The 72089-nt window shown below is 39.1% G+C and overlaps 2 protein-coding genes across 2 annotated transcripts; both read right to left on the minus strand.

The window, feature by feature from the left end:
• Window positions 1-15842: 15842 nt before the first annotated feature.
• VIP (vasoactive intestinal peptide) lies at window positions 15843-22239 on the minus strand. Its single transcript, XM_065632320.1, has 6 exons — window positions 22127-22239; window positions 20330-20470; window positions 19840-19944; window positions 18198-18317; window positions 17441-17549; window positions 15843-15896 (listed from the first exon to the last, which is right to left on the minus strand). Exons 1-6 carry the CDS (start codon window positions 22237-22239, stop codon window positions 15888-15890), a joined length of 597 nt encoding a protein of 198 aa, XP_065488392.1. The 3' UTR covers window positions 15843-15887.
• Window positions 22240-35345: 13106 nt separating this feature from the next.
• MYCT1 (MYC target 1) lies at window positions 35346-59918 on the minus strand. The gene is made up of 2 exons (XM_065631664.1): window positions 59785-59918; window positions 35346-39407 (listed from the first exon to the last, which is right to left on the minus strand). Exons 1-2 carry the CDS (start codon window positions 59834-59836, stop codon window positions 38875-38877), a joined length of 585 nt encoding a protein of 194 aa, XP_065487736.1. The 5' UTR covers window positions 59837-59918; the 3' UTR covers window positions 35346-38874.
• Between the last annotated feature and the right edge of the window lie 12171 nt (window positions 59919-72089).

A 72089-nucleotide genomic window follows, 5' to 3' on the forward strand; every position in this document is an offset into this window, starting at 1 on the left:
CACCACAGCTTCTTCCCCACAATAAACCAGAGCACAGGACTCAGGCTCTCATTGTTCAGGAGCTGTAGATGAGTTACGAGCTACACTTCGGCCTCTTCTGAAAAAGTTGTCAGGTTTTTTAATGCAACTTTATTTCTCTCGAGAACCTGGCAGTATTATTATCTGCAATTGTTATTAGTTTGTGTAACTGTATGTTATAAAGTAAACTGAATTATTATTATTATGATCTATCATTATTATAAGTTGCATGGTTAACAATGAGGAGTACCTATTATGAAGGTGTAAGAGAAAGATCTAGGAAACATGGATTTATCATATGGCTAGCCCAGACTGCCTTTGTGTCTTGATTTTGTCGCTGTACCACAGTTCTTCATTTTTCAAAAGCATATGTAAATATCCATAGAAAACAATAAAAGTATACCCTGCCAAACACACCAGGATTACAGGTTGTTGAGATCCTGTACTGCTGTGGATAGGACATGAGTAATGCTCTAAACACTCGGCCCTGGCAGGTGCCATAAAAGGTGCCTCATCCCCCCAAATGTCCCCATCTCAGCAGTGAGCACGTCTCCTTGCAACTTGTGATCCGTCTAAGAACCCGTTTACATCAAGCTCCCTAATCTTTTGTAGTAAGTGTCGCCAGTCACCACAAACAATAGTGTTTGATTGAGATTTCTTCTCTTTTGAAGAAATCAAATTGCAGTTTTGTCTTCCATGAAATAAGTCTCACTGGTTTGTGATTAAGATACGTTATACATTGTAATTTGTCTCCTTGTTTATATGCCTATATATAAGATGTGCTCAGCCAAAATTCTGATAAACAGATTTCTGTAGAGAAAAATCTCTCATGCTTTGAGGTGAGAGCTTCTTACATTGTTTTCTGGCAACTGGAATTAACAATACCTCTTGCATAAAGTTTAATAAGATTCACTTCCTTACCGTTAATGACTAGCAGGTAACGCTTAGAGGGAAATCTTATTTCGATGCAAATGGTTCTTCCAGTTTTCCTGTGCAAGCACAGCTCATGACAGAGAAGATACTGCAGGATGTATAGCTACAAACTGGGGGTCTAAAGATGTAAAATAGGATTACAGCAAGCTTTTTTTTTTTTTTGTTACAACTGATTGTGGCTTAGAGCAAAATATTTTTGCATATCTTAGAATTTATGAAAGATGGTACAGTATCACTTCTTCAGGGTTCTGCTGTGGTATAGACATCAACCATTTCCAAACCACTCTTCATTTTATAAATAAGCAGAAGAATGACTTTATGAAACCTTTTATTATAGGAATAAACAGGCAGGGGCGTTTAACTAGATGATCTTTAAAGGTCCCTTCCAAAGCAAACCATTATATAATTCTGTGATTCTACAATTCTATGAATGGAAGGTTATTTTTGTACTAAGGTAATAAACATCTTTACATTAAACCACAACAGCTCTACCCATCCAAAACATATACTGAAAAAAGTATATCAGATATAAATTCCAGGAGGTATTTGTACACCTAACTTTATCTCAGTTCATATGAAACTAAGAGATCAGTATATTTCAGTGTATTAAGTTATACTATTTTTTCCCAGTTGAAACTGACACAGATTTCCTATATTAAATAAAATATTGGAGTTCAGCTATCAGTAGTGCTGCTCCTGTTTGCTCTTTGACTTTTTAATATGCCTTCCACTTACATTGTAAACACAAAGATCATCCTGAATGTATAAAAACAATTAATTATGAAGAATAATGTTTTTTACAACATTTAGAATTTACTTATTCCAAACTATGGGATAGAGACTGGAAAGATAGAAAGTGTCATGTTTTCTTCTGCAGTTGACTATGCATTAAAAACCTGAGTCCCTTTATATGTCTAAAACTCTGTTTTATATTTGTGATACCAGAAAGACATACATCATTATCATTATTTCAAGTACATATATTAGCATTGAGTCCTTTAAAATTGGACTCTCTTCACTTTAAGTTGTTGTTTTGCCCTGGAAAAAACAACATACAGTATAAGACTGATAGGAAAAGGAGATGAAATTTTCCATCAACCCCTTGATACCTGTAATTTTTAAAGTAAGACTAATAAAATCTTATTTCAAGCTTTATCAGAGATGGATTAGAACAACGGTCCTGAAGCTGTGGGAGATATGCCAAGGGTCTAACCCATTACCCCAGTCATGGAGTGCATATAGTATAAATTCAAAATTTTCTATGATATACTTAACTCCTTGGTGCACAACTGCAGTTTCACACAGGTATAATTCCTGTGAAATCGGTGGTGTTAAACTAGCATAGAACCAGAGTACCAAAATTTTGATTCCAATAATGTATTGAGACAAGGGAAAAAAAGATGGAATAAGTGCTAGGAGCATCTTGTCACAAGGGAACAGTTGGAAAAAAACCTAATCAGACACAGTTGGAAACAATTGGTTTTGATTGACCGTAAACAGTAAAAGTCATGATTTCTCTCTAAGTCACCTGACACCTTCGTTACTGCAATTGCTCTTTAATCCCCATCACATCAAGAAACAAATGCAGCTTTATTAGGTAGCTCATGCAAGCTTTATTTTTTTTCTCTCTGTATTCCTCACCAGTACTTACCAATTAACACTGTGCATCAACAACCTGCATTTGTAGCAGCTGCTGAGCTAAAAATGTATTCAGATAGTAGAACAGTATTCAGAACTGTCATACTCCTTCTAGGAAGTTACTATCATAAAATATATTTTGAACTACAGCTATATGATGGCTGGAAGGAGAATGTTTGTTTGTAGATTTTCCATAGTTGTCCAGCTTACTGATCATTAAACTCTATATTTCCTACTGTAACTTCCTAGTCCTACTTTGCAGAAGTTCAACTAAGTAAATATCTCAGGTTTGGCCCACAGGCATCTTACAAAATATTTAGTTTTAAATCTTGATTTCTTATGCTACGTTGGTTAACTCATCTACAGAATCTTGGTAGCAGTGCTGCTGCAACCAAAACAGACTGAGGAAGTAAGAGAATCCAGGTTTGTCGGAGAAACAATACCTTTGAACAGATCAACCATTACACTTTAAATGGAAAAGCAGTCAGACTCAAGCTTTTCTTAAAGTATGAACCAGGAATATCTAAGAAACTTTTGGGACCATGTAAGCACATTTCGTGAGAATACAAAATTTCTGGATTCTGGCCACAGACATTTCACAATTTTTGAAGACATCGTTTCCACAGAGTTTTTATAACAGCTGTAGTTGTGGCTTTATTTAGCTGAATTTCTATAACACATGTTTATTTCCTTTCCAGTGCTAAGCCAGACGTCAAGTGGAAGGCTTAGAGGGATTTCTTTTTGTTGCTTTGTTGGTTGAATCTTGTGCCTTTCTTCTTCCAGTATGTTGGTGCAGGTTAGAACACATTTGTATTACATACAAAATACTGGTGAAACGTGAATAAATAACTATAGTTAGAAAGAATGGTTGATGCATTCAGTTAGCAAAGGAAAATATCATCAGTGCATTTTAACATCATCACATATTTTAACCTTTTAGCCAAAGATTTTGAGAATATTATAAAGTTCCTTCAAATTATATGCTATATCTTATAAGAGAAAATTAACATACCTTCTTTGTTTTGTTAATTCCCCCTTTTTCCAAGCTGAGTGAAGCAAAAGTGGATATATTCTCTATAGAACTGAAATGTGTTCCTCAATCTGTCTTTGCACTATGTAAAAATCATTGACACTCACTTTGAGACTAATTGGGAGGTCTCAGATGGAGCTAAAGACTTAAGTAGAGGCTTCAGAAAATGAAAGTCAACCTTCTACTTTTTTCTGACTGCAATCTGAAATGTAAGAAATATAGAGCAGGCTGTAAAAAAACGCAAAAGCTGAATCTATCACATGCATCTATCAAAGCTGTTTCTGCAAAAACTTATCATGGAATAAATCACATTGTATGTGCAAACTGAGTTGTAGTAATTTCTTCTGAAAGAGTACAACTCCTGTACTTTATGATCTGAAAGGAGGAAAGCAGACCTTGTGATCCAAGTCAGTCGCCATTAAACTCTTGTAACGCACACTAATGCAATGTTCCTGAGAGAATGCCATGGTGATATTTATCCTCGGCCTGCCTGCTAAGAAAATCCCTGCCAAGCAGGAGAGGAGGCATCTGTATGCGTGGTTGAGCAGCATTTTTATGCTAGCAGATATTGGAGGGCTCTGAAAAGATTCAGATTCAGACGGAATTGAATTTGAGAGAAACACCTGAGGAAAGGGCATTTGGATTTTCTTAGTTTGGGCGCATAACTTGACATTTAAAGTAGGAAAACCATCTGTAAAATCATACCTTGTCCAGAAGTGCCATTATAACAAGTTGAACTCTTCCAGATCAGATGAAATAACAAGTTAATTGTGATCTTAATAGATTTCCCAGGTGCATGCTGCAATCAGACCTACCTTTTTAACAGTCTTCGTTGCTCATTAATTATATTTCCTCTCTAATTTCTTTATTTCTTTCTTATTCCTTCAGGAGTATGGAAACCAGTACAACTGATCACCTTTGAATTATGCATGTGAATCATCCCAGAACCACGTGGTTGGGGTCTTTCTCTAGGTCAAGAGGACATTTTAGATAGAGAATAATTTCTCATCTTGTGGTAGGGATTTATTGTGAACTTCAGTTCAGCCAGAGGCTGTGTAACAACTAGCTCTTAGGCAGGAATTTTCATTCTGAACTAATTAACATGTCCTAAAGTCTAAACTACTATAAATGAGAAATAATTTGAGATGACTGACTCACCTGATAATTCTTCTCTTTCCTATTAAACGTATTGAAATTCTCTGAGAGCTCTGTCAAATGGACTTCAATTAACCTAATCCCCTGACTGCTATGATTAAATACTATCTAGATTTTTTTGGTATCGTATCATATTATGCCATAAGTTTCAAGGTGCTACTTGGCACAATATATTCTTTTTATCTGATGAGATCACGATGGAGTTGTGATATGTAAATGAGAATACAATTAGGAGAATGTCTAAAACTGGTATCTGTTTTCTTTATTAGACTGATTCAATGCAATTGCTTAGCAAATGATTCATGAATAGCACTCTGCAGAAGACTTTCAGCATATCAAAACAGTACATTTGGATCCTTATACACAATGGTTTTTGTTGTCTTGAATGGGATTCAGTACAATTTTTATCCTTATATGGGCAGTTCTTTGGCTTACCTGTAAAATCAGTGGTCTATTCCATCTTCATATCTATCCCCATTTCCTAAGTCCCAGAGGTTTTTTGGGTTCACAAGAACAATATCATATGTGATCATGATATAGCTTCACTTTTTTGTAGATCTAAAGAGCCAGTCCATTATTCCTTGTCTACAACTAACAGTGACATTGTGAAGACTTACAAAGACTAGAGAGAATCCATACCTCAACTGTTTCATTCCTCCCTGTGGAATCCCAAAGCAAAAACTCAGAAAAAAGTGTGCATTTCTTTAAAAGGAATTTCTAACAAGTAACGAAAGGTGAACTTCAACAATATAGTAACCCACTTCACTGATATAGTGAACTTGAAGGTAGCAGGAAACAAAGTTTAGATTAATTGCGTTTATGGTTTGTGCTTCAGGGATTTCCACTGGAAAGTATAAGACCCACCAAGAATCAGAAAAAAAGCTATGTATGCAAGTGTGTGTGGAAATATACACACATATGTCGTTATGTACACTGAGTTAATAAACATGCAGCAAAGCACATTTTCCCAATGGTATTTGATTCATTGTGCAACACTGAAAATGGTAATACGTGTTCCATTTTTCCACCTAAAACTGTAGCCTTCCTTAGTTTTGAGTGATATTTTTATATGTATGAGATTTCACTTTCTCTGGAAGTATTTTGTGACCCAAGACATTGATTATTCTCTACACCTCTGCATTTACTGTCAGTTTTAGAAAAGTGAAATCAGTACAGCTGCAATATTGACAACCATCTAAGTTTCTCTGTGTGTGAAACTACACAACGAAACAGCTAAAATGAAGCTCAGATATTGCTAAATAACAGGCATCTATAGTGAAAAGCTTTACTATTTGCTGATACGTGACTCTCTTATATGTTGAATTGGAATATAGTATTCAGATCCCTTGGATATCCAAGACTTAGTCCTTGCTATTGCAGGAACACCAAATCAATTTATCAAACTAATAAATGTATTAAATTTATGAAATACAAGTTTAAAATACAGTTTGAAATATCCTTCCAGAATTTCAGCTCTATGATAGCTAGAAATTTCATCTTATTTCTCACCTACATTTACTCTGCGCTAGTTTACACAAACTTATCATAGAATCATAGAATGTCCTGAGTTGGAAGGGACCTACAAGGATCATCAAGTCCAGCTCCTGTCCCTGCACACGACAACCCCACAGTTCACAACATGTGTCTGAAGGCATTGACCAGTCTCTTGTTGAATACTGCCAGGCTTGGGGTTATGACTACCTCCATGGGGAGCTTGTTCTTGGTCTCCCACAAGCATTATCCTTTTTGCGTTAATAGCTTTCCTTCTCCAATGTGTTTAACCTTGATTAACTTACGGAAGGAAATTATATCAACTTTAAACTGTTCTTTTGTTTTGAAGTTATAGCTAAAAAAATAAAATAAAAAGAAAAATCAAATGCACCAAGCTACTCTTTTTTAATATATATACAATGTGTACTTAATACAAGATTCCATGAATAAATACAAAAGCAGTGGTTTTGATTACATCATACAGTTATAGGCACAGCTTCTGTGTCTATAGGCATAAGGAAATCTTCTATCTATGTAACTAAAATAAATTTAACTAGGAATACAAAGTGTCAGGAAACGCATGAAATCATAATCTTCCCAATAACTATATGCACCTCCACAGAAATATTTTTGACATAAGTAATAACAGCATCCTACATCCAAGATGTGGGTGCATCTATTGTATGACTGGAGAAGGGGTCACATTTGTTCACTAACAGAGAAGTACTATATGCCTTCAACAGGCTGTGAATGCAGGGTTTACTCCTGTAAGCCACAGTAATTCAGAGAAGTCATAGATGTGCTGGGTCTTTCATCAAAGCAGAAAGATAATGGTGTATCTGAAAAATACTGTGCTTGCAACACATTCTACAAATATTTTCTCGATTAGAGATGAGTGGTTCATTACTTACACAAACTGCCTCCTAACCAAATTAAGTTATTTGAAGCACTTTTCAAAATCCAGTCTCTTGGAGTTCTTGTTCGCTGTCAGTCAATACTAGCAAAAGGAAAACAAGATTAAAAACATTCGTTCTCCTGGGTAACAGTGTAACCAGCTGTAGGAAGTCTAAATATATTTTTATATCTGTGTTTGAATGGTTCAGTTTAAAACTTTCTACCACTACCAAGTACAGATAGAGCATAAGTTCTTTTTCCATTTATTTTTATTTGGTTTTATTTTGTTTCCTTGTGCAAAACATTAGCAATATGTTCCAGTTTATGTTTGTATCTAAACTGCAGAATGCAAAGGAAAAGTGACAGCTAGACAAGCTGTCCTTGGTAACTTAATATTTGTATAATTTACTTAGAATTATTGTCTGAATGAAATTCTTTAATCAATACATTTCTGAAAAGTTGCCATAGAGCAAACAGCTCAAAAAGAAAAACAAAACAAAACAAAACAAACAAACAATTCCTATTAGTTATATCATATCTGGGTAATTACTCCCAGAGGTTTGTGCATGTATGTAGTGTATCGAAGCACTAAAAAGCAGTTAATTTTTTTGCAACATTTGAGCTGAAAATCTCAGGAAATTAGACCTGGCCAAGCCTCTGTTTCTAAGGATGCTAATGTAGAAACTGGGGAGATATCTGAATATTTCATAATTCTTAAGTATCAAATTTTATTTTAAAATTACTAAGGACTTGAATTCTTATTTTTTCAGCAGCAGATTCTCCCACAATGAATAATACTCTACAAAGTTGTCTCTTTCTTGTAGTGTCACACTTGTACTGTGATTTTATGCAGGTAAGTTACAATTAAATGCTCTTTCAAATGCCTTTGTTTATGTCCAGTAATATAAAGAAGCCTGAAACAATAGTGGTAACTCAGGGAAGTCCACAGTATAAAGAAGTCCTCAACCGGTGCAGAGCTAGCTGAAGAGAAGTTCTTTAAGCTGTGTGTATGCATGTGTGTATGTGGGTTGAATTTGGAAGGCTGTAGTTCCCAAGCCTGTCAGAGCTCCTCCATCCATGCACAGCTCATAGGAAATGTAATCAAACAGCTTAGATTACAGCAGCCTAAAGTCTGCTTTAAATTTTAACAGAGCCAGTGTAGAAGTCCTTGAAACCATAATCTTTTCCACTGTGGTCTACCACTGCAGCTACAGAGTAAAGCTTGAGCAGGAGAGGTTCCCCTTCATCGATTTCTTCACTTTTTAATAGAAAATAATTTAGTAATCTGGATACATTGTGATTATGTTTCTTGTTGTTTTTGCACTGAAGCTTATCATTCAGCAAACATAAAATTAATAAAAGACACAGTATGTATTGGAAGCAGAGTTTCCGATTGATTTCTTTCAGGGAATTGTTAAGTGCTAATGTAATTAGGAATATAAAATAGAACATTTGTATGGATTAGTCCTTATTACAGAGATAAATTGTCTATTGGTCATTCGCTTATTTATTAATCAGATCCTGCAAACATGCTTATAAAGAATAACCAAGAAAAAGTCCCATTGAAATGTCATTCTGACTTTACTAGGTGAAGTTCTGTTTGTTCCATTGTCGAAAAGCAACCTAATTATCTCATATGTTATTCCAGAACTCTTCAGAATATTGTAAACGTGCAAAAGCTATTCAACTGGGCTCAGGCCAAGGAAATTAAATTTTTAATTAGCCATTCTTTGGGAAAATACATTTAAATGGAGCCTGAAAGTTACAGAACATGCAATGCCCAATTAAATTTGATCTTTACAGAACCAAGCCCTTTCTCTGTGAAAGAAGGGTACGTGAAGCACTTGTATTCTCACCTGTACTGAACAGTGAATGAATCATAAATCAAAGAGCGATGACCCAAGTAGTCCACTCAGCTGGATTTCTTTATTCCTGCACAGCAGTGGACTAATGATCCAGAAGGTAATCCCTGTTGTAATCCTTTAGCTATGGATGAAAGGAGACTCTCAGCCCCTCGTTGTCACTGGCATTATACTTTAGCATAATATTTTAATATACATGGCATAAATACACAAGTGAGTGCTTGCCTGGCTCTCTTTCTTCTTCCTTTTGAAGCATTAACACTGGTGACTGGCCAGTGTGTAACCTATACCACTCATTACTCACAGAGAATGTCAAAGGACATATAGCTCTCTTTATCCTAATCTCTTCAATAACCTGCTAGGATTTTGCTGTGACTTCACCTCCATTTCCCCTTCCTCAAGCTGGTAGAAGCCAGCAAAGGGCCAAGGGTGCTGTGGCCATCACCCGGCTGGCCAGTATTGCAGATGATGGAAAAGCAGCACAAGGAATGCATTTGTCATTCCCCTCAGCTGCAGGATTAAGGAAATTGGATTTAAAAATACAGGCTATAACCATGTAAAAGTATGTGTTTAAAGATCTAGGTGAAATTACCTAATAACCTGGGCATCTGCCTATTTAAGAACCTAGTTTTCCTTCACATGCATTTTAGACTGGATGTAGTGGCTCCCCTTCCACCCACCCCCAAAAAACGTATCCTATCTCAAGTGCTTGGTGATGCTGCTTCCTCAGCTTCTGGAAAATCAGAAATGTTTGAGAAGCAACAAAAAAATTATCCAGACTGAAAATCAGGTCTTCCAAGGCCTTCAAAATCATAAATCACTTTTCCAAAATGACTGCAAAAAAAGAAGAGACATTCAGAGTTATTTAGTAACTTTGAAGGTGAAGCTGCATCTGGTAAACGGTAATTTAAGAGTGTTAAACTCACTCTGGGATATGACTCCACTGGGCATGGGGGTCCAGCACAGTCTTGGAAACTGAGAGTCATTTACAAGCTGAGACAAGACAGACTTTGTCTCTTTAGTCTAGCAAAACAAGGACTGGGAGGGAAATGCAGTCTATAAATACATCTAGGAATACAACTCTCTGAGAAGAGTGATATTGCTCCTACAATGGGGACATTCGGATGGTAAGAAATTGTTGGTAAGGTGTCTGTCAACCATTTAGGCTGCCAGTTTAAAGGAGGTTCCCAACAAGTGCAGCCACTAGATTCAGAAACTGCCGTGCAGCAGTAGAACTAGGGGACAAACAACCCAGCTATGCTCTTGATGGAGTTTGTTAAGTTAATGAATGGACTTGCATGATGTGAGGTCCTCTGACAACAACAGATGACTCTGTTTCTTCTTAAACCAAGAATCTTAAACCTACAGGGAACAAAAAGCCATATATAAACTAGGTTTAACACTGGCTACTTTTTTGAAGACACAGTCTTCATCTGCTCTATCTCAACATTTACCATCTGCTCTATCTCAACATTTACCAGTTTCTTCTTCTTTCTTACTATATGCTTGACTTCTCAAGACTCGAGCTCTGGCACCAGCTTTGTAATGCTGAGTGTATCGCACTGCTCTGGAAAGAATCACCAGACAGGACTGAAACCATTGACACCAATTGCAGAATTTTTCAAACTGCTCTTACTTTTTAACCAAGATTCAGTTTTTCTGCATAGATTATATATTCCTAGCTTTGTCATGAAAAGTCTTCCTAGAAAACAGCAGTTTGCTTTCTATACTTCTTAATAAGAGGCAGAATTGCTTGCTTAAAACAGTATGCAGATGTTCTATCTGTGTTTATGCGATGAAGGACTGGCTGAAAGACAAAGATTAAAAGCTGTGCTAGAACAGCAGCAAATGGTGATAAAGTATCTGTCAAACATACTTGTGGTGACTTCCACTAGAAAGACATTCAACAGCACATGAAATAAGCAAATAACCAGAAGCGAATGAGGCTCCACATAAATTATTTCTTCTCTATCGAAGAGCTAATGTGCAAAAACTTGACACCTCCTAGCATTTGACCAAGTGGCAATGCTATCAGGCAATTTTACAAGCAAAACTAGAGATCATTCTGTCTTTGTCATAACCAGTCGATAGCCTGGCTATTTCATATGCTACTGGCAAAAAATGCTGCTCTATGTACATTTCCTAAGTAGAAAGGTCTTCACTGACCCATCTCATCTAACAACAGGAGACAGTGACTGGTGCTACTTTCCCCCAATGCTAAAAAGAGTATATACGTTGGACAGGAGTAAATTCTGACTTGACAACTATTAAGTAATAGGATCAACATATTAAAAGCATTTATATCCCATGTTTGGAAATAACTTAAGCTCTTAGAAGTTGTGGTCTCATTGAAATGTGAAATGGGGCTTCTAAATGTCCCAGCTAGTTCAAGAAAAAATCCAGAAAATGAATCTTATGCAGCAACCTCACATACACCCTTTTATGTTTATTACCCCATGCAAAACTCTATCTAATATTAAATAGTTCACTCAGTAGGGAAGGACAAGATCTTTTTTCTCCTTTTTTTCCCTTCGTTGTTGAAACAACCCTCATTCTTTCCCAAAAACAAGCTCTATCGAAAATATTGTTCTCACCATGCCAGTGTTGATATTTAGATAAGAGAACTGTCTTTTTCACTGTACCATTATGATCTATGTCACTTTCAGTTTAATCTTTGAATAATCAGTCATACTTGTATTTACAAATGTTGATCAATTAAGTTATCGAAAATACTTATCCTTACAAGGGAAAGGTTTGGGGTTTTTCCCCTCCCTACTAAGTGGCCTGCATGTATCTGTGTATGAACTAACGTAAAACTTTTATTGCCTTTTTTACTTCAGAAGCAGAAGATGCATCAAATTATTCTTCAGAATTTTTTTTAAAAGATTGATGTAAAACATCAGCGTCTGGTTTCCTACCTCCAGTCTTAAAACCAGCTTGTCAACCTGGCAAGTGATGCGCCTGCGACTGTTCCAAAGCAGAAAGGAAAAAAGCTGAAAATATTGTAGTTGCCTGAGCCAGCACAAGCCCCATGAGGCCACATGTTCTGTTTGATGTTTCCAAGGAAAGGTCAGCCTTCTGTGCCAGTCACAAACCAGATGGAAAATCTCCGGTGGGAAGTCAGGGTCTGTCTGTGAGCAGGACAGGTTGCTCCTGCAAATCTAGTTGTGGAGGTTCTCTGCAATACTCATCTCCATAAGCAAGGCTGGCAGTTTTTGGATTGCTGCACCATAAGTTTAAGGTCTGCTGCAGCTGTTCCTCTCAAAAAACATGGGTATACATTCACACACTAGCTTTGCAAGCCAAAGGTGAGGGTATCAACAAAGAGTGGGGAAACTTGTGGGAAGTGAAGCGGGGAGAGAGAAAATAAGGAAAAATAAGACATAGTGGAAAGCACAGGTAGTATTTCAAAAGGTGGTGAACAGCCTCTTCCTTCTACCTTTCCCTAATGCCTTGCGAGCAAATACATTTTTCTGGTATACATACATCTTTTCCCTAAAGTTCTTTCTTTGGGGAGAATTCAAAATTCATATACATGAAGTTATGCCTATGCTTTGGATCCAAGTTACCTGTTTTCATGTTTTTGAATAGAAAATAGGTCTCAGACTTTCAGGTGGAACACTCATAGCCCCTCAAATCCATTTAAAACATCAGAGGAGCTGTTAGGGTTTTATTCATTTTTAATGTGTTTTTACCAGCTGTAATTTTAAAATGTTTTGTCAACTTTTGTATTTCTCATGGTCTTACACACAATCCCGAGGGTTGCTCCGGAGTGGGTGATGATTATACAGATTCACACAAGGATGTAAATCCTGTCTGTGGGTGCAGGACCAGAAAATATCCCCTTCCAGTGCTGGCAAAGATGCGCTTAAGGATGATTCTGTCCCTTTCTTTAAGAGCTCCATGGGGCAGGCCCAAAATGCAAAGCCCATTCAATAAAAAAAAAAAAAAAGTAAGTTCTATCCTCTACAATCCCAGGTATTCCTACTCTCTGTTAGAAGTGAAATTCTGGAGAAACATGGTGAGATGTTTATTTAACATATACCCCAATAACTCTTCAAAGTTTCATTCCTTTCTCCAAAGTGTTTGTGTTCTCTCTGCCAGTAATGTTCTTCTAAATCTCCTGGGTATTTGTTTTCCTCCTAGCCGTCCTCTTGACGCTCTCTTTGGAGCTGCCCCTTTCATTTTCCTAATTAACACAACAGACTGATCCTACTCTTGTGACATTTTGCAGATGAGTTGTAAGATTTGCGACAGACTGAAAACTGGTCTCATTCAGTGAAATGCTGTGAATTTTTATTTAATTTTATCATTTAATCTTACCATAACTACTTGCCTGTGGAGTTGAGGTGAACAATGTTATATCTTCCACAATTGACTAGTCTCAATGTATTAACCAGGCCTTCTATCTCCTACAGAATGTCAAAAGTTGCTATGACAAGTTAAAAGTCATCCTTTACCACAAATATCAAGTCAGGTATATTTTTCTGGAGGTTAGTATCCCTCCTTTCAGTGCTGGGTTTTTGCTAAAAGGTATACAAAATTTAGCATGCCTTTTAGAATGTATATATTTCCTAATCCTCTGAGGAAGCTACCACGGCAGTACTTTAGTTATTATAATGATGGTATTAATTTTATGTTTTATAGGATATATAAATATGATTCCCTAATAAGCATCCCTTTTTTCTGTAACCCACTACATCTCCAATGTAACAGAGAAAATACATGTTCTAAGTTTCTACAGTTTTCTATGGGGGAAAAAAATATTGTGGTAATTAAACATTAGACATAGAAGACAAGCTCTTCCATCAGACGCCTTATTGGTAAACTGGAAATAAACAAAAAAAAAAGGCAAATTTAGAAAAAAAATTTTTGAATTATGGAGTCAAAAGTTTGATCGCTTCCATTTTTGTTATTTTAAATTGAGTGAATGAACATTATGTATATTTAAACAAAAAGTTCTGTATATGAAGACCATATGCAGCTTTGGTTCTGGTTTTTCTTTTTTCGCTTACTTTTTTAAAGATCACTTATCACAGGAATCCTAACAAAGTTCAAATTACACCAAAGGCAGTTTCCAATTAAGTGCTACAGCATCAGTCTGTTAGTATCCTTCACATATTTCCAAAGCTACTTTTGCACTCAAGTAGTCCTAATAAAATAGGAATTGAGAGAGGACCACCATTAGAAGATCACTTTTCAAGGAAAGACTTCGAAATTACACCTAAATTTTGTGAATCATTCATTGTCTTAGGCTGAAATAAATTTTGTCAAGGCTAGATAGAAATAGCAATAATAGCATCTGATCTGTGTAAGCTGGTGGGTTTTTTTGACAAGCAGTTGCCAATACTCAAAAAAATTGCAAATCAGAAGGCTACATATTTATGAGAACTAGTCTCTATAAATCTCAAATTTTATCATGTTTGAAGCTTCCTTCTAAATGAGAACGGTACACTTGTAAGTGAAACTTGTAAATCAGTTTTATCAGTCTCTATGTGTGCATATGTATGATACATAAATATACTTGAAATTCTAAATTGAACTTGTAAGTAGGTCTGATAAGTTTTTCTGCTTCAAATTTCATCACTTTCTAGGATGTGGGAGGGCAGTCATTGGAGTGTTATGGCTGGTATCATGCATGAATTTGCATTTCATATGTTGTGCATGCAGTACCACACACTTTCCTCACTGCAATGGAACTGTTGGTCCTCATGACAGTAGCTAACTCTTTAGAAAATGATCCAGTTTTTTAAATCTACAATTTTAATAAAATACAACCAGATTCTGAATCACAGCAACAGTCAATCAACTGTAAATTTCCAGTTCCATATTAAGCTACAATGATATAAAGCTAAAGAAATAGGGAATGGAGGCTCTTGCTTGTTTGTCTGATATAACATAGTATACCTTAGTTAAAAAAGAATATCTTTGTCTACTACTATAGTAGAGACAGCACTTACTGGGACGTCTACTGTTATAGGCACCTTTAGCACTGATTCAAACCAGTAATAGTTTGCTGTGAAAATAAAATGATTTATTGTCTGTGTATTCTGTAAATTATATTAATTGTGAAAAACTAGTAAAGTGCCTTCAGATCTATTTTATATGTAAGGAATAGTTTCATCACCAAAGCTACAGACAATTAAACGTAGAATAAATGGTGACTTTAGGCATCAAACAAATCAAGGGATAGCATTCTTTACATGTTTTGTTGGCTCCAAAGCATCTAAAACATGACTGAAAATAAAGGATACATTTCTGGTCTAAATATAAATTGTATATTGTGAAATATTTAATGTGAACAGGAAGGAAACATCTTGTCAGAGGTCAAATGATTTGTAATGCTTTTTCATTTTCTCTGGTTGCTTGGTAAGCTGCTAGAGAAGCGTTCCCTTTTGCACGGCAGCAACCTTCAGAGATCTTTGTAACGTATTTTTACACACTTGGCATGTTTTTTCGCGTTTTTACAGTTGTTTATGAAGCTGTCTGGAAATGTATCCGTATTATCCTACAGGCTTTCGTGAAGTTGTACTGTATCTAAAATAAGCCAACTAATTAGTAATGATGGGCTTTTTCAGCTGCACACTCATTTTCAAATGAATTTATTGAAGTAAAGGATTTACAGCATATGGACTCACAGACTTCTCATGAGTTAAACTGGCATCCATATGTACAGCTTTCAGTAGAGAACTCTAGAGTAATATTTACAATGTAAATATCAACTTTTATTACATAAGAAACAAATATATCACAACTTTCACTTCACAACATATTTGTTCTGGTTTGATGACTAAAGTCATCTCTTTGAAATACTATGTGGAACTCAAAAATAACTTGTTCTTGTCATAGACTTTACCAGGTGTCCTTCAGAGGTCCTGAAAAACAAAGGAGAAATATGTTTTAAAAGCCATTTTCGTAAGCAGTTTCACCATCAGGCTTATAAAAGCAGACAGCAGACAAGAAGTAACACTTGATATAAAACCACTGCTGCGCTTGGGGCTGCCAAGCATGAGATGGAGCTGTTTACAAGACCTTGGTGGGCATTACAGTCAGCAGACGAGGCTGTAGGATGAGGAGGAAAGGTTGAAGGATACGCAAAAGTGTTACCACATGTTGGCCTACAGCAGAACGGCTCACTTTGAAAACAACTGTATCCTTGAAATGGATACGCAAATTCAGGTTGCTTGTACACGCTACCTCAGCAACTGGGCACTGCGACAAAATGACCAGTAATGGTCAATATTGAGTAAATGATTCACCTATAGGGAAATCTGGGTCATCCATTTGGTCCATAAAAAAGGAAAGGACTGAAAATATTCCAAGAAAGACACCCACAACTCACTGCACCCCTACTCTCTCCTACTTACTCGGAAGTTTTAGAAGGTACAAAATCCAGGAGGAGATATTTTTGCAATAATCTTGTCTAGAAATAAAATGTCTTTCCTGAATCCCATCATTTACAATTTTTTTTGTTGTTGTTCCTTAAGGTATAAGCAGTTTATGTCCTTTCTAATCTCTGGGAATTTTAGAGGAACTGCTACATTTGTGGAAAGGAAAAGAACATTTTCTTTCAGTCTTGGAGGGAAACAACTGTTTGGAAAAATGTCTTTTCTTTTATGCCCTCTCCCTCTCCCTCCAAAAAGTTATCTTCAAGAGTAGCCTTTTTTCTTACTTGTAGCTGAAACACACCTGAATGCCAAAAAGCATCCTATCATCAATTCCATAATACACTTTTGAGAATAGCAAGCCAAATTCCCTTCTATGTTACGTTTTCAATTTTGTGTCCCTGCAAGTGCTGTAATGCAGAAGGGTTTACATTTCAGTAGACAAAAAAAAACGTATTTGTGAACAATTTTAGAAAAATAGTATTAGCTAACTGGAAAACAGTAACTGCAATATTTGCATGTCAGATGATCCCTCTGCAACACACCTTAGACGGGAGTCAAGTGCTTTTTTAATGTTTAGGGTTCATGTTGCTCATCCTCTTAGTTCTAGGCTCAACTCCCTTGTAATGAAATAGATGTTAAACAAAATGTGCAGCTTTTTTTTTTTAATTAAAAGAAATATCCTGGAGTATGTTCGCTGAAGAAATAATCATCTTTGTAAATAAAAGTGAGTCAATTCTGGGTTTATGGTGCAGTGCACACAAGTTGAAACACCCAAGTGAGTTAGGTGCGTTATTAACAGTGCCATTTAATTAGGAATTTTCAGCAATAGCAATCACGGGATAACTTAATTATTGTTATAAAAATTATTATTATATTCAGGCACAATCCCTATGGAAATACGCAGCGTTTTGCAGAACATGTCTCTTTCCTACATTATTCTGCTTTTCTGATAGACCACACTTTATGTATGATTAATCTCATTTTACGGGTCAAGTCAAGTAACAGCAAAAGGAAAGAAAATCTGGGCATACCAGTGGGAGGCGGCTCAGCAGATCATCTACAGAATCATAGTTTTCTGAAAAGGAAGGTTCAAGAAGTTCTGCTTCATCTCGAAGTTTAGCAGGGTTGAGCTCTTCTTGGCTGTTAGGGATCAGAAACAAGTTATACTGCTCTCAGAAGAAAAAGCAAACAAGCAAGCAAAGCTTTCTTCTACCTGTAACTGTTGCACATTTTGTTACACTTATACCAAAGTATTATAAATCACATGAAATAACACGTTTAATGAGGGAAGAGACATGGTATTTAAAAACAGTTGTCTAACAGAATAAAAACCAGAATATAAGATCTACAAAAACATGTGCTGGCGTTTCTCACCTGTACTGATTAGCTCTTTCTGGGTCTTCATTTTATGTGCTTACTTAAAGGCAAATTTTCAACAAATAGTGCATTTTCTTTTTTAAATTGTTGTTCATGTTCCATAGCTCTGTGGATTTCTCTTTAAGAGGCTTTTTTAATAAATAAAACTCTTTTAAGAATCTGACAGAAGCTTTTTTAAATTGCCAGATGCTGTCTCCTCTTTATTCTTTTATTCTAATCTGATCGTAGCATCTGTTCCAGTCTGGAAGAAAACGCTGTCTCTATTTGAAAACCATGTTATAAACTGTTATAAAGTCATTAATGTTCATTGCCCTTTGTTTGTCCTCTCTGTACACTTATGTGGGTATAAATCTTTTCTAACTTAATACCATACAAGTATGGAAACAATATGTATTGGCTTTCTTGTAGTACCTTCTTTTTCCAGTTAAAACTGAGTTTAAGTACTTCTTCACAGCCATTTGCTTTCGAAAGCGGCTGTAGTTGTCAGTGAAGACAGCGTCAGAGTGGCGTTTGACAGGACTGTCCTGGGAGCTGGAAATACAAAAATTACAAAGGCAAAATTAAGAGATGATATCCATTTAAAAGAAGATACCATTACATGAGCGAAACAGATTTCACAGTGTAGATTAGCTAAATAAAATCAAATTTTCATTTCAGCTTTCATTTCCAACTATGACTTTGGGTCTTTCTTTTGTTGAAAAGAAGCCACTGCTTCTGCTGCTTAATACATATTTTAGTAACAATGATTGAGTTCTAAGGATCAGTATTCAGTCTTTTCTTTCCACTGATTTCTTTCTCTTGCTCAACTTTGCCATGGCCCATGCAATTAGGATCCATAGGCTGTGATTTCTAGAGTCCCTGTCCCGGAAATTCTGCAGGATCAAATGGCTGAGTGTGGATTTCATGTCTCCCTCCTGTCTGTTCTTAGGTTACCTTTTTTAATAAAATGACTTTCTTCTGATTCCTATCATTTATGTAAATATATTTTAGTACAAAGCCAAGGTGCAGACAGACTGGTATAAGCTTTTAAGGGACCTGGTTACTGTTCATGTGGAACTCAGTGAGGACAGAGCCTGACTCTGAGGAAAGTAACAGTGTAGCCTCACATACATAGCTACAAATGGTTGTTTTAAGGAGGTACCAGGAGACAAAACACATCTTGTGAAAACCAGACTTCGAGGCCTATTTTTCGTGCATCTTGGGAAGCCTCAGTGTGTTCTGCTTTAAATGATCTATGTTAGTTTAGAGCGTACTGGCACTATGTGTTCTGGAATAAAGGCGGCATTGACATAAATGTAGGACCTAATTTTCACTCAGCTTTTGAGTATATGAAGTAGGCACTCAAAGGAACTCTTATATTGGGTCAGACCAAAGTACTCTACTATTCCGTTCCCAAGAGTGCCCCGTAGCTGCTGCTTAGGGATATGAAAACAAGGGAAGTGAACAGTAATCCTTCCAAGCATCCTGTGGTCATCAGTTCATGAACATCCTGGTCTGGAAGTTCCATCCAGATCTCTTGTTTATGGATTTGCCTCATTCTTTTTTTGAATGCTTCTGTAATACAGATCTCCCAAACATCTGGCAATATGTTCTACAGTAGGAAAAAAAAATTCCTTTTTGATTCCACTGTAAACCAATTGTTTCTTAATTTCATTGAGTGTTCCCCTGTTGTTATGTAAGTACTGAGTAATCAATCATTTTGTATTTACTTTTGCCATTCAGCTGCCAAGCTAGTAAAAACAGTACCAGGGAAGAAAAAAATAGCAAATTGTCTTGATAATCATTATAATATTGCCAGTATTTATTATCAGCGCTATGTGCAGTGTGTGTTGCTCTACACCTCACAGCTGTATCGGGAATAAACAGTAACGTATTAATTTAGTAACAAATACCACTAAGTTTTTATATAGGATTTTAAGCTTCCCCATCATTATATCAGTTTCTCTTTCATTATCTCTAAATAGCAAAAATGAGAACTTATGTACAGAAGGGTAAAAAATTGCCAATGAAGCCAGCAGGGAAAAAATTCTACCTAATGTAAGTGTCACCTCACCTAACTCGTTTTCTAATAAGCGAATGCAGATATCTCTTCACAGCAAGTTTAGCCAAAAGATGGCTGTAGACACTGGTGAAAATTCCATCAGCATGCCTTGCATTTCTGAAATGGACAATAAATTAACTCTACAATACAACCTGGGTTCATATCATTTTGATAATGTTCATTTTGTAAACATACTGCTTTCCTTAAGTTATCTATTGTACATTTTAAATTAAGCTAATTTCATAAAACAATTTCCAAATTTTCACACTATAAGTTTTAGTCCTTCCTGGGAAGTGAATGAATTCATCATGCCAGAATGGCAATGCAATCAACATTTCTGCAGACACTCCTACCGCTACCAGCATTCAACCAGAGGCCATGTGGGTTTTTTTCTGTAATTGATACTTCCTTTACTATTTCTCAATTCGAAAATGTGACGCATCTTTTGTCCGAATTCAAGTAGTGCATCGTCATATTTATTTATGATAATAAAAAAACTCACCTATCAATAATTCTGGACAGATCAAAATAGAATTTCTCATTTTCAGGTAGTGTGTTCTGCAAAATGTCTGATTCAGACTTTAATGACCCGTGGGCATGGTCAGGTTCACTGGCTCCATCAAATGGCATTCTGTTTCCCAATCTGTTGGAGAAGGAAAACATGTGAAGTACAGTTAGCTAAGGACACGCAACACTTCATTGCAATTTACATTCTGGTTTGTGTCAAAATGCACATCTCCCTACTTTAATCTGCAAGGCAGTCTAAAGTAGTCTGGACAAAACAAAAATCACCTTCAGGTATAATCCATGCTCAGTGACAGAGTAATCGACATAATAGATCCTTCCCTTTAATGCATATTTTCTAGATATATGTTGTCATTGCACACAATTTATTCCAGTAACAGTGCATAATGTATGTCAATTACAGTTCAAGGGATAATGATTAAACTTTTCATAACAACTATATTTTATATAAACAATGAACGGAATTACCAACCTCTACGCGTGCAAAGTGAAAACAGTTCCTGCGAAGTACTTACCTTCCTATTAAGATTTAAAATGTGCATTGAAATGCAGTATGAAGCAGTTGTTAGGCCTTCTCTAAAGAAAGTAAATACACCCTCAAAAACTTCAAACTAAATATGAAGTGTAGCTATGTATCTCTATGTGTTTTTATTCTCTTATGTTTAAATTCATTCGCCAGCTGCAAGTTTAAAAAGTTCACTTTTAATATTTTAAATGTATCACAGCAATTGTTCTGTATAAACTGATTTACCATTACTTCCCATTTTCATAAACTTCTGTTTCTTATGATGCTTCATATTTTATCAAGGGCAATCTAACTGCATAGCAGTAGTTTGGCATCAGGCATTTCTTCTAACTGCTATTAAGTGCTGTGACAGACAACAGGCTCCTATCCCTATACTAAACCCTTGCGTATGATGACGTGCAAAAATCACATACTAAAAGTAAGAGACACTGCTTGTAATTTTACAGTGATTAGAGCTATTAGTATTACTTATATAACTGAGGCATGTAAGACTTCCGTCTGGTAAAAAAAAAAGTGTAGCTGTTGTGTTAAATAAACCAACTCAAGTCACACCTTTTGAAAAGTACTCACTATGATGTTTTGCTGTACCGTTTTTCTTTGGTCTTTTTACACCTTATGTTCCTCTTACCTGAACGTAAAATGTACCTTTCTGCCACCTGGTTTAATTTAGTTAAGACAACTAATAACAACTTCGATAATCCAGAGCATGCAGCAGTACAAAATCATCAGTACATACAGACCACTTCCAATCACTCATAATTTAGGAATGTTTAATATCTTTGATTTTGGCTATGTATGTCTCTGCTTTTTAAAAGATGCATCCAGCTAGATGAACTTCGGCGATAAAGGATCTTTCCCGTAAGAAAAGCCGAGACTGTTTCGATGGACATGCATCACGTCCTGGAGCACATTTTAACACACATCCTCTGTGCCATCTCCGTACGGGGTGGTCACGGCTGGCTGGCTCGCAGGGTAGCATCGCCGCTGGAGCCTCTGAGGATGCCTGCCTGTCTCGGGGGGTTTTAAAGGGCAGGTTTGGCGGGCACCGGCGGGGCTCGGCCCCCCATGCTTGACCGAAGTCTCAGCGCGGAGATGCGCAACCGCCAGTCCCCGATCGAGCGCCCCAACACGGAGCGCCGCACCGTGTGCTTGTCGGAAGAGCACAGCGGACGGCTGGCGCTTGTCACACCCGCCTCGACCGAGCCGGCGGAGCGCGGCGCGGAGCGCAGCGCGGAGCGCAGCTCTTACCGCGGGACGGGGGGGAAGGCGGCGCCCCGCGGGGGCAGCGCCCGCGCCCGCCAGCAGAGGGCGCTGAGGAGGGCGAGGGCGAGGAGGAGCGGGGAGGCGCCGCGGTGCTCCATGGCCGCCACCTGCGGAGGGAAGAGCGCAGCCGTCACCCACCGACCCGCCCGCACCCACCGGCCCTGCTCTGGGGCACCGCGGGGAAACCGGCCCGGCCCCGCCCCGAGGGACGCCGCCGGCAGGGGGGCCGCCACGGTGACCTCGCTGCCGTAGGGCAGGGAGAGCTGCCACCTGCCGAAAGCGGTCCCCGGCCCCGAGAGGGGGACAGCAGAGCCCGGGGTTTAGCTACCTTATAAAATACATATATTTTTTAAGCGCAAAAGAGAGGAGTCACTCCCCGGCTGCTCCGGGCGGTCAGACCCGCTCTCCGCGACCCGACGGCCGAGGCGCCTTCCATGCAGGTCCGCGAGAGGAGAAGGGGACAAAGGGACGGGGACACCCTCCTCATCCGCTGGGAAGTTGCCGCTGCGGCGGAGGGAAAGTTACTCACGAAGCCGCGAGTCCGTCGGTGTGGCTGGCTGGGCGGGCGCGGAGCGGAGCGGAGCGCTGCGCTGCGCTGCTGGGGGCCTGCGCCCTGCCCCGCTGCGCGGCTGACGGGGCGGCGGAGAATGAAGATGAAGAGGAGAGCTCCGTCCCGCCGCACGCTCTGAGCTGCCCGCCGCGCCACCCCGTTTTATAGCGTTTACACGTTTCTGCTTCCGAAGAAGCAATCACGTTACTGAGGAGACGTCACCCTTCCCAAGGGGACGGTCGCTTTGTTCAGGACAGTCAGAGGCTTATATTTAATTCATGAGCAACCGCGCACCCTACCTCTCCCCCTTTGCCTCCCCTTCCCCCCCGCCATTATTTGATTTATATTAATGAGTTCGTTTTGCGGGGAGCAGGTCCCCGTCGGCAGCGTGATTCCACCTCACAAAGCAAGAGAGCAGGCGGCTGGTCGGCGGCTGCGGGGGTTACGCCGCACCGCGCCTCCCTGACGCACCCGGGGCAGAAGGGAGGGGAGGTGGCTGCAGCCCCCGGGGCCCTTCGCTCTCTCCTCGAGTACTTCCTCACGGAGCCCCGGCCCCGGGTTGGCTCCTTTCTCTGGCTATTCGACAGTGTTTTCAGGCTCACCCGGTCCTTCTCTGTCCCTGGTACAGGCCCGTCCCTACGGCGGGTCCCCGCCCGGGATGCGCCGTCGGATAGGCCGACTCTTGCACAAGCGGCAGCGCCTCAGTACGCAGGAGTCTTAAAAATAAAATGTTTCTTTGGGGTTTAGCTTGATTTTAGCAGGCGGAAGGGGTGCTTTCCAGTGTTTGCTTTTTCCTTTAAAGTGTGTGTGTTCGTGGGAAACGGATCAGCCCCCACATCCAAGTACCACTTGGTCCATCCACGCACCGTAGGTGCTTGTAGGCGTTGTTCTGTGGATCTCTGCGCCGGCACCCGCTGTGCTGGCGCGCAGGGAACGCGGCTGGAGCGCGTGTTAAACATCGGTGAGCGGAAAGAGGGTCAGCTCTGCCTGCTAACGTGTCTCAAGCCCAAACCTCGGGGCTGGAGTCAGTACAACGACAAGGGAGAATCAGGTAATAGCAAGCCTTGGATTTTCTCCTTCGAGTTTTCCCTGCCTCAAAGAGATCTGTGAGCAGCAGGGAAAGAAACACGGGCGAAGCAGGCGTGGGACCCCCGTGGGAGTGCGGCAGGGCAGGGCTGCTCCTGCAAGCACTTTTTCGGTGTCGCACAGTGTCTTTTCAGTGCCTGCCCTGAAATAACTGCCAAAGAATCGCGGTAAGAATTACAGCTGAAAAGGTCATTATCGTTTTTTCTTTTTCTTTTTCTTGAGCATTTTTTATGCCTCTAATCCTCCTACTCAGAAAGTAACGATTGTGCAAATCCATACAGACGATTTCACAATTTCTTCTTACTTCTAATAAGTTTCTCTGTTTCGTATTTCACTAAAGGTTAGGCAGTCTCAATGCCGAAGATTCTGCGATGCTTAATCACATTTTCTAATTCAGTTACATAAAAATTAAGTGAATTAGATTAAAAATGCCTGGAAATTTGTTTCTCAGATGACAGCTGTGACTAAAACCAGAGTTCCTGCAGTAGTCTAATTTCAGGAAATTTTCCCCTTGTTACTACATAACTAGAGGTCGAAGAAGCAATTCTGCTCTGGAATGGCGTGTTGAGCATCGATAGCACCCTATTGCCCTCATCCCTTAGAAATATCCCAGCTAGGGCTCATAGGCGTTGTGTCGTATGCACCACCTGGGAAAGTTCAACGGACTTTATCCCCGTGCTTGAAAGAGGAGAGAGGAGGAGAAACCCATCTTCTGGGTGGCGTAAAGACGCGTCGTTGGGGCGCTACGAAGGCTGAGGATGCCCAACCTTCTGGCCGGAGGGGCCAGCGAGGAGGGGGAAGGCGACTTTCGGGCCGGAGGGCGCGGGCAGCCCGCGGCCAGCGCTGAGCGGGGCTCGGGGAGGACCGGAGCGCAGCGGCTGCCCGCACCCCTGCTCCTCAGCCCCGCTCCGCAGCCCGCTCCGCAGCCCCATTCCTCAGCCCGCCCCTCAGCCCCTCAGCCCCGCTCCTCAGCCCTGCTCCTGCCGAGGGCGCCGCTTCGGGAAAAGTCCAAAAGCAGCCGGCAGCAGGTACCAGAGAAGAAAGAAGTTTCCTTTCAGCATGCCTGGGCTAGCGCAGCCTGGACGCCCGGGCTCGCAGGAGTCCTGCGCGCTGCCGTCCTTGGGACGGAGGAGGGGAGCCGCCGACTAAATCTAGGGGATATGTGAAAAATAAGTCTGTTGTCAGTTGCTACGTATGTGCTATATGGGTGGCAGCATCCTGTGAGGAAAACTATACAGACCGCGCTGCCAAAAAACATTTGGGAATCACTGGTAGATCTGTACTTTTTACCATACCACACCATAGCATACCATGATGTACCATGCCATACCCACTCATTTAGCACACCTGGTAAGGCTGTAGGGCTGGATAAAATGGCCCCAGAACCTCTCTCAGGGTGGCAGTATTACCGAAAAAAAACCCCTCTCTATAGTCCTTTTAATGATCTAAACACTCTTCAGTGCATCTAGTCTTACAATACTATCTATTTTCCCCATTCGATGGACAAAACACTGAGTCATTAGGAGATCGAGTGGATTCCCCTTGTTTGCTCAGGACATCTCCAGTGCAGATTTGAATTGACCCCAGATGTCCCGAGCACTTTTCAATTGCACTAACAATTATCTGCATTTCCTTTCAACACCCTGCTGCACCCATTGTCTCCTCCTCTTGAATCAAGATAAACTGAAGACACGACGATACTCCTCCCTTTCTCCTTTGCCCTGCCTTTTTTCTCATTTCTCAAGAAAATTTTCATAGGGTTGTTTTGGGATGACTGAGAAGGGTTTGAGGTGGCAATCCAAATTCTGGTTTTCCCAACTTTTTTTTTTTTTCCTTGAAGCCTACATACAGTATTATTTCCACATAGTTTGGAGATGATTTGATAAGAGCAAGTCATTAAAAATAAAATCCTTTATAAACAGACAGATGGAGAAAAGACCTTTTCCTAGAGGAGTCCTGAGTGCTCTAAGATCTAGGCAGATGGACCCTGTCTGGACGGTAACTCCTACTGTCTTCTACTGGCAGAAACTCTACCCTCTCAGAAAAGTGTCACTTGGAAAAAATAGTGCTTGGGACCTTCTCCAGGATAATATCTAGACACAGGCAACTCTTGGGCAAGTATTTTGCAGTGGCTGTTGCAGGAATCCTGATGCATACAACTCCACATTTACTGATCCTTTGGTCTATGTGTTATAAAATATCTTTTCTTTACTCTTCACTCTTGCTTTAATTTCTTTAATGCTCAACTTAACAACAACAAAAAAGGTTATAATCAAAAAGGATTATAATCAAAAAGGTTATAATCAAAAAATGGCAATATTTGGGAATGATGGAGAAAAAAATTAGACAAGATTGAGTAAAGAGCAGAAGCTTGCCTGAAAGTTTATCTCAACATTTGTATACGAACTTGTGTGATGTATATATATTAATCAAGTATTACCTAAAATAGCTACATCATCTGGAGGAAAGAGATTTGGGAGTTTTGGGGTTTGTTGGTCAGGTTTTATGACTATTTTTAGCATGTAAAACCATGCTGAAATTGATGGGCTAAAAAAACTCTTAAAGTCAAATCCTTAGATGAGAGAAAACTGCTTACTTCCATGGAGGACCTGCTTAGCATTTACCAGATTTATCATGTAATTGCATTTTAAAGAGAGAAATAACATCAGCAGAAGAGTTTTACTTTGAAAAAAAAAAAAGAGGTAATAAATAGTTGGCTTAAGACTTGCATGTTATATCGGAAGAGAAAACTTCTGGTGACTCATGAGCTCTGCCTCACGAATCATTGGGTCTGCAGAATCTCCCTGGTGCATTACAGCTCATGTTCCTGTAGATGAGTTCAGAAACTCTGCCTTTGATCCCATAGCCGTATCACATTGATCCGTGAGTTTTTTAGAGCTTATAGAGCAGATTGATGGAGCACTACCATTCAGCAGCCAGCAGAACAACTTTTCCAACTTCCACAAAAGAGATAACAGAATAAATGCCAAGAAACTGTATATAAAAAGTAAAAAATACAAATAAAAAGTGATAAACTAGCCTGCCCTTCTCTAATCCTTTAACGGCATGATTAGCATAATCTCCAACTCATGCTCTCAGCTTCCTATGGCCTTGTTGCACTCTCCCGTAAGCATTCATATTTCTCTGTATCACCTGGTTCGAAAAAATGGATAGGGGCACTTGCTGAAACTTGTCCCAGATTCACTCTCTTTGCAACTATCTCTGAATCTTGACAATATTCAAGAAGAGACTGGACAACACCCTCAGACACGTGGTGCGAACTGTGGGGTTGTCATATGCAGGGACAGGAGTTGGACTTGATGAACCTTGTGGGTCCCTTCCAACTCAGGACATTCTATGATTCTATGAATGCTTCTCAGGAGAAATAAGGAGAAAACCATCAGTTCATTCTTTTAGGTAAGTTTTATTTCAAAAGCACAGTCACTGTTCCATCATACCTTTAGCCTGAGTCAGTTCTGCAGACTCAGAAATGTGATGGTAAACAGAATAAAACACGGGCAAATATTTTGCAATTGAAAATTCATGACTTGCCTCTTGCAGCAGAAACATTCAGCAGAAGAGTGCTTGTCTTCTCGGTTCCCAGCTGTGAGGGGGTCACGCAGGTGGAACAGGGGAGCCTTCATTTCCTCTCTCACCCATCTTGAGCCCTGTTCTCAGGTCACAAGGGTGGATCCTCAGAACAGAGTCGTTAATAGGAGTAAACTCCTACAACAAGTAAATTATATTAACAAATATGCATACTATGTATAATACTTGTACAAGTCTCTCCTGTTCCAGGTGGTATCTTTGCCTTATGACTCTGTGTGGGTTAACAATTGTCAAAATCGGTTTTCAAAATCACTAGAACATTTGGATTATGCCCATGACTCCCAACCACTCTTCCACCTCTTGCATGAATATGTCCTGACATGTCACTAACACGGACATGCTTGACTAAAACTTCCTAGCGGATACCATGATGAGCAAAATGCATGCAGGAGGGCTGCTGACTTCACTGGTATTCCCAAGGGTCTTTTCCACTTGTCTGCCATGCCATCTAGGAGAACTCTTATTGCTTGTAGTTTAGTTCTGCGTTTTCATACCCTCTGCTCCCACATCCCGAAGTGCAATCTCAGCTCAGTCTCAAAGACTCCAAGACAGATTGGGACAGACATTTTTTTATCTGGGTGTTTATGCTGTTTGGTATGTGCTTGAACTACTGCTTCATGTTGATCTGGTTCATACTATGCATCTATCTTAGAAGTGTCAGTCCAAATTCCTTATTCTTTAGCATGGACATGATGTTTTAGCCATCCCCTTCTCAATGTCAGTAATATGTATTCTGCACTCGTTCCCTAGGAAGATGGTGACTATGCAAGCTTCAACAGCAGCTTTAACATTTCTGTTTTTCTTTCAAAACAATCTCCTTTTCATGCTTCAGCTAGCTTGTTTAAACTATTTCATTCACCTTAAAACCCAGAAAATCACACGGTAATACAAAGCTTGTCAGGAGGCAGAGTGGTTTCTGGTTTGGTGATGTTGGGTATTTATTTTTAATAAGCTATCTGAAATATGTCGTATTCCTACCAGCACTGTTATAATCTTCAACCTCAGGAAAGGATCAGGTGATACTTTCATCACCAGAAATGTGTTCCTTCTCCTTCAGCTGCTCTAGCCCATTCCTCTTCTCTGCAAATCTAAAATAACCTCTGTATATGTTGAGAGTGTAGGTCTTCAAGATGCCACAGCATTCAGACTCAGCTTCCAACCCAGTTTGGCTGCAAGTTCATCAGAAGCTCAGGGAATCCAAGAAGTTAATAATGCTAATGGCTAGGAGCACATCTCCAGATGCAGCCAAACTGTTAAAAGTCCCTTTGCCTTCCTCCTTATTTCAGATACTGACTGCAAAATACCCACGAAGTATCAGAGAATTTAGTCCATTTATACATTTGCAACTGTATGATTGGAATCTTTCATAGTGTGCATACCATAACATCTGTGCAGAAAGGACTGGGATACTTCTCCAGTTTTGCATAGATCCTGTGTATAGTACAAGATCCTGGTTCTAGGCTGTGTGGCCAAATTATTTTTGTTTTCCCCAGTGAACATTGCTACTATTGCACTGTCTGGAAGTTTGTGCGAGCAGACATTACCATCTCAGGATATAGAAAACCCACGTCAGTTGGGCTGGAAGGCACATCTGAAGATGCTAATTATGCTAGGATAACTTTATCCCTTGAACTGACCTAATCATCACAAGTTCTTTAGTACCAAGCTGAAAATAAAAGCTACAGCAGAAACAAGCTATAAATGCTCAGTCTCAAGCAATTACCACTATTGTCTTCATGGAAAAAGAGCTGAGAAAGGTTTTCTAAAACTGTCCATGTGTATAAAGGGCATAGTGTAACGTGCTGTCTCTTAGCACTACTCTAAGCCTAACATACATTATTACAGCTGTGAAAATCTGTATTCACATTTAGTTTCCATGAAGAAGCCATAAAGAAGAAAGTATCAACCTGTTAGTTTACCATTCCTAATAAATTACATAATTTGGACTTAACTGGTTTTTATATTAGTTATGGAAGAATTGTTGTAGTGTCCATGGATAAGAGAGATGTATTTCCAATCTAGTTTATAATTTAGTTCAACTCCACACGTCACGGAATAAACAATAAACTCCTACATATTGTTTAATTGGCTTCTTGGCCAATACATCAACAGCTCATTATCCTTTTTGTCCTACATGAAGCGTTAAGAACGTTCCAGTGCATGTAGCACCAAAGTCAATATATTCCACTTAATAAAGCATGTATAAATAGATCCAATACTGGTAGTGTTCTATGGGATTTTGGGAGATGAAGATCATAAAAAAGATAAAAGGGATTAATAGGGACAGCAATGTCGTGGTTGAGACGGACAAACGACACAGCAACACCTTTGATAGCCGTCATATGTGCTGTCATCATGTATGTATATAATTCTATTCTGCAATTTGTCTGGGTTTTTTTATCTGACAGATGAATGACAGTGCTTTCTGCAGAAACAAATGAAACATTCAGTACTGGTGTTGTAATTAATGTGTTATTTTCATTTCTATTAAATGTTAATATTGAAATGTTGCTAACTATTGAACCTAAGCAATGAACCTTAGCACCTTGAAATTTGCTGAAATTCATACTCAGATTGTAACAAAGTATGATTTTATAAATTATTGATTTAGATGTGAATCTTGCTCCTGGTGATCCTGGGTCAATCATGCAGTTACATCCACAGCTGCATACTAAAAATAACTGTGTAACTCTCCTCCAGCATGTAACTAGATGATTTTTTTTTTTAGATTTCATGGTAGTAGGTAATTATTCTGTACAAGCTTTAAGTACAGTTCCATCTTTTAAGGCTCGGAAAGCTCATCCTCAGCCCAGCTTGTGGTCCAGGTGTCAGTGATTGAGCAAGGCAAAGGATCAGCCTCTCCCAAGCAGCAACAAGGGCTACATGTCTCAACTTGACTGACAACAGTCTGGCTAGGAAAAAATTTAGCGATTGTCAGTTTTGGAGCTGAAGAGCTTATTAATGTTCAGTGTAGCCATATTTTAGTCCTAACTACCTACTGTGTACACTACCCAGTAAATAGCTGTGTGTACTCATAAGGTTGCATACAATTCTGCTTGCAGATTTTGTGCACACAATAAAAGATACCCAAATAAAAGTGTCCTGATAGTGAAAAGGTTACAAGGTCATTCAGCGATGCACATCATGTACAAATTTAAGAATCTGAAAATAAACCATAAGTAGGAGTCACTAAAACAATTCCAGACTCTCTTCTGTCTTGTCCTCCAGACGAAGCGGAACCCAAAGCAAAATCTCTCAGGACCTACCAGAATGTAACGCATTCTGTCAATTCCTCATTCTGTCTAGACGCAACAGAGATTAGAGACAATCTTTTTATAAATCTATAAGAGATTGTCCTGCTGGGGACAGTTTGTCTTCAAACAGTCTTGATTACAAACCGGATCGCTGCAATGTTGGCCTCAACAGCCAGAGGAGAGACTGGGTCTCCTATACTAGAACTGTCATAGTTCAGCTTTGCTTTCCAAACCCACCTCTAAAACCTCCCCCTAAACAGTGCCAAGGGGTGATCTTTAGCAGAATGAGACTTTAGAAAACTCCTCTTCAGTCTTTCTTTTTGTCATCCTATTTCATAGGCACATCATCCAGAGAGATAAAATGATGTGATATTCTGCAAGAAACACCTTTGTAAAACAACAGAAGTGCCAAAACTCAAACAAAGCTGTGATTCAGGAGTTCTTGACCCTGTTCTCATATCAATTAATAGACAGGAATGGCCAAGCACTGATTCACTATGATCTCCATTGTCAGCCCCTCGTGTGTCTGCATAAGGACATAAGGATTATCCTTACATCCTCACAGATCATTTTGCATGCCCAAAAAGTGACCGGGCAGGTGAGATGAGCAGAGTAGTCATCTGTTTTCACAGACAAGAAACTTTCAACAAACAGAAATCACTTGACAGATACAAATTACGCTCTTAAATTAGTCCCTAGAATGATGTGGTTTAAGGAATGATATTCTGATTCAGCAGAGTTATTAAATATATGAGTAATCTCACTGCGGTCAATAATAAAGCAATGTAGATTAAGTCATCAGTGGTCAGTCAGAGCATTTGGAGGGTTAAGGGTTAAGTGTGAACAATCTGTTTTCCTGGATTTGGCTTGCGTAGCAAGGCCCTTAGTAGTATGTTTAGCACACTCCATTTGCAAATCTACCCCTACAGAACAGCAATATTTAATACAGTATATTTCTTTCTTTTCAATTCACTCTTCTGTTGTACTGATAGATGAACAGCTAGCCTTGAAAGTATTTGATCACTAATGACTCAGATTTTGAGTACAATGTTAACCTCAGTAAGATTGTCTGAAACATAGTCAGTCTGTTTTTAAATCTCTGTAATGCCCAACACTAGAAGCACCTTTTAAATCAACTAGACATTCAATGTCTTATAGGTGCCTTGAAAGAAGCAGGAACACCTATTTATACCTCTATGAGACTAGTAAATGTGCTTAAAAGTACATGATGATATCTAGCCTTGGGCACCCATAAAATGTCTGTGAGAAGGCATATGGATGAATGTGCCTTGTTATGGATTAAGACGGCTTGAAACAGGAGAAACCATTTAGGGTTTTTTCAGGAACACTATCGGGACATTAAACATAGTCAAACTTTCACTTACTTTGCAAAGTCATGGTAAATCTGACGTTCTCTAACTTATTTGGATTTGTTGAAGCCTGTCTTAACCTACACTGAACTTTCTTAGTCCCTGTTTCTCTCCTCAATATTTTTGGTTTTACTGGGGATATATCTGGCCTAGACCAGGTTGTTTGGGTTGGTGGAAGAGATAAAAATCTTAGCTTTGGTGTCTCAGAGAGAGTTTTATTTTTTTAAGCTAATACATTTCAAATGTGAATAAATGATGTGGGAATATATTTAGTGTTCAATTTACTTTTCAGAAGTGCTTCAATACCTTGAAGCATTTAGACACTTTAAAAGACTTTATTTAGTGTAAGCACCCAAAAAAGTATGGTTTTTGAACATGCAGGATTTTTTATAGGAGTCAGTTTTATTTCTTACTCAAAATCTTCAAAACTATCTGCATCACAAATTAGTGCATTGTAGATTTATAAGAATTTTGCAAGGCAATTCAAAATTTTACTAAATAACACTGCTCATTTAGTGCTGACAAAAAGGTGTCTGTATCTTTCCACAACATCTGTCCAAGAGATTACAGAAAAAAAAAAAAAAGAAAAAAAAAGAAAAAAGAAAAAGAAAAAAGAAAATCAGTGCTTTGATGGCAAGCTAGTGCTGGAGAGCTTATCACATGCAACCCAAGCAATTTTTCAAAGTGATTCTCTGGATAACAAAGTCATCTTTGTTATTTGGCAGAACAACAAAAGAATGGGGGAGAGTAAAGACCTGTATATTTGTTTTCATCATACTTATCCAACAGACAGAGAGAGATGGAACTTACTATGGAACTGAATAGAAAAGCACTAAATCAGAAAAAAAAATACAGTCCCTCTAGTAGAGGCTTAAAGGGAATTCTTCCCTCCTACAAAAATAACTTTAAAAGATCAGCAGGATATACAGCATGGGCACAGATCATGAGCAGAGCATGGGTCGCCTCCTTGCCTCTCCAATGTGCTTCAACTCAAGCCCTAGACTGGTCAGGCTGGAGGTTGAAGGTTCATCTCATTCCAATGCACAGCTGATCATCGGCAACTTCTCCATACATGTCCAAAGGAATGCAAACTACTGCCAGCTGTGGTTTGTGCTCTTGTCAAGTTGGAACAAGAGAGCAGCATCGACTTTCCTGTGTAGTCATCGATGTGCTGCCATAAAACAAAGAGGATTGATATTGATGCAGGTCTGCCCTGAACAAGATATGAATAATTTTGCATTCCAGTGCCTTTCCATACTGTCCCTAGTCACAGGCACTGATGTTATGTCCTAAATCAGCAAATCCAATTTCCTGCTATCTCAGTCCCATCACTCTGCGTAATCCCTTTCATGATTAAGCTACTCTTGTTTAAAAGAACTCCTTGCTCTAAAATAGTGCAACTGCTCTTTCACAGCCCTCAGCACACAATCACTTGATTCTGCTTCTAAATAGATGAAAACATGTCTCTGATGCAGAATGTCACTGGGAAAGCAGACAGGAAACATGGTTACTGAAATAGCTCCACAATCCAATCCATGCCCATCAGACACTGCCACCCTCATGCAGTAGCGTCGCCAGAAATCTGATACAAGTCAAAAGCTTCCATAGAAGTTAAAACCAGAAACATGACATGCAAACCAGATTTCTCCTTGCGAGCAAAAAAGCATGGAATAAGGCACAGCCCCCACCTAGAACAGTGAGACCAGAGATCCTCAGTGGAGTCACTGGTGCTGCTACAATGTGAGGCAGTAAACCAACCTGGAAAAGCCTTCTCTTCGGTGCCATGTGTACTTCAAGAGCTGCTGGCAGCAGGAGCTCACCTGTTGACTGTTGCATCACTTTTCTGAAACTTCTCTATCCCAGCTGGATGAGAAATACTGAGTCAATTATAGTCACTATTAATATTCCACTGGAAAAGAAATTAGGATCTTGTCATCCTTTTCAACATTCAAAAAGGTAAACAAATAATTCTTCATAAAGTCATACAGAAAGTCTGAACACACAACCCCTTTTAAAACTCACTTTTATTAACAAATCTAAATGAAGAAAGAGATATTTTGCCTGAGTTCTAAAACACTTTGTAAGGCTGATTTCTAGAATTCCATTCTCCACTTTGTGAAGTTATATCAGCATTGTTTTCCTTAATCTGCTCTGGACTTGGCAGAGGTAAATTTCCAATTAGTGTTTTCTTTCTATTTTCCAGAAGCTGCACTGCATCATAGACATCACCTAATTTTATCAAGTGCCTATAGATCAGGGATCTGGCATGTGTCATTTCACCTCTGAGAGGATATTTCCAGTAAATGTAGCTTTCAGTTTATAGTTAAGAATGGTTGTTGAGATGACTCAAAAACTTCGTGGTACATTGCGAGCGAGTTTTAAAAATCTAATTTGGCAAAGATATTGCATGTTCAGTGTGTTACAGTATGATAATCAGTAGCTGTCTGAAGAGGTGATCAGCTGTTCTTCAGCAGGGAAAGGTCACGGAATATAACATGAGCTACTCTTGTAAATATGCTGGAACATAACTATTCTCAGACAGAGAGCTGTCAAGGTTTGTCTTCTATATGAAACCTGAATTGGAGCAATTGTTTCTGGGCACTGGACAATATGAAGAGGAGAAGTAGCTCTGCTCACGTGAGGACAAGGTGTCAGGATACATGAAAGTTGCTCAAAGTTCTGCCTATCACTCCCTGTGTGATTCTGGGAGCACTCTTGTAATCACTGCCTCTCACTGTGAAAATGTATTACATGCAAAATTATTATGAAGCTTAATTCACTGCTTCTGAATGCTTTGAAATTTTGAAATCTGCAGTAATACATTTTTTTTTAATTCAGCTCTTCTTCCCAGTATTTTAAGTTGAAATACAAGGCTAGAAAATATCATTACAATGAGCTAGTATAACCTTTTGCATATCAAACAACTGTTGACTGCTGAATCCTGCAGTTCAGTTTGGAGTTTGATCATGTGCGACGTGCTTTGGTCCTGATGCAATAAAATGTGTATAAGTCCATTTAAGCATGAACCTTATAGCGATTGTCCATCTGCTTAAAGCAAACATTTGCTCAAACACACTGCACATTGAAATCCAAGTACTTGGAAACCAGTGGATTTAAAATCTGTAGGCATTGTTATTTGTGAGAGACATTCTCATCAGTAATCCTTGGAAGGTGTTCCCATATGGCAAATTCCGACACTGACTTCATATAACATCTTCAGCTTTGGGATGTCTCTCCACAGAAACAGAGGAAAGACCTTATTCACATTCCCAGCTATATTAGCTTGCATAATTAAGGATGATATCCTTCTCTTTAAATGATCTCCTATGCAAGTAAACACATTTATCTTTAAGTAAAAACATGAGTTTGAGATTACAATATCTAACTTTATTTCACATTCTGAAGCTTCCAGAGTGATTGCAAAACATTCATTTCAGACATTGTTTAAACTAATATGTATCTGACAGCCATACTGGTTATGCACCAAACATTCTGTGTTTTTAGTCTCCCTAATCCAGGGGACATAAAAAATGTTTTGATATCCAGTATAGATTTCAGCAGGAAGAAAATACAGTACATTTAACCTCCCCTTTCTTCATTGTTTACTACATATAGTGTAATACAAGTAATAATATGCTATGAAAATCTCTACTGTAATGCAATGTGCATTTACAATCCAGGACTAAAACTTTACTCATCTGAACCAATTTCACTCTCAAGAAACAAGCAGTTTTGGACAGCTGGGTCAAAGCAGTCCACTAAACTCAGTGAGCAATGAGAAAAGCCTTGAATTCTGCATTTTGTAGGCACATTAGAATAGGTAGCAGCACCTATTCTAGAGCTAGGACACTGTGAATGCAGTTGTGCATGCAATGAAGTTCACCAGACTCAATAAGACTCTAAATAAAAGAAAATATTATTAATGAATGAAATAACACAACTTTCTTTCTCCAGAGGATTATTGTTTTAAGTCTGCAGCCTGTCACCTGCCAAATGCAGGTTTGCAGTCTTATCAGCAAGTCCTCCATGTGCGAGAATCCATAGTGTCTGCAGTGAACCATTCTGTAAACTCTGTAAATGGTTGTTCTTCTAGAAGGGAAAATACTGCACACTAAAAATAAAGCAATGAAAGCCAGTCAGTAAATACATGCAAAATAATTTGCCTTTACAACAAGGAATAGTTGTGGTTTACAGTAAGTAACACTTGTAAGCTCAATGTTGGTAGTCATATTTGCGATTGGGATGATATTAAGCTGGAAGATCGCAGTTCAGAGATCAATACCAGTCCTTCCTGAGGAGCGCTGAGCTCCACAAAGGGATGCATGCTGCCAGACTCCAAAAGCCTGAAAAGTAAGATGCTAAGCATTTTACCCCTTCTCAAAAGCTGCTGAATCTTCATCCCTCCCAGAAAACAGCTGGGGACTCATTCTCTCTACAGAAGCACAGGACCAGCCCCCTCAGGATTAGGAGTCCTGTGGCTGGTAGTTTCCCAGCCCTTTTAGCAACAACAGACATATTTCTAAGTGAGGAGTAGGACTGCTACTCTGTTTGTGGAAATTATTTACCCTTTATTTGAACACGGAATATTTAACAGGAAACTGATACAGTAAGACTCAAATCAGGCCTCATTTTTCTGTGCTATTTCCAAATATCCATTACAGTTTAGACAAGCGGTCAGTGCGGTGGGTGGGGACCTGGCTGGCGGGCCATACCCATAGGGTGGTGGCAAATGATTCCTTTTCAAATTGGCAACCTGTCATGAGTGGGGTCCTCCAGGGACTGATATTGGGCCCAACACTGTTTAATACCTTCATAAATGATATGGATGGTGGGATCAAGTGTACTCTGATGAAGTTTGCTGATGATACCAAACTGGGTGGGAAAGTGGAAACTTCAGAAGGGAGAGTCACCCTGCAGAAATACCTGAATAGGCTGGAAGAGTGGGCTAACAATAACCTGATGAATTTCGACAAGGACAAGTATAAGGTCTTGCACCTGGGAAAACTTAATCCAGGGGTGCAGCACAGACTGGAATCTACTCAGCTGGGAAGCAGCCCTATGGAAAGGGACCTGGAGGTCCTGTTGGACAATAAGCTCAATATGAGTGAACTATGTGCTGCTGCAGCAAAGAAAGCCAGCAGGATGCTGGGCTGCATCAACAAGGGCATCACCAGCAGAGATAAAGAAGTTGTTATCCCACCCTACTCAGTGCGTGTCAGGCCACACCTGGAATACTGTGTTTAGTTTTGGTCCCCACTACGTGAAGAAGAAGTGGACAGGCTGGAGGGAGTCCAGAGGAGGGCCACAAAGGACTAGAATGTGAGAAAGGCTAAGAGAACTGAGTTTGTTCAGCCTTGAGAAAAGAAGGTGCAGGCAAGACCTTATCACCATGTTCCAGCAGGGTGGCTACAAAGAAGATGGAAACTCCCTTTTTACAACGAGTCACATGGAAAAGACAAGGGCCAGTGGGTACAAGTTGCTCCTGGAAGATTCCAATTGGACAAAAAAGGAAAATTTTTCACTATAAAAACAATGAGCCACTGGAATAATCTCCCCAGGGAAGTGGTATATTCCTCAGCCTTGGACACTTTTAAGATTCTGCTGCACAGGATGCTGGGTTGTCTTGTCTAGACTGTGCTTTTGCCAAGAACTATTGGACTAGATGATCCTTGTAGTGTCTTCCAACATGGTATCCTATGATTCTGTGATTCTATGAAATACTGGACTTCTCTCACATCAGTGCAAATAGTCCCTACTAAAACAGGGATCAGCTTGACATGATACACATGTAAGAGTCAAGAATATTTGTTAACTTGAACTAAATATTCCGTCTTTGTCTTAATATTCCAACTAACTGTACGATCCCAGTATTCAGCCACAGATGTCTAAAATCTCACTTTAGTGAAAGACAAGATTTCAGTGAATAATTTGCCAGGAAGAGTTAAACTTTGGTACAATTTGGGAAAAATAATTTGAAATAAGGAAATGAGTAATCCCATGGCAAAACAGGAAACCTAATTAAAAAAATAATTGTCATTCATGCTGCTTATCTTGATAACCAGAACTAGAAAAATGAAACACGAGGAATTCTGCTCCCATACAGCCTTACTGGCTTTTAAAATGTGACTACTTGTTCTGCTGGCTGCAGACAGAAAATTCTTTATAATTGTTAACATGCATTTAGCATGTTGCTTGAAACTTCTCTCTGCATGAGGCTTTGTATACTTCAACATTTTTCCACGTTATAGAGAATTTTATACAAGCAGCCTTAATATGGGATCTTTTAAGATCCTCTACAGTAAGCAGAACAGGATGCCTATGATCACAGCCAAGACTGTGAGGTTTAATCCTCTACAAGTTCTGCATCTAAGGTTCCTCAGACAGAAGCTATTCTGTGCTTATAGGAAGAGGGTGGGTAACGGGAAGTGTTCTATGAAAACTTAACATCCTTGGGAAAATATGTAAAAACAGAACTTTTTTTTTTTTAAGAAAGAAACGATGTAGTGAAATTTGAAGAAATATGTAACATGATCTGTTTCTTCAAGAAATTATCTATTTTTTATGTGGCACCGTTTCCTTTCCTCTGAAGTAACGATAACAATGGTTACAATTAAAGATACAACACTATAAATATGAAATCATACAGCAGAGCAGTAAATTAGGACCAGCAGTGCAAAGACAAGTCATCACTTGGACAGTGGGATATTGCACTCTAAGAAATCACTGCTACCCGCCTTTTGGCAATGTATGTCCCCTCCACAACAACAGCTGCAGACTTCTCAGAGATCATCACACACAGAGAATTGTCGAGATGACTTAGGTTCCTCCTAAAATGTACATGCATGTTGGCAGCAAGGACCTAACTCAGGAGTCTGGGAAAGCTTTTATGATGGTTTCATAGGCAGGAGGAGGGGTTTGTGTGGAGTGGCAGATGCGGAGGCTGTTGTTAGACCAGTGGTATTCGGGCTGACTTAAGCTGTTGGTGGTGCTTCCCACGAAGGTTGTGGTGGTATTTGTGGGAGTGAGGGTGATCAGTTGACTGTTCGTCTCCACGGGGAGGGGAGGACACTGAAGGAAAGGGTGGAAGGTGGATGCACGGAAGCTTGGCTTCCTGGGGAAAGAGTTGGCTTGCTCCAAGGAAGCTTGCCGCTGGAAGGTGAGGCTGGCCAGGCTGAGGTTGCTCCGACGTTCGCAGCTGCTGTTGCGGTAAAACCCAGTCCTGCCAGTCGTGTGGCCATGAGAGGAGGGTCTGGACCGACGGCTGAAGACTGAGGAGCTCCCCTGGGAAATGTGGGCGCTAGCTCTGCGACGGGACAAGCAAGTGAGCAATGCCCAGATGATCCCTCCAATCACCAGTCCAACCACCATGGACACTGTGAAGGCTATTGTTATTTGCTCTGAAATAAAGCAAAAATACACACCAAAGTTATTTCATTAACTGAAGGATTTCGCTGCCAGAAAGTGAATTGATGATGTCAGCCTCCTTAAAAGCTGAACAAACCCTAAGATCTTTGTATAATATGTAATACATGAACTTTACAACACAAACACAGCAGCTGAGACTGCTCTCACTATATGGTGTTTTTTCTTTAATTTGCATAACTGAATAACATCCAGAAAGTAGCTTGCCTTTAATACCAGTTTCTGTACCAATGCAAGGGAAAAGTCTTTAGTCTCTCTCAGAATCAGCCACCCACCAGCCTCAAGGTATGTTATAACACTGCCAAGCATTTGCTTCTGTGGGCAATATGAGGTGTGGATTTATGCAGACTTGTCATTCTGTTTATAGATGTTTATGCTCTATGTGTACGTGTTTGCAAACTCACCTATTACAACAGCGATGTAGCTTCTGCCATGTTCTTAATGGACTAAAACTTGTGTTTATTACAACATGAGGACACATCCCAGCCTTTTACTACCAAGTAACAGATATTTTAAAACTTCATAGTAATTAATGTAAAGTACTGTATCCTAAATGATTATGGTCAGAGATAACCATTATTAATACTAAGTCTCTTGAATATTTCTTATCCCCAATGCCCAGTTTAAAGATGAATTAATCTGCCATTAAGGAAGGTAGATTTCTAGCTCTTTTATAAATGCTTTCAAGAATTAAGAGATCTGAAAATAAAAAAGAGCATGGCTCAGATTCTTTTCTTCCCCACATGGTTTCATAGTGCAAAGGAAGAAGATGTTTTCTTGTGTATTTCTAAGAACAGAACTGTTACTTCAGAAAACTTCACTTACTTTTGCAACAGAGCACCAGCTTTATTGCTGTTCTAAAAAGTTCAGAGATACACTTGCAATCCTGGGTAAGATCTGAAATGAATGTGAAACCTTTACAGATCCCCTCAAAATTCGAAGGGATTGGATATCAAACAAGAAGGAATACTGTGTTGACTACTGATGGAACAAAGAAGGAATAAGTGAAAAAGAACCATAGAAGAGCTTGAAACATGTTTATTCTGTCTGTGCTCTGTTATCATGATTGTGAAGCATTTCTGTTGAAAAGACAATTGTATTCATTAGATAGAGATGAGTAACTTCTATAGCATACAGAAGTGCAGACCAGTTAACACTGTGCTTGGCTGATCACCACAATAGAAAGTACTAACTCCGGGACTGGAGTGCAGATGTTAGAGTCCAAAAAGGGCAAGATGAGACTAGGTTCAAAATTTTCTTGCAAGGTAATAGCTGCTAAAGAGTTTCTCCTGAATGTATGGTGCTGCACAAACAGTTGTTTCCAGAGCCCAAAGTAATGGCACTGGCTCTGAGCTGTGGGAATTAGCCAAAGGAGGTACTGGCAGTCAAAGAGATCGAGTGGCCTGAGAGACCCAGGCTTTGGAGAGCAGCCAGCACACAGTGAAGAGGAGAGCTGCCAGGCATGGCCAGCAGGACAGGCTGGCAGGCAGAGGCACCCCAGTGTATACCAATAGACACCTTTGCTTAAGTTACACCTTGGTGTCTAGCAATGCTTAAACTTAAGGCAGGTCACTGCAGGAAGGGGAAAGCAAACATCTGCTTTCCTTCCAGCAGAGGAGATGTAAATGATTATTGGTATAACTGCACTTCAAGAATTAGTTCCTATTACCTTCATTATCTACCTTCTTACATTTCTCCCTTCAGCGAAAAATTATTAGCTATGTGATTCATGCATGCAGTTGGGGAAAATTAGCTCCCTGAATACCAGAAAGTTTAGCATAAAACTTTTTGCAGATTTTTGGGAGGGGATTCTAAGTAGCATTAAAATTCAACCCAGCCCTTGCTGCTGCCCATCAAACCCTGTCAGAGGTGCAGTGTTTTCACCATACATGCCTTTGTAGGTTTGGTTCTAGACATGACCAACGTTATCATGAATTACTAACATCAACATGAATCTCCTACCCAAGTTTATTCACCTTCTGCATTTCAGGATAAACCTGAAGTTCTATGAGGCCCAGAAAACGTAAAGTCTAATTAATCCATTGATGTTTTGGATGGCTATACAATCTTACTGCCGCTTGCTTTTAACCTCAACTTTCAGACAGGCTTCTAACCATTATCCTTTTCAAATGGGAAAGTGAAGACTGGAGAAAATAAAGTATAGGATATTGTTGCAGAGCACTGTTCATTTTGGGGAATGCTTTGTTGTCCTTTGGTTCAGAGGCAGACTGGACTTGACCATAAAAAAAAATTTTTCTTTAAACGCTCATTTTTTTTTACAACTAACAAACTCTTGAGTGGTCATGCTAAATTCAGAGGGTGATTGTCTGGTCTGCTTTTTGCAAGGAGCCACAGGCAGCATCCTGCACAGCAACTCCTGGCTGCAGATCAGAGCTCTGTCACTGTAAGCAGCCTTCTGACAAAGTCATTATGATTCTGCCCTTTAAAAAACATCTTCAGAGACACAGAAGGCCTTATTGTGCCACTTTTGGTCAGGAGTAGCCTATTATGTCATTTTAAGGGATTTAGTACATCCTGTTGCCGCAAGTCCCTACTCATACTCCAGGAGGTGGGAAGGGAGAGCCAGGACTTGGTCACCTCCAGTTGAGTAAATCCCAGGGAGTGTCCTAAAGACAACACTTCCCAGACACTGGACCTGCAGTCTGAGAACTCCTACTGCTGTCCCTGTGTGGCTATGGGAAAGTGGAGCAAGAACTAATCCTTTCTAAGACTGATTTGTCTTGCACCTCAGCTGGAATGCTAGTTATGTTATTATATTTTGAGACTGCCAAGGGATTCCCCAGGCACAGGGGTCTGTGCTGACACTTGATATCCCTCCTCCTGTTTGGGCTTTCAGTTCCAGCAAGGCAGAGGAGAAGGGGATCACTGCACAGCTCAAGTGTATGCAGAAGCACAGCAAGATGCACAAGTGTACCAGGCTCTGGGGCTGCCAAGCACTGTGGTGAGGATTTGTTCCTGCATCCCTCTAGCCGTAATTTTCACCACCTGCACAATCAAATCAGCATTTCACACTGTTAAAGGCAGATGAGGGAATTGACAAAAGTATCGAGTGCAGCTCTTCGGTCATTCCCACGTGCTGTTCCCTTGTGCTGGAGACACAGCACAAACAATTATCCCTTTGGATAATGTCTTCATTTTCTTTAACTTATTTGATTTTTTAATTTTTCCACCTCTACATTTGAATGTAAAAACAGAGAGTCAAATTATTGCCTGGGGAAACTCAGCTGGGTCTACACTGACTATTGCAGCTGTGTCTAGTACCCAAATACTCTCATTTCAATTTGGGCATACACTTAATCCTTCTGGTACTTTTATAGAAATATCACTAGACCCATTGGTTACAGACACTTTATTCTTCTTATTCCCAGACTGTCCCTGACTTCAGTGGGAACAGTGGGTCACACTAATAGGCTGAACTTGCTTTTTGTTGACTCCCTACAAAGGATGAATTAATTTCACTGAAATGTAGTTCAGTTCTAAAAACTTACATTGAAGAATTGTAAATCTATGCCCATTGATTTCTTCTTTACAATGTCCAATGATCACAGCCTTGAGGTACATTGGAGGAAATACTACTAAACAGAGAAAAACATCAAAGGCAGACTGGGATTTGTTGCACCTGGGATTTTGAGGGGAACAGTTGGCTTTCCCAGAATTGTTTTTCTCTTCCTCAATCTGGGCAGTGCCAGGGCAGAAGTAGCCTTTCAGGAGCATCTGAGCAATACTGACATGAAGTGTCTCCCAAGGAGCCATTATAATATCTTGTGGTTTCCTGAGAGCTGTGCATGTCGCTCTGTCCTCTGCTTTTAAAGAAAGAGAAAATAAAATGGGGGATAAAGTAGGAATGCTGACAATAACCATAACTTCTCAGGTGCCAGACCCCTAAATACATTTTGATTTCCGTGTTTCTCAGGCTGCTCACACTGCCTATTTCATTTGATTATGTCACAACCGAAAAGATTCGCTACCCTGTCTCAGTCAATTTTTGCCACTCTCTCCTCTAACACTAGCTGAGGTGAGGAACAAAGGGTTTTTTTCAACTTCAAGGCACAAAGCCAGAAATAAAAGGATATGAGGAAATATGACAGCTGAACATCTTAGCTACATTACCTTTCTTATCTGTGGTACTTCCAGTGTTCCCATGCCAACAAGGTTGGAGGTTCAAACCCACAGTAACACCAATGGCTTCTGGATGTTACCCCCAGATCTGAATAGGAAGCCAGCATGTGTCTGTCAACCCAAAATCTATCCAGATCAAGCAATTTCTTCTGTAGTCTCTCTATTCCCTCCCCTCTGATTTTTGCATGCGGTGTTAAACAAATTCAGTGCTACAGGTTTGTGCAGGGGATTATTGCTTCTGCTATGCAAAGTTTTTTCTTGGTTGCTGCAGCTTTCTTTAAGGTTTTATATAACTTTGCATTAACTGCATATATGAAGTGTTAGTATACTTCCTATCAAGTTGGTAGTCTCTAGCAAGTCCTCAACAGTCTATAGAATCCACACACGAGAAATTTGGACGTGTTATTGGTAGAGATGATAGACTGGCTGAAAAGGTGCTTTTCCTAGTTATGGCCCTGAAACAAGTTCTTCCCATTCAGCTTGGACATCAGTAGCAAGGCCGACCAAATGGGTCTCATACCAGTCTGTAAGTCTTCTGAGAAGTGGACTACATTCTCTCCTTTACCACCGTGGTCTGTACTTCACAAAATATTAGCAGCACAGCTTCTCTCTAGCCTTATTGGTCCCTGGATCAGGCCAATTCTTCAAAAAATAAATTTGTATTTTTTGTGATGGAGGAGCCTGCCTCTATCATGGAGCTTAAAGGTCAATCACTTATTTCTGCGAGACTTTCATTTTCCTTTCTTGTTCATGGACCACATCAGATGGCAAGAGATCCCTTTGAATTAAAAACACATTTGCATCTAGGATTCATTTGAACTTCACTCTGGATTTTGTTCCACTAGAATATAAGAGTTTTCCCCAAGGAATCTCCCTCTTGCCCTTAGCTGTGGTTGCAATGGGCTGGAACAGTATTTTGCTCCCCAAACTCAGGAAATCCTGGGGACCTGCATCTTTCCTGTAGCCTTGTGAACAAATTGCCCAAGGCGTAAAGTTAAGGTGGGTGCAAGATCTTCCTTGCCCCATGCTCACAAATATACACATTTGTAAGCTTTTCAGCTGGCCAAGTATATGAAAGGATAGTAATACCTTTAAAAATTGTGTAAGTAGCAGCTTCAATGAGAGCATCTCAGAGGAAGAATCAGGGTGGAGTGGGAGAAGACGGGACAAAGTACTGAACAGGAAGGAATGAAGAATGGAGAAGCATGTTTCAGTCAGGCTGTGCACATATAACTTGAATTTGAAGTGGATCTTTGCTAATAGAGCTAATAAAGAGCCATTTACCTTTCTGAGGATCTGTTCTACTCACACTATTGCTAAATGCAAGGAAGCAGAAAAGACCCACAGAGTGAGATGATACACATTTGATTTGGTTTGATTTCTAGTGAGCGACTTTCAAATACTACAATCTTGATGTTTTGGAGGTGTTATTTTTTTGTTAGTGTTTTATTAAAAGGTAAATAACTAAGTAGTTCTATCTTAAATATATTAGAAGTGGTAAGGTAGCTTGTCAGTCAAGAATGGTATTGTTCAACATTCAAACTCAGCTTGCCATAGAGGTGTTTTACTCACATTATGTTAGAGCAAGATGATGTTCATTTACTTCAGCAACTTAGTAATTTTCCCATTTTTCTTTTCTTTCATCTTCCCAAAACTGGCATGAAGCATTGCACACCTGACATGGAAACTTTATTGTGTGTGGGCTCCAGCAAGTTTGTATGCAGAACATACCAGCTCATTGATTTCAGCTGTACTAGCAATGAGAGGTATCAGAACATACCACCATGTTGTATTGTGGAAAAGAGCTATTTCTATAATTTCCATCCAAATTTTAGAATTGTAAATTTATTTCCATTTTAATTTTTTACTTCTCACATTTTTTGTGAGCTCCCTTTCCTTTATGATATGTCATATGCCAGTGACTCAAAACTTGTCCAAGTAAGCAAGCATTCCTCCTCCTACATGCGTACCCTCACTTGCACACACACACATTGCCATTTCCCAAAGCTGAAAAGCCTTGACAACTGGTAGAGGGTTTGATCTCAAGCATGGAGAAATCCAGCTCAGCCTCTGTCTTACTCTATTTTTTTTTCCCAAAATGAAAGCTCAGTGACAAAATCTGGTATAAAACCCATACAAATCAGTATGGGAATTTGCACCTGAACATTGCACAGCTTAGGGTGGAGCACCAACTAGTGTATTAAAGCATGAATTGCATTTACAAATGACAAATTAGTAACTTGACCAGTAAGAATGGTTCAGATACTTTTTTACAGGATTGCGTCTCAGGTTTCAAGTGAGGTTCAGATAATTTATCAGCAGATATTCCTAACACAGCCTCAATTGTTCAAAACCAGACAGGAGCAGCCAGAGTCCACAAAGGTTTGAACGAAACTATAGCATCTTCCCACAGCTGTAGTTAATGTACATCTCTCAGCTGGACGGGCTGCAGCTACACCTCCTCATGCATCCCAGGCAGCAAGTTTGGAATGGAAGAATACCCTGGGCCAGAGAGCTGCCACTTTTTCCCACCGCAGAAGATTTGAACTACTTGAAATTTTATGCCAGTTCTATCAGCTTCGAGAAAACTTAGTTTAAAGGTGGGACTGATATCAGTAACCAAATCCTGTGCTGTTGTAATGCTGAGTTCAAAAAAGAAATTTCTTTGTATCTGAGAAGTGTTGACATTACTATCTTCCCGATTTTTGTCACTAATTGTATTAGCAGAACAGCCTCTCATTAATCATTTGTAGGCAGTCCATGATTCAGTTGGGTGGGTGAATCACTTGCTGTGTAATTTCAACCAGCTGTGATCTTAGTCACGGCAAAAGTTTAAGAAAGGTCACACAAGACTCTTGTGGAAAGAGAGTAGCAGGCGACAGCACGAGGTTATTCAGGTAGTTGTGACATCCAGAAAACAAACAGGTGAGGATGGCGACATCTGGAAAACAGAGTCTGTGGGAAAAAAAGGTAAAAAGAAGGCAGACTGTGCAAGATATGAGAACTAATAAAGAAAATAAGTAGGATAGTTAGGCTGTCAGAAATGTCAGTGCTCTGCATTCAGACACTGCTTGATAGAGGCATGTTTTATTTGGCCTCTGCTAGTGTGAGATTCTTTTCTGCAGCAGCAGAGAATAATTCTCCTATTTCACATAATAATTAAGCAGTCGGGTTTTTTATGTCCACTGCAGATAAAATTAAAAGTACCGGGTTTAAATTAGAGCAAAGGATATTAAAATGTGTGTTTCTATCTTTGAGGACAGGTAAGAACTAGAATAGATAGCCCAGGTAGGTAGTGCATCTACCCCCATTAAAGATTTTAAAAACAAATACTGGTCAAGAGGTGTTGTAATGTAGTCAATCCTGTTTTAAATTTTTTTTTAAAAAAAAGGTGGAACAGATGACAGCTCAAGGTCCATACTGACGTTATTTTGTGTAGTTTCTAAGACTTTATTCGACTGGGTAAGTAAATAGGCTCTGGAAGCACCTGAAAAATCATTAAGTAAATGGCAAGGAAAATAATGAAGTCTGTGCTCTTGGATTAATTCTCAGTTTGAAATATAGAGGGGGTGGCTGTTTATTAGAGGGTTAACTTCACAAATGAGCAACCTATCTAGGAACAAGATTGCCCTCTGCTGGAAATTTATGTTGAAAATCTAGACAATACATAAAACACCATAATTCTAATAAAATATGGTGTCAGAGAAAGCTAACAAGAAACACTCCAATGAAAGATTACAGAGATGTTAATAGTACCTTAAAACTCAGAAAAACTCTGAATTACATTGTCATAAACACTTAGGACTAGCATTTTGCAGAGAGTTTGAAAGTAAGGTAGACTGAGACACAGCAAAAGTGTTCAGAAGCTTAGTGAAGTAAAACTCATACATTTTGTGGCTTTCTGCAAATATCTGTACTGATGGAGAAGCATGAGGCTAAGTATGTTCTTAAATTCATATTTCCACCATCCACAGTGATGGCCAGAATGATCTCCATGCATCAGAGTACATTTGCTCTGTTTACTGATATCATAATTTGTTGTGACAAAAAGCCAGAAAAGTGGAAAATACCATCATAATATCCCATCAAACCAACTCAATGATGTTCCCTTGATATTACTAGCAGTTGATTTTTACTGAAATGATAAATAAAGAGTAATTGTAATAATCAGAAGGAAATATCTAAGATAGAGATGTCAGCATGTTTAATATAATGCTTTTGGCATAACTGTATAAAACAAAGCAAAGATTCCTTTATGCAGACAGAGATAGAAACTTTGTTGCCATATGGTTTCATTATGATTCCTAATGCATTACAAAGACAGTAATATAATTTTGATCTTTACAGCATGTGCAGCAAACAATTCTCTGGCAAGGCATTCTTATCATCCTCAAAAAAAAAAGAGTATAGACCAAAGCTATATGGCCTCTGCATGAACCTAATTCCAACAATAAATCACAAATTGCCACAGCGCAATATGGCATTATAGTTATTACTTAACTGATATGATTATTTTACAGCATCTGAGAATAAAATAATTTCCTACATGAACAGAGAATGCGTGACTGGCATGAAATCTTAAAATGAAGCAGTATTGAAGTACATATGCTACATTTAAGAAAACAGAAGACAGTCAGGGTTAGAACAAAGCACAAGGTTTTCAGCTTTCAGGGAATACTGCAAGATGAGGAATACATTGAAATCATCTTTAGTCCCACCACAGCAATTCTGTTGTCTATGATCTAAGAGCCTGCCCGACCCAGACGCAGCTTCAGGTGGAGCTTGTACTTACTATGAGAACCCATAAAAGGCTAAGAAGTGTTAATAATGAAAGTCCAAGTTTTATCAGACTATGAAGAAGAATATTTTAAAAGGCATGCCATGAATGCCTTGATGTACTAGGTATACTAAAAATAAAGACTACATTTCAGCCTGCCCACTGCAGTCTACAAACAGTGATTGCCAATGCAGCGCTTTTCAGAAGAACTGCAACCTCTTCACATTCGCAATTGCACAGTAATGCAAAAAATCTCCTGCTACATTTATCTTCCATGTGGAACAGGTATATTTGTGAACATTTTGAAAATACAGAAGTATGTTCATATGTGGTAGTACCATCAATCAGTTTCAGGGATTTCTCTTATACCAAATATGTCTGTGAATATCTATTTCAGTGTAGTCTAGGAGACCTAAGTAGTACTCACAAGAATCTGTGCAGCCACAAGCTGATAAATACTGGTGTAACTTTTAAGTGAGATGATTACGGATCTGGAGTATTAGCTCTTGATGGCCTAGGACAGATGATCCAGGCCGGAGACTCAGTGTGAAGTGGCACATCAGTGCTTGTCCCACATGAACCAGTGGTGTCTGGGAGGTTGTGTTTGCACCAGGCTTGTCCAGGTCCTTCTTGCCTAGAGACTCCAGCGTTTCTCAATCAACAGAGCCATCAGTGGTCTCCTTCTTCATTTATACTCTGCCTGTGTAAGTTATGCACCTTCTACAGAAGCCATGTGCCTGCTTCCTTTACCCTCAATAACTGAGAAACAGCATCAACATAACATAATTTTTTAAAGCAAAAGGTTAAAAATCAACAGATGTCTGTTAAACGGTGAAATATGCCATAAGCGTGTGTTAAGGTGCTGGATTGTCAATTCAAATGTCTGCAACAGGGAATTCAGTTTCTTCTGCAAATAAGATGCCAAAGAAGCAAAGCAGAGGCCTCTGCTGAGAAGCAGAAACTGCCCTGGCTAGTTGCTTCAGCAAGCATGTGTCAGAGCCCAAACAAGTTTTTGCATTGCATTGAACCAAGAATTTTTTTCTCCAACAATTATTTTGCTGAAAATTTCCTAGACATTATTTCACAACAATGCTGTATATATTTGTGTTGTTGATGGAGTTTTGGTTGAGGTCATTTAACAGATAAATCTTAAGTTACTATTGTCCCATTTTCAATACCTGAAAATCAAACTCACTTAAGTTTATTTTCCATCTCCTCAACTAGAAGAGGAATAAATTACGTTAGGAGAATAATTTAGGATTGTTTGGTGCAAACTTAACTACTATACAATAGGTTTCAAAATCTGACTAAGTACTTTTGGTTACATTTATATAGGAAGTGAAGCTTCTGTCTTGAAAAGCAGGAAAAAATGAATTTGTCTGCACTGTTATTGATAGCCTTTTCTGATTTTTTTTTTTCCCCCAGACAAAAGAATAGTGTTATGAAATGAAGTTAATCTTGCAAAGACAAATGGGTCAGTCTTGAGTCTTGATTTTATTTTGTGCTCTTCTTTTGTGATTGTGGACATTTCATTTCATCTCGATGCTTCAGGTTAATCTTCTGTATAAGGGAGATGGCACCACTCACAGCCACTCATTTGGCTCACAATTTTTTTTACTCCTGGTTAAATGAACTACAATGGTAAAATGGGAAGTTGTGCATAAATACAGAGCATTTTCCTTCAACAGGTTCTACAAGAAGAACTAAGGCAGAACCATTGCACCCACAGCATGCTGAGATTAACTCTGAGTATGAATGCTGCTAAGCTCTAGCAATTGAGCATGCAAATACAGGGGGTTTGTCCTGGGGAGAAAGCACCACAATAAGCTTCTTTTATTAGGCGACACATTCACATGCCAAGACATTCACTGGAGTGGTGCTTGGAAGAAGAAATATACTTTGTTTCCTGAAGACGAGATTTCTGTGGTGGATAAATAAAGAATGATGCTTCTGGCAGCTCATGTGACAATAAGCAGCACCACATACTCGGACAATCAGTAGGTGTAGTTGTCAAAACATGTATGCACTGTGTGTTAGATTAATATTTAAATAATACTCTGAAGAAACTCTTCCTTGTATTACCTCAGATCTGTGTCCTTCCTGCTAAAGATGGTTAAGCAGTTGATAAATCAATGGCTGTACAGGGGGGGTGCAGAAAGCAGGAGAGAAGCAGTAATTAATACGTAACAAAACACAGCCTGAGAATGACAGACTCACTTTAAAAGAATAATTTATATACAAGGAAGAAATCGTGCTCTGAATCGACAACATGCAAGAATAAGACTGGTCTCTTCAGTAGTTTGTTGCTTTCATCCAACTACAGTAATAGTCTTTTCTTCGGGCTTGCCAGAATAAGAGCAAGGAAAAAAATAGGTCCCTCATTAATACCTACTTTTATCTCTCTGACAGGCCTGAACATAAGATCTTGGAACAGATTTACATATTATCATCATAAATGTAAGGTCTCACTATTGATATAATCCCCTTTGCTTCAGTAATGAAAGTAATAACTTCCACATGCTTGTCAAATCTTTTACTTAACTGATAGCAATATAGGCATAATCACATTAAATTTGGAATAGTTTGATCATTCTGCCCCTTGAGAAGACAGTATATGATTTATCTGATTTTTTTTTTTTTAATGTAGGGTTTATACAAAGCAAGTCTAGTATTTGATACAAAATGGTATCTTCAAAAGCTAACTGGAAAATAAAATGCAGCGTAAGGCTAAGACACAGTTCTGTCTCCTGGAGAAATCAGCGTGGGCAGAGTATGTTTAGATTTGACATATGACCTTAACTCCTGTCCCTGATGGAGTGCAGAGGAAGTGCTGGCTTCCTGCAATAGTTTGGCACCAGCATAAGTAGCAGGAGAAGGTGCCAAGCAGCATCTCTCCCCTGGCTGCTTCACGTTCTCTGTAGCAATACTGGAAGACACTGAAGCTCGTGGACACAGCTGCTCCAGCAAACAGTGCTGCCACCTGCACGAGTAATCCAACTGATTTATTTCTCATTTGGTATAAGAATATTTCTGGAGGACTTCAGAGGAGGAGCCAGGGACCCCAAGTGTTACAGAGGAATGAGATTCACTGCTGTCATAGCACTGAAGGGCTGATGTTCAAACACGGTTGCTGCCATTGCTAATGCCTCACCCTCACATGCTATCTTTTCCTTCAGTTAAACCCATGTCCTTGTTGCCATTTCTCTCAGTATTAGCACTATTTATATGCAAGCTGTGTGCTGTTTGAGTCACTGCTCTGCTGCTGCCTTGTGACACATCCCAAGTCAGCTCATACTGTGGTCAGGGAAGCTGGAAACAGGAAGATCTTCTGGTGACCTTGATCTAGTAGATAGAGCAACAACATTCTTCCTTGGAGAGATCTTAGGTTCAGGCAGAGGAGAGGTGGTATGTGTGTGTCTCCCTCACCCCAGCAGTCCTCTAGCTACCATGATCATTATCAAAATTATGTGGAATACTTAAATCAGCTTCTGACCACTTGAGCATTTGAGAAGCGATCTAGTTATGTGACATTTTCTGCATGTCTATCACATGATTTTCATGTGGCTCGGTATTATCTGAAGGGGAAAAAAAAAGAGATTGCCATCAGTCAGGGGAAATCTCTGTTGCTCCAGAAGCCACATATCAAAAGTTACTCTGCTGCTGCTGGGCCTGGGAGATGCACAAACATACAGCCCTCTCCAAGAGGTGAAAGTAAAAGTCTGTCTCATTTCCTATATAGGTGAAGCTGAGTTTTACTGGTGTTACCATTATTTGGTTTTGGCTGGGTACTAGATTCTCAGGCTGTGTCTGAGGTCCCAGTGTGTTGTATTTGTAACAGGCGAAACCAAACTGGTCCCTGTCCTAAAAACTCTGCTGAGCTGTATAGGATTTTCACAGTCCTGATTTCCACAAATTCACTATGCATATACATTGCAATTATTCTTCATCAATATGAAAAATAGTCACTCATTCAAGTGAAATTTCTGGTTAAGTAGTCTGGAAATATGGCTTCACTATTAAATTTATGGCATCGTGCAACATTTCAGTGAGGAACAGGAGGGAGAACTTGTAGGTATGCTAGATGGTAATAAGAAGAGAAAAATTTGAAGGAGGTAACATTACCATAGAGATCTCATTGTCTTTCTTAGTGTTGTTTAAATGTATCATATTTTATATCTGTGTTGTACGTCTGCTTCTCAGATGAATGTACTTGAAAAAACTCAGTGCGTTTACAGGAAGCATTTGCAAAACCAGAACCAGCTTTCTGTCTGATTTTGTGTCACGTTTTACGTCAACATCTTTCTCTTGACAACATTCCTATGAAGAAGCACAGGGAAGTTTTCTCTATTTTTTTTCAAACAGGGACCTGAAACGTGGAGGAAACATCTGTGTTATCTTCCAGAAACCCAACTAAAAATCAGCCTCCCAGTATGCTTATTTCCACAGATATCTTTTGAGGGATCCAGCCTGCTCTAAGTTTAGGTCGACCATAGGAAAATAAAACAATTCTAGTTTCTCAATGAATTTGGGAAGAATTATTCTGGAGTTGATAAAAAATTGTGTGGTGTTGGCATGTTTCTTGTAGGAGGAGTGGGAGGAGGCTTTATGGCACTATTGCCTTTACTCAACACAGCTACCCACAGGTATGCTTGCAGATGCATTATTTGACTGATTTGTGGAAATCTTCAGCCCCAAGGACATGGTCTGTCTGTATCACACTGACACAAGGGGGTATAAATATACTCTAATTCTTTCTGTACTATTCCTTATATTATGCAGTCATACCATTCCCACAACTAGAAATTTCTAGTGCAGACATTCTGTACATATTTTAGATAAATAATGTTCTAATTACTCCATCTGATCAATATCTTCCAGGCTAAGAAACAGGAAAAAAAATATCCAAAGCTCTATTTTTCTACCAGTTTTCTTAGCAATTTTATGCAGTGAATTCTGGAAGCTTTCTAACTAAGCTAGAAAATACATCCCTCCTTCTTATTTTAATTGTTAGACTACTCTTATATTGAATCACCCAAATTCACATGCCACTGACATATACTAGAACCAATCAAAAAGGGCATTTGGATTATATATTCTTCAAAACAAGCTCTTTTTCTACCATCAGTAAATATACTTGGCTGTGAAATGGGAATGAAAGACAAGCTACTGTTTGTTATTAGACGTCTTAAAGGTATGGAAACATAGCTTTGGAGATATATACCACCTGCCTTTTTTTACACATTCCAGTTTAAATAAGTAAAGGAGATAATATTAGTCAGAAGATGGAAGGTTAGACAAGCAATAAAGAACTAGCAGGGCTCCATAAAAATCTATAATAACAAACCTGGAAGTACAAGTAATTTATTTGATTGGAAAAGACAGGTGGGAAGCTGGAACGAGGGTTTGTTCACATACAGTTGGCTCTCATATTAACTCCATCATGATGGTGACTGAAGACTGCTCAATGATTGGATGCCACACACCATGAGGTAAAACCCTGAGTTGCAAGTCCTGAGCGACGGATTGGTATCCCTGATGAACCAGAAGCTAGACTCTGAAATTCAAGTGTTAAACAAATAGACTCGTTAAGGTGGTGCATGATAAAGCACTCTGGGGAGACAGTAGGAAAGCTGTAGCTGTAGATGTAGTCAGTGTATGCCAGATGGAGAGATTGAGATTGAGTGTGAAGACTGCATTTTATATGTATGTCTGTCTGTGACATGGGAGAGGTATTAATACAGGCTCCTGGCCAAAGAATTTAGATCTATTCTTTCAGATATGTTTGACTTCACCTAATCAATATGGATCATCCCTTCCTCTGATAACATTTGCTGAGAGCATTCTGCTCCTTTCCCTCTCACTCGCCATATATTTATGAATTTGGTTTGCTTTTGATTTTTATTCTTATTGTGTAATTTTATCTATCATTTAGCTATCATTTTAACTAAATGCAAAAGGGCAATGAGTTAAAGAAATTAAAAACTGACAAAGTCAGTTACCCCTGGAATGCCATTTTCATTTATTGTCCCCAGTAGTACTATGAGAAAAGAACTACTTACTTAGTCATCAAAATACAGTGTTGTGTTTTGGGTCATGGCAATACACATATTTGCAGAGTAAAAGGCTCTATCCTCATTTTCAGTCTCTATTTTCTGAAGAGGATAATGTCCTACTACGTTGGATATGCACTGGAAGTAATTATTCTCTAAATCGCTAGAGCAGGACTGCATTGTGAGGTTGGAAGAAAGCTCTTTGCCTCTTCCTCTCTCTGTTCTCCCTCTGGAGCTGCTTCCAGTAACAGAAACCTGTAAAATCTGAAGTTGTCTGACTCCAGCAGAGTGGTTTCAAAAGAAAGAATCTTACTTGTTCACATCCCATTTCCAAACTTTTGCAGACACCACTGATCTAACCCAAAGACTCTGCAGGAAAAGATTATACCTCTTGTGATAACACTTATTCCTTGTGCTATGAGCTCCTTATGATGTGTGATATGCTGCCAAGAATTGCTCTCTTAAAATCACTAGGATTTTCCAAAACATAGAGAAGTGATAAAAAGAGACCAACATCAAAAAGAAATTCCAGTTCTGACCTTCAATCACCTTGTTCTATTTTGACTGATTTTCACAAATTAAAATACCAGCAAGAATATGCACATTAGGGTGAAATTTTGAAAAGGGAGAAAAGGAAATGGAACAGAAGAAAAATAGCAATTCAGGAAATATATCCTTGAGGTTGATACTGCACCTGAATCCAAGGCTCTACTTTGTCATGTTTTCCTCCTGCTTCCTTCCACTTTAACCCTGAAGGTTTTCTCTACTAAGAAAAAAATCTCCAATGGTGTAAAGCATCTATAAGTGGCTCTCTGTCACACCTTCTCTTCCTCCTATCTGCCAGCAAAGGAATTTCTGGCTCCAAATCGTAGCCTTTGTGTGTCCACCTCTCCAGCAGGACAGCTAACACAGCTCCTGGAGTCTTTATTTGCTGCTGCTAAAGCTAAACTGGAAGGGTACAAAGTGTGTGAAGAGGAGAAAAGGGAATGAGGAGAGACCACCTGGTGGGTATGCTGGAAATGCACTGGCACAGTCATCAGAGTGGAAGCCAACAGGCTTAACCTGGTCACCACGCAGGTAGCCAGATCCTTCTTCTCCCATTTGCAAGGAACTGGACTGGATTTGCTAGTTGCTTCTACTCTGCCATGACTACTATCTATGAAGGATCCCCAAAGAGAAATTGGGTCCCATGGCTGTCTAGGTTGGACTTTCCTGTGCTTGGCAGCTCAGTTACTGTTTGTGTCAGTGCTGCCCCTCACAAGTAGTAGTTCAGTAAGTCCTTAACCACCGTTATTGCTACACCAGTAACATGATAGCACAACACGGTGTCAGGCATTAGAATATGCTCATCCCTAATGACCATCTTTTTCAGTACAGTGTATAGTCTGATTTCTTTCAAGCAAACAGACACATTTTAATGAGAAGTCCAGTGGGTTGAGTCAGAGACAAGGCAAAATTCGACATTATATTTAGAACCATGAGTGCATTTGTAGCCTATAAAGTCAAGGGATAATGCTTAAAGTATTAGTACCAGGCAGTTCACAATCTTAAAATGTTGGAAGCCATCTGATATGTGGCATTATTTCCAAACGCTGGACAAATAATGCTCTGGGTTCTGATTCAAGAAAAGAAAAATTGTCCTTAATGTTTTTAAGGTATTAAATTTTAATGTTGTATTTTTAAATAGATACTTGAGTAAAACTAGACTGCAGGATAGTCTAGGGGTCTAAGTTTATGTTGATTAATATCTGCTTACACTTTTTCTCTCTGCTGCTGTCATATTGATCAAATGTACTATTTAAATTAAATTTCTTGATCTGAAAATATATTGCTGTCTGCACTGGAGAAATAAGATTGCCTCAAAGCCATTTATTGTATTTAATCGTGTACAACTGAAAATGCTTTTAGGAATTACAAGAAATGCACTCCTGGTTAAAATGGAAACGTCTTTGCTCCCACTGTTAACTTACAAATCAAAATGAACTCAATAAAGACTGTATTAAAACAGTAAAAAATGAGATTAGTAGTTGATGGATGGGTACAAACCCCTGAATTTCTCACTCAGCTATTGCCAAATCCTCTTTTGAAACTATCAATTAAAAAAAGAGTCCAGATTCTCTGTCTACAGTCCCATATGATACCAATGGTGCTGAAGTTCAGCCAAGGCTTTAAGTGCTTCTTTTTCTACCTCTGCCAAAGTACCTTACTATGGATTCCCACCACAAAGCAGGGTGACTGGATGTTACAGAGCTTCATATAAGCTGGCACCTGAAAAAGATGAGCTGTTGCATCCTTGCAATAGCTCGGACAACTTGTCTGAAACAGGCATAAATGTCTACAGAGACTGTGCAACATCTGTAGAAGGGAAGAGCTCTAGAAAAGTGAGAAGTGGAATCCTGATTTTGTGCTTGTCACACATGACATAGGAAGCTGCCTGACAAGGCCAGGAGCTCTATTATGAAACTCATGATTTTAAACCAGAAGAGGTGGTTAATATTCCTTTTTTTTGTTTTTCCCCAGCAGAATTAATTTTAGGCCAGCAAAACTACTGTTTTACTTCTCTTTTACTCTGCTGCATAATTTAGCATTTCAAAGATGCTTCAGAATGATGATCGTGAAGACTGAATTCAAAAGAAGAATGCCTGAAATATCTGCAGCTAAGCATGTTATTGACTGTCCAGGTTGTCACCGACTCTAGACTGAGTTTGCAAAAGAGTGTGCTAATTTTTTTATATGTTATTATCTGTTAATGTCTTTGTATCAATATAGGGAGAGGATTTAAACTACCTAGGCAATTCAGACAGCATGGTGTATCAAGGTGTGTTTATCTTTGCTTTATCTACACAGCTTCGTTCACGCACACATCTACTAGCCTGGAGCAGTTATATGAAGATTTATGTGTACTCACACACAAATAAGTGGAGGACAGTTTAGTTTGTTCATTGTTTCAAAATTCTTAGTCACTTTTAAGGCGTGAAGCTACCATTGGAAACTGGACTGCTCTAGAAAACAGGATGCCTGTTTATTTTCCATAGTACGGAACCAGCTGTTAGACAATAGATGGTTTATAAAATGTTAAGAGATTAAATATCATTATGAATAGTTGCTTTAACAATTTTTACAGTGTTTATTTTTTTCTCACAAAATTAGTCCCTCTCAGCAAACCTTTGCACACATGTTGAATTTTACACTTTGGCTGAGTCTATGGGAGCTGCTGAGGAGTCACAGATGCATGGAAAAGGATCTGCATCTTGGTAATGTATTCACACACACAGCACTACGGAGGGGGTGGCGGCTTAGAAAAACAGTGCAACAGTCTGTAAGCCATATCCTGAAAAATCACAGTTTCAAGTACTGTATTCTCATTTAATAAGGAACTCAATTTTATTTACCACAGGTCGTGTACCTTCAAAGATGTCAGAAAATACACTTCTATAATTTTAAGTGGAGTTTCCTCACAGTGAGCTTGTGTCAGTCATTCTCTTCTGACACAGACTATATAGTGTCTCTCCCTAGCCTACCACACATGATATACCTACAGGAAAGGAAGGGAAAGGCTATTAATTCTTCGTCTCTCAGAAAAATAAGAAAAACCTAAGAGGCATCTTCCCTTCCCAGGACCATTCAAGCTCCTCACAAAACCCCAAGCTGTGAGGTTCATCTGCTGTCAGAGCATAAGCAAAAGGGAGATGATCAGGGCTGGGTACAGTACCAGTCCCTGGCAAGCCTGGTGGGCAATGCTGGTGACAGGAGATGCTGTCCCTTTCAGCAATAAGGCAGCTTGTGCATGTCTTGGTCTCTGTTGCCAAACACAGGTCTTGATATCGAAGGACCAGGGCTTGGTGCACCTAGAGATGCGTCTTAAACAGAATGACAGAGTACCAGCAGTACCAGCAGGGCCAGCCCCATGCAATATGCTGTGGAATTTAAGTGGTCACTTCTTAGGTAATTTTTTTTACTCCTGAAGATGGAGAACACTTTGCCCACAGTCTGAGTAGTATGGTTAATGAATCCTTAAAATTTGATGTAACTGCTGTTTCTTGTGTATGTTTCCATGACAGTGAAACAATACCTCAGAGTAAAAGCAGATCTGCAGTAACAAGAGGCAGCATCTTTTACACAAGGATTCTTATAGTGTGTGTTGATGAAAGCACTGCACCTTCATTTTTGTTCTGAAAGAGCCATTTTAGAGCTACGTGAAGTTCCACTCTACAAAAATGATAGTTATTCTTCAGAGTCCATCAGACAACCTCCAGACAACAAGAGACTCTGAAACTGTAATAACAGTATTTTTTCCTCAGTTAATCTCAAAGTATTTCTCAAAGACATCCAGTATAATCATCCTATTGTTTAGCCCAAGACACAAAAATGAAGTGAGCTGCTCATGGTATCCCTGTAGGAAAATATGTGTCACTACAGGAAACATGTTGATGGCATTCAACAGATTCTTGTTCCTTATGCTAAAGAAACAAAGGAACTTCTTTAAATCTTCTTGTATAGTTATTTTCCACTCTTTTCCCAGGACATTTCTATGCAACAGAAGTCCTCTTTTGCTAATGCATATTATTTTTTAGTTTTAGATAGTGTACAGATTCTTGGAGGGGTCATTACTCAATAGCAATAATACAATAGAAAAAAGCAGATCATATGATTCACTCTAATGCTCAATGCTAATACATGTTAATGATAAATATAGCAAGCAATAGAGCTTTTTGGAGGGCAAAGTTCTCCACAGCCATAGAATCTTTTAGGATCAAGCTACTGAATCTAATTACCTTGAATGAATTTCAGTATAACATATACTTCCACCTCACACCATACATTTCCATTAATGAACAAATCTCAAGTTTGGGTGAAAGTCTTAACAGATAATAATCAAAATAGACATTGAGGAAAAAGTAAGGAAAATCTGATCAAGAGGCATGACAACAAATTACAAATAATTTTTCATTCCGGAGGAGTAAGAGTTTGTTCCAAAGGTTGCAACACATTTAGTTTTGGCTATCTCTTTTTCATCAGAAGATGAAACAGATCATGTCTGTGGTGTAGGTACATTCATTAAACAGTTGAGGATGTCTACCTGATCTGAAACATATTGAAGTCAATAAACACCTTTTCAACTTACTTCAATAATGAACTTTGTCAAACAATCAATTCTGCCCTGGCAGTTCCTGCTGTCTTGATTAGTTTAAAAACATGAGAAAACTTTGTCAAAGAAACATTTGGAAAACAATATTTTGCAGTGCAAGAAATACAAAATCTATTAATTATTTTTTACTCCCAGCCTGAGGCTTGAAAGTATCCAGACGTGGTTTCTAAGGCAATTATTAGCAAATCTCAGCATCTACTTTAACGGTATTCTAGAAAAAGAAACAAAATCCTTACCCCAAAACTTTGGTGGCCATGTGATTGGAGAGTAAGTACTGTTTCTATCCATAACATCCAAATAGCAAATATAGAATGGTATGTTCAGAGAGGAGCAATGGGTTTCTGAACGTTTGAGATTTAGCAGTAGAAGCAATGCTTTTGTGCTGCCAGGGCACTCTGTTGTTTGTCTGAAAGGAAATGGATGTATCACGTTTCCTGCTTGTGAACTCGAATTAGCAAGTGCTCCCCTTATCTTAGAACACCACATGGTTCCAGAGACCGGGAAGTAGTTTCCTTCTCGTCATTTCCTCAGCCAGAGCAAATTGACTCAGAACAATACCAAATCTCCTCCTTCTCTGAAACTTTTTGAACCTCAAAATGTCTCGAGACAGGGAGATGAAAATTCCTTTCTCTTTCCTTTAATGATTTTCTATGTTGAATACCTTCCTTCAACATTCAAAAGCATTTGTCTTTGGTGGAATATTCCATACAGAAGAAATGTGTGAAAAGGTTTTTAATAACACCATTTCATTAGTATATTAATTTAGGGTATGAGGATTGTCAAATATTTGCCACTGTTCTTCAGCTTGTTTGAGCAACTATCTGGGCCTGACAGTGTAACTGTAGGTATTAATATTTTAATGACTGTACTTCAAATTTCCTTTGCCAATTCTTTTCCTTTCCACACCCCATTCTAAATTGTGAGTTCCCTGGAACACAAACAGGCTTTAAGCTAATTGTTTGGACAGTTTTAATAAAAAGCAGCACTAGTTCCCTGCTGGAATTTGTAGGTATTGTTGCTAAATATAACAAATAGCAATAATAACACCCCTACAAAAGAAAATAGCCAAGATATTTAACGACACAGTCCCAGAATTAATGGAGAATATATGGGGATCAATAAAATATATGATTTTGTATTTATGTGATAAATTCCATAGGATCTGTTTTTAATTATTTTCTTTTAAAATACATTGCATATAATGGATGATCATAAACATTCTGCTGTGAATGTCAATTTTTTTTTGTCTGAAGCATTGTATGAGGTTTTGTCTTGCCCATTATTAAAAAAACCCGGAATCAGCTACATCTGTTTTTTGAAATGAATATCAGGAATCTCCAAAATTTAGGAATACTCCAGTTTTAAGATTTGGGTCTAGCATAATTTTAATGTTAAATCTTTGTTCTGTTTTGTTTCGTTTGGGACTTTTTTTTGTATGAAACAGAGTTTTAAAAATAGTGAGTAAAGATACTCTGATGGTTAGTGGAAGGCTGACAGTTTTCAAAGTCGATGCTTAAAATAATATATCCAAATACTGAGTTAAGCACATGAGTGAAAAATCTGATTTTCAGATGTCTATGAAGAAGATACAGCTTGATAAGAAATGCTGGGATTATTTAGTTTGGTAGGGACACGGATACCAGGGCAGATGATAAAAATATACAAATTAAATAAATCTATGACCAGTGTTACTTTTGTGTTCTAACAGCAGCAAAACTGAATTATTATAAACTGCAAAATGAGGAAATTTAGTTATTTTAATTTACTGAATGCACCTATTGAGATGATCATTGTAAAACAGAGTTAAATACTGACCTTAGTCTAGTTGAAAATTGCCCTCCAGCAAACCCCTGATCAGCTAGATGTTTTCTGTTTAACAAAATACTTGCAGTGGAGACATACTTTACAGGGTGCGTAGAGATTAATTTAGTTGAAACAATGTTTTCAGCTGGCCAGGTCTCATGGTGGTGATGTTTGAGTATGATCAGTAAGTCCTGCAAATTGAAGCCAGATCTTATCTACTGCCAATCACTGCCAGACAGAAGGACTGTACTGCTGTCATCAGAAGCAAAAAAGAAACATCGTGGCAGAATTTTAAAGCAACTTGCTGAAGACTACTCTTCAGTTTTTCTGTTGTTTGTTGTTACTGGCCCTTCTTGAGGAAACATAGGTATATATGCTGAATGCTTCTGAGTGAACCCATAAAATCTTTTCATTTCAAATGTAAGCAGAGTTCACTGTAAAAAAAAAAAAAAAAGAAAAGAAAAAAACAAACCAAAAACAAAAGAGTGAAAAAGAGTAGAATGAGCATTAGGTGAAACTTTTTTTTCTTTTTTTTTTCTTTTTTTTTTTTTTTTTTACACTTTCCATCTGGAGATTATGATTTAGGCTGGGATTTCCTTTAATTGTTTCATATTTCAGCAGCTTCATATTTGTCCTTGGTTAGTTTTACAGCTCTCCGGATGCATGAAGAAAAACTCAGGAATTTTTGTTTTGACCAGTGATTACAAATATTCCTGTCTCCCATCATACTATCCATTTTGAAGTTTGCTCATAATGTGGCAAGAGACAGAGAAACTACAGCTTGGATTTACTGCCTTTAATGACTCACTTCAATCGTCTTCAAGATCAAACAGCAGATTTCTTCAGTTTACCTGCTACAGGTTAAATAGCCTACTTCCATGTGCTGGCTCTATCAGAATACACCTTTCAATATGATATGTCTGCTGCGAATGAAAAGAAATATGGCTGCAGTAACATCACCACCTCAGGAAAGACCCTTGGTTTCCAGGAGTGTATTAGATGTTACTGATTTTTCAGAGAAAGAATTGTGGGTAGCAAATGCATGAGAATTTTTGGAATGTGTGAAATCCTAGAGACATAACATAGAAATAAGACCCACATTGCTAATTATGTACCATTACATGATTGGGAAGATAATGTCACTGTGCAGAATGTGAATATCCTTTGTATTTACTGGAACATGTACGAAATTTTTAGATCCAATATTGACCACAAAAATGTGAAACATGAAAGTCTTACATAGTCTAGTGAAAGGTGACTGAGAGACATAAAAAGAGGCAGAGAGCCCTTCCTTTTCTGTCAGCCAGACGTTTTCAGATTATTGATGTTTTTCGTGATACTTGTGATATTGAAGACTGTGCTTGTGAATTTGTACATGTGGGGGAAACTGAGGGGGAAGGAATTAAAAAAGGGTACACAGCAATATATATTTTATGTTAATGCATTTCAACACTGGTTAAACTCAAGGACAGAGACAAAAATAGTTTGAGCCAGGTTTATAGATCTCAAATACTTAACATTAGAAGGCACAGTGAGTCTTGCTGGAAAATAATAGCATCTCTGCACTGTATGGCCACAGCTAAGTAATAGCTAGGCAGTATGGTGCTGAGAGTTGTCACTATGAGAATCATAGAATCCTTTTGGTTGGAGGAGACCCTCACGGTCATTGAGTCCAACCGTTAACCTAACACTGGCACTGAACCATGTCCTTAAGAACCTCAGGCTTGTGTGGGTCCAGCTACACACTAGGGTAATGGGGGTTGCCCTTGGGGACTCAAGGAGGTGAAAGAGGCAGGCAGCAAAGATGAGCTCTTTGGGGCTAACAGAAAGTCAGGAACTTCTCTCATTGTTTCTTATCTAACAGTTTGCATGATATTTTGTGGTGGCCCATGTGGAGCTAGTAGCTTGGACTCCAACTCAAAAACCCCAAACACAACTTTTGTTTTATCAGGAGGCTGAATTGTGAGTAACCGTCCCAGAACAGAAGAAAACAAGGTACTGTCGTTTTCTAAAATTTCTTTCCTCACTAGGAATAATTAGGTAAAATGGAGACATAAACTCACCAAGATTCAACCTTCAAGTAGAAGCTTGATAAATTATTAAAGAGGCAGAGAACTGGAATCAGTAAGCCAAAAAATTCCTCTTGGTTCTCTGTTCTCTGACAAACGCATCTTGTGAACTACTTCCCATTCAGCAGATGAAAACTAAAATCCACGAATTTGCTTTCTGATGGGTGGAAAATTTTTATCTAATGGTCAAATTTGACAGTCTTGCACAAATTTACAATCTAGGAAAGAGATTTGCCATTATGTCCTCATAGTACAGCATTTCCTTGTCTTCAGCTATGGTGCTAGAGGTAAAAGGATGGGGCACCCAGTTCTGCTCCCCTGAATGGCCTGAGACCTGCAGTGCTGAAGCATGACATTTAGTAGACTCATTACCTTAATTTGGATTACCATCATATTCTTTCTACTGCCCATTAAGAAAGATACCAAGTAAGGGGAGAGAAAAAACCAGCACCCAAATGCAATTCAATATGACAACAAAATCATATTTTAGCACTTTCATAGTAACTGATAGAGTTCTACAGTTGAGCTGTAAAATTTGCATCCAGCTACCAGCATTGGATAAAAAAATAATCTCTTGCCATTGTATTATGTCCTACCTGCTGTTAAAAAGATGGAATGAAATGGAATCCATTTTTCCCACTTCCTAGGGTGGTCTGAAATTTTTAATTTAATTGAAAAATAATGTTCACAGATATATCTATATTTGTTCACATTGAGAGACACTTCTTCTCTTTCACAGACAACAGTTTGCTGGTGTGAGCAGCAGCTGTCTCATTTACCTTTACAGTGTATGAACTATTTAGGAGCAGAATTGTATTTGTCCCAGGCTGTCACATAGAATTTAATGAACTTGACTCATGGCATTGCATTAGAACAGGAATTATAGAATCATAGCATCATAGGATCATAGAATACAGAATGGTTTGTGTTGGGCTGGGACACCTTCCACTAGACCAGGCTGCTCAAAGCCCCATGCAGCCTGGTCTCGAACACTGCCAGGGATGGGGCATCCACGGCTTCTCTGGGCAGCCTGTTCCAGTGTCTCATCACCCTCACGTGAAGAATTTCTTCCTTCTATCTAAACTAAATCCATCCTCTTTCAGTTTAAAGCCATGACCCTTTGTTCTATCATGACACGCCCTTGTAAGTAGTCCCTCTACAGTTTTCTTGTAGGCCGCTTTTAGGTATTGGGAGGCTGCTATAAGGTCTCCCCAGAGCCTTTTTCCAGGGTGAACAACCTCAAATCTCTCAGCCTGTCTTCATAGAAGAGGTGCTCCAGCTCCTTGATCATCTCCATGGCCCTCCTCTACACTCGCTCCAACATGTCTGTGCCCCACTTATGTTGGGGGCCCCAGAGCTGGACACAGTACTCCAGGTGGAGTCACATGAGAGCAGAGTAGAGAGGGAGAATCACATCCTTCAACTTGCTGCTCACAGTTCTTTTGATGTAGCCGGAGATACAGTTCGCTTTCTGGGCTGCAAGCGCACATTGCCAGGTTATGTTGAGCTTCTTATCGACCAATGCCCCTTTCTCCACAGGGCTGCTCTCAATCCATTCTCTGCCCAGCCTGTATTTGCACTTGGGATTGCCTTGACCCATGTGCAGGACTTTGTACTTGGACTTGTTGAATTTCATCGGCTTTGCACAGGCCCAACTCTCAAGCCTGTCAAGGTCCCTCTGGATGGAGACCCTTCCCTCCAGCATGTCGACCATACCACACAGCTTGGTGTCCTTGGCAAAATTGCTGAGGGTGCACTTGATCCCACTGTTCATGTTGCCAACAAAGATGTCAAACAGCATCAGTCCCAATACTGACCCTAGGTGGGCAGAGACGGTGATCTGTTATTCTTTTGCTGGGATGTAAGCTAGGACATACAATTGACATGGTCGTCATTTTGTCACACAGTTAGGCATACCAAGAAACATGGCATATTGGATTCAGGGTATGTTTCTGGGACCCTTTTTAATATTAATCTTAGCAGAAACAGTTCCCTGCTGTCATTTCATTATGTGTGTTAGATAAGAACCTAATTCAAACACATTGTTGCTAATTACAATATCCCTACACATACTGAGTTATAATAATAGGTGCTGCAAGGGCAGATAAGCATTTAGAGGGTATTTATATCTCCTATACATCTGAAATATCTTCCAAAAATTGGAAGGATGGTAAGAACGAAATCTTTACTGTCCATAGGTTTTTAGTAAGTTTGTTTCCAAAGCGAATTCTTTTACAGATTCCAATGCTTTAAAAAAATAATTCAGAGCCACATTATAACAGGATTTTTTGCAGTCTAATGCATTGTTTGGATTACTTCATTATTTTTTCCAGACTTGTATCTGGTCTACCAGGCTAGTCATGAAAAAATTGTCTTTGTGGAATCATACACCACCACAGATAACATTTTGGTTTGATTTAGTTAGGTTTACTGTCGATATACTGCTTAATTTTCATGACTGCATTTTTTGATAGATGAACAAATTGAAACTTCTTTCGTTTTTCTAGGCAAATGACAGTAAAAGTCTGCTTTCTGGGTCACATCACAGGAAAATGAGTAATGTGAAGGAAAACAACAATAAATATTTGATCTTTATGGCCCCCTTCATCAGTTTTCTAGTCCCATAAAAATATAGAAAAGCAAAACCTTTTCTGAAGTCTAGAGCAAGAGGAAATCCTATGGGGAAGGTTAAGAATGGAGGCATGATGAACAATTGAAGGGAACGGCTTTTCAGTCGTCATGAATGTTTAATCCTTTCTTCCTCTGACTGACAGGATCACACCATAGTCACGGATTATCCATTTATTCCTATAAATCCAAGAAGCCTGGAATGCAACTCATGAGGAAATCTGCCAGACTTGCATTTCTCTGTTACAGTACTTTTGATTTGCCCAAGGAAAATTAAAATTCACATAATGTCAGAATGTTCTAAAGTATATAAAGCAAAGATAAATCACTCGGAAAAGTACAAAGAGTTGCAAAATACCTCTTCACAATGTGAGTAAATGTTTTGAGGACTATAAAGTCCATGGGCAATGCCCTGTAGAACAACTTAGCCTGCTTGGTTCTGTTATTATTTATTATCCTTATTATGGTTTTCCCAAGGCATCTCATATGGCAGTCACCACTGTTGTACTCAAGTACTGTACAAACAAATTCTAGTGAGACAAGATGATTTGCATTTCTTCTTTGTCGTGCAAATGATTATTTCCTGTACACTCCAGTAAAACATCATCTTGAAAAGCAGAAGTTCAAGTCTCCAGTCATCAATATTTTTCATTTTGATGATTTTCTTTGCCCTTCCCCTGAGAGCAGTGTTCAAGTTTTAAAGGCATTTCACAGGGTGCGTATTTGGCAAGACTGTCATCCTCGCCTTGCATGTCAAGCTACAGCTCATTAGAGCAGGCCCATTACCAAGTGCTGTGAAGACAAGATGCTGACATCAAGCTGTTTGTCTGTCTTAGCTTAAGCAGAGAAGCTGTCAAAACCAAAAGCAGGTACTTGATCGGTTTTTAGTGGGAAAAAAGTGCCTTGTAAAGGAAGCTGTATTTCCCTCAGCATACCCATGAGTCCCAGAGCATTTCTCTCCCAAACTAATTAGAGAAATTTTGCTCTGATGAAAGACTGCAGCAGTCATTTCTTCCACATATGCCTTCCTTCTTATTGCAGCAAATCTAGACATCTCAGCTCTCTTCAGATCCACAAAAGTCCACACCTTTGCTCTCACTCTCACCCATACAGGTATCTTAGCCACCCCTGACAATCCCTGCTACTCCCTCTCTCCTGAGCACCCACACAATCATCTGTACTTGTAACCACCAGGCAGCTGAGCATCCCAGTCCCACAACAAGCTAACTGGAGAGATCCACAGAGAATGGAAATGCAATTACAGTCCTTTGGAAACTGGTGAATAATTAATTTAATCATTTTCTGTTGCAGGTCATTAATTTTTACTGCTCTCAGGTGACTTGCTGTTATGGAGAGTAAGCTTAATAAATTTTGAGCTGCAAGGACCAGGAGTTGTGAACATGAGTATCCAAGCACAGAGTGACTGAAAAAATCCAGATGTAGAAGATCATTTATGGGTAAGTACAAGGAGCTTGATACTGGTTTTGTGTGCACTTTCATGCATGCTTTCAGTTTTATGCTGATGAAACTTTCAGTAGAATAACTCCTGATTCATTCTTGAAAAAACTTAGAGGACGAGCAGTTCTAAGATGTAAGAATTCTTAAGCAGATTTTTAGCACAGAGAAATCTGCACCAGTAAATTGAGTTACATTGACTTACAGTTATGATCTGAACAATTAAAAAGATCAGGAAATAAAATTATGAGAGATTACGAAAATGTAAGGAAACAGCTTACAAAAGCAAAGTATATATTAGCGCTATATATATATATATATAAAATAGCTCAGAAATGTAAAGCAGTCAACAACATGACCAACCGACACAGACCAGTCAAACTTAAGAAAGCAAGCATTCAGTAAGCCTAAAATGTGGAATCAAAGGACATACACAAAAAATGACTGCAGACCCTTTCAATTAAGATCATCTGATCTTAACCAAAGAGCTCTGGACTGATAAGGACTGTCACAACAGGGCATGGATTGGGATTTAAAAAATAGGCAATATTGTGGAGAATTCGTTAACTAGATAACCATCAGAAATCGTAAAGGGAAGCAGTAACAGGAGAATTAATGTCAGCAAAAATACTTCCACTTTCCAGTTTTGAAGACAAAGACAGTAGAGACAAAGACAGTTGCATGTCTTTTGAAACAACAAGTGTTGCCAGCTCTCAGGAATATATTATGGAAGATTCTTTCTTGGTGATGGCAACCTATGTCTATTTCCAGATAATATCAGAGAAAATACCCTCTGACTGGCTGATCAATCACTTACTGCTTCCTTCTTTCAAAGAACACTCAATAAACGAAGCAGGCAGACTTTGCATTCCTACTCCTCAGTGACAGAAAGAAATCTGTTTAGATTTTGCTTGGGATGGGTCAAGCTGACCGGAGTTGGGCTGGAAATTTTGAGATGAGAGAAGAGGGATGGGAAGCATCTAATATGGTTTGCATCAGAAGACAAGAGAAAACAGAAAACTCCTAAGGATTCAGAGAAGATCAACTCTGTGTCCTCCCTAGTCTACTCTGAAAATTATCAGGTGGTTCATCTCAAAAGCTGTAAGCTAAGGCATAGATTGGAGGACAAAAGAACCTGGTAGGCTCTGCCTTGCATTCAGGACTCAGAGTTCAGGTTCAACTTGATCAACAGAGCTATTCGTGGGACTAGAGAGAGTTCAAGATTGTTGGACATCTGGACACATTACCTGATTTGTGGTTAAAAGTCCAGCATAGTTTTAGAATCTTGTACTTAACCCTATGTTCTTCCAGAAACTGGCAAAACAAAACAAAAAAAGAAAACCTTTGGAATGGGAGAGGTGGAGCTCTTGAATCAAAATATAGAACCAAAAAATTAATTAAAAATGCCTCAGCGTCATTTGGTTCTTCAGCATTACATCTGAAACCCTGATGTTTATAATATTGAAACACTGAAGAATGGAAAACCACAGGGCCTGGAGTTGTTAAAGCCTGGGCAGAAACAAAATGACCAGAAAGAATTCAGTGAAAAAGGCAGATATGGTCAGCCCTACATAAGTCTTACAGTCCCACTTGTGCAGGCCACCACTGACCGCATTGCCAACTCTTTTCTGTGTCCAGAGGATACAAGTCTGTAGCAAGTCTGTGCTGCAGGGTATTGGTGGTCCGGGTAAATCTGTAGCAGGTTGCCCTTTTATTTCTGGCGTGCTGCACTTAGCATTAGAGGTTCCAGTCAAAGTGGTGGCTGGTGTGGTCATCCCCATCAATGCAACCTGGCCACAAAATCAGGACAATCTGTTCTGGTAGGTTTTTATACCTGCTCTTAACTCCTTTTGTAAAAATCATGTAAACAACAAAAAACCCTGCCTTTGGAGAAGTCACAACTTCTGAAATCTCCAGAGATAAACACAGAGGACCTAGAAGCATCTGAACTTTAATCCCATAAACTTGACTCTGACTCCGACAGGCATCTGCAAACAGCTCTACCAAAATCAAAGTGCATAGTGTTCACCATAATATGGAGGACTAGTTTTAGAAAAGGTGCTATTGGCAATTTAAAGGAAAATACTGTAAGGATATAAACCACCAGTAGGCTGTCTGAGCTTCTCTTTCAGCTATAAATCCTAATTTTTGGAGATCAGAGAGACACAGTTAGGAGCGATTTTTGTCAAGCGAAGCACTTTTCCAAAAGCTTGTTTGTCCTCCCAAGCACGTTGTTTAGCAATGATTTCCTCTAGACAGAAAAAGATATTCACCCAAAGCAGCGAAGGAGCAGGAAGGAGTTTCTCTGGGGACTTTTTGTCCTCATGAAGGAGCATATTTACTAAATAATTATTGTGATGAATTTTAACTATATGCTGTATAGTTGCCTTGTAGTTCAGTATTTTCCTGAAATAAATGCTGCAGTGCATAAGAGCTGCAGTCTTGAAACTACCTAATTTATTCCTAGGTCACAGTTGAACACAGGAGACACCCAGTGAAAAAATACTCAGACATTGTAAGGATGAAAGACTCGCATGAAATGCAGCCACCTTCAGGATAAAGCACGACACTGTGCAACAGCGGGCAGAGACAGTTCAAGGCAAGAGATGAGTAACATATAATTTTAGAAAGCAAAGAAAAAAGTTTTGTGGGCACACTAATTTACTCTTTCAATATTGCTTGGCCTTTCTACAGGCCAACTGGAAATCCTATAATTTCATTCTTAGATTTGACCTATCAATTCAAGAAGTGTTTGTTCTTAGTCAAATTCCTGTCTGTTTCTGTATACGTGAGATTTGTATACCATTATTTTTCACTGTCTCTGTATTCTTTTTTACTCTTCCTTCTTAAACTCTTCTTTTAAATAAACTTTGTTTTTTACAGAAGTTGTAATATTGTTTTAAACAACACCATCTGAAAAAAAAAGCTCTCTATGCTTCACCTTTTCATAGAAAGCACCAAGGTTCCTATTCATCATGTGTTATTTGACAAGACATAAGATTTTCACACTCCTGAATGAAAATTACCATGATGAAAAGCACGGATGTCTTATAGAAGAATCCTGACACTGCTGAGAACTTCTGGTGCTACCTGTCAACATCAAAAGGTAGAAAATAATACCTGATAAGATAAATTGCACAGAGATGACAGAAGTTCTCATGAATACCAAGATGCTTCTCTTACCTAATGAATTTAAGATATATTCAAAATTAGGTCAGAAAAGACTTTCGATAAATTCTTTCACTCACACATAGTATACAGTGGCTCAGATACATGCGTTGTCGTTTAAAATATTTAACATATTTTAAATATTTTTTTAATAGTTTTTGATAGATTTTGTATCAAGACCAGTATAGAAGTCAGAAAATGTAGCTTTGGAACTGCAAGCATAATGACAGTGACAGAAAGTAGTCACTACCAGTCAGTCAATAGTCAAGTAATGATAGTGATGGATAAGAATCCTAAATGTGTTGATTACAGGTCATGAAAAATCATGGGACCAGGGTTTCCTGCAGGTAGATATTGTATAATCAGGGACATAAGCCTCACACTACATTCATATATTGCTTGTAACAACTGAAGGAAAGCAAAAAGGTTCAAAAGCCAATTCTTCTTAAAAAATAATGCTTTACCAAGGGGTACTGACTGATTTCATCTTCCTTCTCATGTCTTGGCAACATTAGGTTTGCTCCTGTCAGGCACTGTAGCTGCCTCAGGTGGCACACCGACCTTCTCACCTCTTATTAAACATCCTGTTCTCTGTTTCTGTTTAGATGTTCTTTCAGATTAGACCTTACAAGACACCTCCACATCTTCTGATGTGTCCAATATTCCTGTGAGCCCTCTTTTCCTATCAGGTTAGTCTTTTACTTGAGTCTCCAAATCACCATTTTACTGTGACCACTGACATACACTGTGGTTTCAGTCTTACTATTTTTACCACAAGGAATTGTTGTTTGACTATATTATTGTATTTCAGAGAAGTAATTATGTTATTTTTTAAAATATTTTAAGTTAAATTATTTTTCTGTTCACACATGTAATTCTGAACGAGTAAAGAAATGTGATTATTCTGCCTAGTGTTACATAACCAGAAAATAATTCACCAAGTTTTTATCATTTTTCCTAATGAGACATTTGTCCAGGTTTGCTTGAGGTGGGTGCCAGCTGAAATTCTGCCCAGTGCTGTTCAAAGGCACTGTAGACAAAGACATCTTGTCTCTATTAGAATGTAAGGAAATTCAAAATAACTTCAGTTTTGGTACTTGAAAACTTCTTACACTGTCCTGCAGCATCTTTTTAGCCCAGCACTAAAGGAAAGAACTTTTCGATATGGTCCACATGGTGGCACCATCTGATCATGTTTGCTTTGTACTGCTGTTTTATGTCAAACGCCTTACTTTTGTCATGTTCGATCTGAATTTTTAAACAGATTTTTTTTTTCTATTTCTAAGCTGAAGCATTATTTTAAAATGTTAGGTTATGTGTTAAAGACTCATCTCCACAACACAGAGGAGCCTGGAGGCACAAGGGTGGGTGGAGGACTGTGGGAAAATAAAGGGATGAGGAGATAAAAATGTGTCCTG

Source organism: Caloenas nicobarica, chromosome 3 (assembly GCF_036013445.1).
Source record: "Caloenas nicobarica isolate bCalNic1 chromosome 3, bCalNic1.hap1, whole genome shotgun sequence".
Classification (NCBI taxonomy): Eukaryota; Metazoa; Chordata; class Aves; order Columbiformes; family Columbidae; genus Caloenas; species Caloenas nicobarica.

What these genes read in the sequence shown, in the direction of transcription:
- VIP (XM_065632320.1), bottom strand. Translation starts at nt 22,239, where the DNA reads ATGGAGCACCGCGGCGCCTCCCCGCTCCTCCTCGCCCTCGCCCTCCTC. An exon ending in GCCTTCCCCCCCGTCCCGCG is followed by an intron (nt 20,471 to 22,126) that starts GTAAGAGCTGCG and finishes CTTCTCCAACAG; the next exon opens with ATTGGGAAACAGAATGCCAT. An exon ending in GTTTTAACTGGAAAAAGAAG is followed by an intron (nt 17,550 to 18,197) that starts GTACTACAAGAA and finishes GATCCCTAACAG; the next exon opens with CCAAGAAGAGCTCAACCCTG.
- MYCT1 (XM_065631664.1), bottom strand. Translation starts at nt 59,836, where the DNA reads ATGGATAGAAACAGTACTTACTCTCCAATCACATGGCCACCAAAGTTT. An exon ending in ATGGCCACCAAAGTTTTGGG is followed by an intron (nt 39,408 to 59,784) that starts GTAAGGATTTTG and finishes GCTTTATTTCAG; the next exon opens with AGCAAATAACAATAGCCTTC.